The 71,456-nt window shown below is 46.2% G+C and overlaps 6 pseudogenes; all 6 read right to left on the reverse strand.

The window, feature by feature from the left end:
- Positions 1–7,627: 7,627 nt before the first annotated feature.
- LOC130143548 (NADH-ubiquinone oxidoreductase chain 2-like) lies at positions 7,628–8,662 on the reverse strand (annotated as a pseudogene).
- A 10,188-nt stretch (positions 8,663–18,850) lies between these two features.
- Positions 18,851–21,303, reverse strand: LOC130143550 (NADH-ubiquinone oxidoreductase chain 2-like; annotated as a pseudogene).
- Positions 21,304–24,480: 3,177 nt separating this feature from the next.
- Positions 24,481–25,530, reverse strand: LOC130143547 (NADH-ubiquinone oxidoreductase chain 2-like; annotated as a pseudogene).
- Positions 25,531–35,715: 10,185 nt separating this feature from the next.
- Positions 35,716–38,164, reverse strand: LOC130143551 (NADH-ubiquinone oxidoreductase chain 2-like; annotated as a pseudogene).
- A 3,235-nt stretch (positions 38,165–41,399) lies between these two features.
- Positions 41,400–42,462, reverse strand: LOC130143549 (NADH-ubiquinone oxidoreductase chain 2-like; annotated as a pseudogene).
- Positions 42,463–58,391: 15,929 nt separating this feature from the next.
- LOC130143552 (NADH-ubiquinone oxidoreductase chain 2-like) lies at positions 58,392–59,442 on the reverse strand (annotated as a pseudogene).
- Positions 59,443–71,456: the final 12,014 nt, after the last annotated feature.

Raw genomic sequence — 71,456 nt, forward strand, 5'->3', positions numbered from 1 at the left:
GAAAGATGAAAGCCCTACTGAGTGGCTGGAACGACTGAGGAAAGCCCTTCAGCTGTACTCTGGGGTAAATCCAGACGACCCTTTAGGGCAAGCGCTCCTCAAAACTCAGTTTGTGGCAAAATCATGGGAAGATATCAGAAAGAAGATTGAAAAGTTAGAAGACTGGCAGAATAGAGGCTTGGATGAATTATTGAGGGAAGCTCAGAAAGTCTACGTAAGGCGGGAAGAAGAGAGCAGCAAGCGACAAGTAAAAATGATGGTAGCAGCAGTCAGAGAGGATCGCAAAGGGCAAACTGGTGAACACAGATCTGCTGGAACGAAACAAGGGAACGTAGTAGTGAAGAAGGAACAGAGATGTTGTTTTTACTGTGGAAAAAGGGGACATATAAAACAGAATTGCAGAGAAAGGATCAGGGATGAGGAAATATTGAAAACGGATTAGGAGAGTCAGGGGCTCTATATCTTAGGGGACCGGAGTCATCATGAGCCCTTGATAAAATTAAAAATAGGTCCCCATAAACAAGAGTTCACCTTTTTAGTAGACACTGGGGCTGAGAAATCAACTATTAAGCAAATACCTGAGGGATGTAAAGTTTCCCCTGAAAAAGTACAAGTAATTGGGGCAAAAGGAGAACCCTTTAAAGTAAGCAAAATCAAAAATGTGGTATTCGAAACTGAAAATAAATTTGGAATGGGTGAACTCTTGCTCGTCCCTGAAGCAGAATTTAATCTGTTAGGACGAGATTTAATTGTTGAATTGCAATTAGAAATTAAAGTGAAAAATCAAGAGCTAACAGTGTCTGCTTATCCTTTGACCGTGGATGATCAAAAACAAATTAACCCCGGTGTCTGGTACTCTCCGGACACAATTAGTAGACTGGAAATCCCACCGATTAAAATCCAAATTTCCGAACCCCACATACCTGTGAGGGTAAGGCAATATCCCATATCCCTAGAAGGACGGAGGGGATTAAAACCAGAAATCGATCGATTGTTAGCACAAGGAATTCTTAGAGCCTTGTATGTCACCCTTTAACACCCCCATTCTGCCTGTGAAGAAACCAAATGGGAAATATCGGCTCGTACATGATCTAAGGGAAATAAACAAAAGAACTATCGCCCGGTTCCCTGTAGTAGCAAATCCATACACACTGCTAAGCAAGCTAGGACCCCATAACTCCTGGTATAGTGTGGCTGATTTAAAGGATGCCTTTTGGGCCTGTCCACTGGCAGAAGAATGCCGTGATTATTTTGCCTTTGAATGGGAAGACATAGAGACAGGCCGTAAACAGCAATTGAGATGGACCGTGCTCCCCCAAGGGTTCACTGAGTCCCCTAATCTGTTTGGACAGGCCCTGGAAGAGCTCTTAAAAGAATACCAGGTACAAACGGGAAACGTGCTGTTACAGTATGTAGATGATCTGCTCATAGCAGGGAATAATAAGGAGGATGTAAGAAAAGAAAGCATTCGGCTCCTAAACTTTCTTGCACAAAAGGGACTACGGGTATCACAAGAAAAGTTACAATTTGTGGAGGAAAAAGTGAAATATTTGGGGCATTATTTGTTTAACGGCAAGAAGATATTGGATCCAGAGCGCATTAAAGGAATTCTGGAATTACCTATGCCTGTCACTAAGAGGCAAATTCGGCAGGCATTAGGGCCATTTGGGTATTGTAGGCAACGGATAGAGAACTACAGCTTTAAAGTTAAATTCTTATATGAACAACTGTCTAAAGACAAAATGCCCAAGTGGACCCCTCAGGATCAAGAGCAGTTTGCCAGTCTCAAAAGGGAGCTAAGCCAAGCACCGGTTTTAAGCCTCCCAGATTTAAAGCGGCCATTCCATTTATTTGTTAACATATATGAAGGAACGGCATTCGGAGTATTAACTCAGGAATGGGCCGGACAAAAGAAACCGGTGGCATACTTATCAAAGCTGTTGGACCCTGTGAGCAGGGGTTGGCCGAGTTGTTTACAAATCATTGTTGCTGCTGCCTTATTACTTGAGGAAACGAATCGCATTACCTTTAATGGAGAAGTTGTCTTATATGCGCCTCATAATATCAGGGGAGTGTTACAACAAAAAGCAGAAAAATGGCTTACAGATAGCCGATTATTAAAGTATGAGGGAATACTTATAGAATCCCCTAAACTATCTTTGAAAACTATTGGAGCAGTTAACCCCGCTGAATTTTTGTACCCAGGAGAAGGTAATGAACTATTGCACAATTGTTTTCAAACAATTGAACAGCAGACACGCATTAGGCCAGACTTAGAAGAAGAAGAACTACAATGTGGAGAAGTATTATTTACAGATGGGTCATCACGAATAGTGGAAGGTAAACGATTGTCCGGATATGCCATCGTTAAGTTGGAAAAAAGAGAATTTAAGACAATAGAATCAGGCCCCCTGAGTGCCAGCTGGTCGGCTCAAGCCTGTGAGCTGTATGCATTGTGGAAAGCATTAGTGTCACTGAAGGGAAAGGATGGAACTATATATACAGACTCACGCTATGCGTTCGGAGTAGTGCACACTTTTGGGAAAATATGGGGAGACAGAGGATTCGTTAACTCACAGGGAAAAGAACTGATACGCCCGGAATTAATTCGGCGAGTTCTGGAGGCATTAAAAATGCCGAATAAAATAGCAGTTGTACATATAAAGGGACACCAGCGAGGTACGAGTTACCAAGTTAGGGGAAATAATGCAGCTGATACAGAAGCAAAACGAGTGGCAGGCAATTATAGTACGATTTTAACTATACAACAAATACCTGTTAGTAAAAATTTGAGGTTTGAGTCTGCAGAAAAGGAAAAACGAGAACAAATGGGAGCTAAGGAACAGGATGGTAAGTACATATTGCCAGATGGGAGAGAAGTTTTGCCGAAGGGCATAGCACTTGAAATATTTTCAAAAATACATAGTAAAACACACTGGGGAACCCAGGCGTTAGTTGATCATTTCAATCAACAGTTTGCCTGTATAGGCGTATATAACATAGCAAAGACAGTCACGGCAGCCTGCGAGACCTGTCAAAAGGTTAATCGAAACAACATGAGACAAAAGCCTCTTGGAGGACGTTCCCCAGCATACAGACCTTTCTCACACATACAAGTGGATTTTACTGAGCTACCCAGGGTAGGGCGTTACAAATATTTATTAGTAATGGTGGATCATTTAACACATTATGTTGAGGCTTTTCCTACCTCCAAGGCAACTGCTAACCAAGTTACTAAAGTGTTACTTGAACACATTATACCTCGATATGGAGTACCTGAAGTAATCGACTCGGACAGAGGAACACACTTTGTGTCAAAAATTGTTAGAGATCTAACAGAAAGCTTGGGTATTAAGTGGGAATACCATACGCCATGGCATCCACAAAGTTGGGGAAAAGTTGAAAGGATGAATGGAGAAATCAAAACTATTTTGACTAAATTAAGGATAGAAACCAAATTATCATGGATTAAGTGCCTACCCATGGCGCTATTCATTCTCAGAACCAGACCCCGAGCAGATGTAGGAATATCAGCGTTTGAAATGGTGTATGGAATGTCCTATAGAATTGAAAGTCCACAAACAAATGTTTTAATTCGAGACCGTGTGATTAATGAATACGTTTCACGATTAGCAGAACATCGTAACAAGCTTTGGGAACATGGACTGATTGTACAACGACCACCGTTGGACTTAAACATTCATACTCTTAAACCTGGGGACTGGGTATTGGTTAAAACGTGGAAAGAAGAAACCCTAAAACCCAATTGGGAGGGACCTTATCTTGTTCTGCTTACAACAGAAACGGCTGTCCGGACTGCTGAGCGTGGATGGACTCATGCTAGTCGCATTAAAGGCCCAGTGACGAGACCCCACTGGAAAGTAATCAGTACTCCAGGTGACACCAAGATAACCCTGAAAAGATAACGTAATGATAGAGACTTTATTTGATTATTTTGCCGCATTACCTTTTGGTATAAAGTGTGTATTGTTGTTTATATTTGCTATAATTATTTCTTTTTTTATCTATTATATATGGAAGCGTACAAAGTGTGTTGAAGGAAATTGCTAAACTTATGCAACCACACAATATCAAGTATAAGAAGATATGCTGATGCAAATAATGTATGCACTCTAGATATATGAATTAGATGTAATAATTTGAACTGCAATTGTTATCCATTTGCTTGTTTCAGGTGTAAGGTATGCCAGAATAAATGGTGGACACACTGTGAATATGGATACCCTCCAATAGGAGTTTGCACACAGTGTTGGAAAATTCAAAGAACTCTTACGGAGTGGAAATTAAAACAATTAGAGTCTAAACAAGAAATTATTCGAGAATCCCATGAGTGGTGGGAAATTTTTGCCAAAGGAATAAACCCTCAATATTATTGTTACCACTCCACCGAACCAGTCCCCTTTGTAGCTGAAATCTTGGCTATAAAGTGCAGGAGGGAAGTACTAACCGTGTCTTGCTCGGCCCCATTAATTAAAGCTGCGAAGTAGGAAGCCTATGTAAACAGGCAAAAAGCCCGCAACAGCTATTCTCCTGAAGAATTCCCTTGCTGCCGAGAAGATGGTACACCCCGTGGCTCGAAGCAACCGAGTCGACGGGCGAGGCAGAGGAGAAACAAACCGTGGAGAAAAGAGCCAGAAAAATGGGATGCAAAAGCAGCCATGGCCGAACTTCCCCAGGACTGGTAAGAATATACTTAAATTAACAAAATTAACAAACACCCTTTTTCCTGGTATACCATTAATTGTGCTATTGATAATAACCCAAGCAAAAGGGGGAAACCCACATGAACCATTTAAGTGGGAACTAATATCTTGGGAAGGAACGAAAACAATAGCCACTTTTAGCAACCCAGGGCCACCTGAATGTGTAGTGAAACTTTGTAATTTAGTACCAATACCTTGTGAAAAAGGACCTCCATTTTATTTATGCCCGGCCTCTGGACAGCCTTACTGTAATTATCCCGGACACTATTATTGCGGTTATTGGGGATGTGAGACAATAGCCTCGGGCTGGACAGTAAAGGCTCCTGATAAATATATAAAAGCAACCTGGACTCCTAACGGATGTGTACCTGAACAAACGGGTGTAGATCTTACAGGTCTGCGCGACGTGGATTATGTAGCTCCACGTAACAAAAAAGTCTGTACCCACATCAAATTTCAAGTATTGCATCCCCTAGAAGACGAACATGTTAGTAGGACGAACATGGGGAATACGTGTCTATGCAGGAATTCCTAAGGATTGGGGAGGGCACTTTCTCATAAGAAAAATTAAAATACCATATGATTCACTCCCTGTTGGGCCGAATAAAGTATTGAATTCACCCACTTTCCCTAAGAAAAAGATTGTCCCCACAAGTGTTACAACCACTCGTCCAAACTCCCTATCAGTAACAGATAAAACAACTAATGACACGGTGACTGAGTTCTCTTTAGTTAGGGATTCAGGAGTGTCAGAGTCTAAAGACCCCTTATGGGATTTAATGCAAGCCTCTTATCATACCCTTAATGAAAGCAAACCAAATTTAACTAAGGAGTGCTGGTTATGTTACAATGTTAGACCCCCATATTTTGAGGCAATCGGAATACCAGATAGGATTCAATGGTCTAGTGGTTCAAACCCACAAGAATGCCCATGGGATGACCAGAGGAACCATACGCAAGGAATTACTATTCAATTGCTAACAGGTCAAGGAAAATGTATAGGTACAGTGCCCGAACAATATCAGCCCTTGTGTAATCAAACAATCACTAAAGCTAACATAAAGAAACACAAGAATCAAAATGACAAATGGGCTATCCCGACACCAGGAGCTAAATGGGTTTGTTCAGACTTCGGAGTAACGCCTTGCCTATCCCTAAACGTGTTTAATCAATCTCAGTTTTGCGTACAGGTGATTATTGTTCCTCGTCTGATCTATCACACCTCTGAGGAGGTGTTACGCCACTTTGAAGGAGACCTGAATAGGCAAAAACGAGAGCCAATTACAGTGGTAACCCTAGCTACACTGCTGATAGCGGGCGGAGTTGGAGCAGGTACAGGCATAGCCTCCCTAGTAAAAGGTCAGGAATTACAAAGTTTGCAGATGGCTGTAAATGAGGATTTAACAAGAATAGAACAATCTATTGAAAATTTAGCCACTTCAGTGAAGTCTTTATCAGAAGTAGTGCTGCAAAATAGAAGAGGATTAGATCTATTGTTCTTAAAAGAAGGAGGGTTATGTGTAGCTCTCAAAGAGGAACGTTGTTCTTTTGCTGACCATACGGGAGTAGTCCTGGATGCCATGTCTGAACTCCGGAAAAGGTTGGAACAACGTAAAAAGAGTCTTGAGGCGGGCAGGTCATGGTATGAAAACTGGTTTAATATCTCACCTTGGCTAACCACTTTGTTGTCTGCTTTAGCAGGACCACTTATTATGTTGATTCTAGGACTGATATTTGGGCCTTGTATATTACGCTATATTTTACATTTTATTAAAGAACGGTTTGACATAGCTCAATTGCTTATTTTAACTACGAGGGCTGGGGCAAAGTATAAGAGTGTATCGATTAATGAGGATGAAGATTGTTGCGAATGCATTATGCCACGTGAGAACTATGCCTATTGTAATTGTGAGGTATTACCTTGTGAGTGTTATGATAAATGTTGGGATTGTGGAAAAAGGTTTGTTCGCAGTGCCGAGAATGAAAGTAGCGTCTAATAAACAATAATAGGATAAAAAGAAAAAGGGGGGATTGTGAGAAACTATGGGCTAGGGTATTGTTTATTAAGATTTATGTTAAGCCCAATGTAAAGGTCAGACAGTGTGAGAAACTATGGACTAGGGTATTGTAGGGTATATGGTTCATCCTGTTCCGACTCCAGCTTCTACTGTGGAGGACGCTAGGAGCAGTAGGAAGGACGGAGGAAGTAGTTCAGAAACCGATGTTGTTTATGCGGGGGAATGCTATGTCTGGGGCTCCAGTTATAAGGGGGACTAGTCAGTTTCCAAACCCTTCGATTATAATGGCTATAACTGTGAAGAAGATTCTTACGAAGGCATGGGCGGTGATGATGACATTGTAGATTTGGTCGTCTCCTAGGAGAGTTCCTGGTTGGCCAAGTTCTGCTCGAATAAGGAGGCTGAGGGCGGTACTCGGCTATGCCTGCCCATGCTCCGAAGAGTAGGTATAGGGTGCCGATGTCATTGTGGTTTGTTGAAACTAGTCATCGGTTGATGAAGGTCACGGGTCAGGTGGCTGAGTGTTTAGGCGTTAGGCTGTAGTCCTTTTTACAGAGGTTGAATTCCTCTTCTTATCGACTCTGTGGTGAAGTTCATGTTGAGTTGCAAACTCATTGATGTACGCTGAGAGTGTGCCGGAGTCTGGTAGACAGAAGCTCGTTGGTTTGAGCGTCTAGCTGTTAATTAGAAGTTTATGGGATCGAGGCCCGTCTGTCTAGGCTTATCGTGGAGGCCCTAGCTGAATTAGAGTATCTGCGTTGCATTTAGATGGTGCAGGTTTAGTGTCCTGCGGGCCTTAGTGGTGTGGGCAGAAACTAAGAGGATTTAACTCTTAGTTAAGGCTTTGAAGGCCTTCGGTTTGGTAGGCAGGGGATCCTAAGTTTCTTAGGTAACGGTCAGGATTGCGGGAGAAGGGGGGAGAAGGAGGACTGACAGAGAAATTAAGGTAGCAATTGGTGTGCCTGTGGATTTGTTATTGTATCATTGTTTTATGAAGCTTGTAGTGTTTGGTGGGAGTGTGGAGCAATATGCAAGGCGTAGGTAGAAAAATAAACCTTGTAGGGAGAGTATTGAAATAATTATGGCTGCGGTTGATATCTCTTGCTTAGTTAGTTCCTGGATAATGAGTCATTTTGGTAAAAAGCCAGGGAGTGGGGGCAGGCCGGCTAGGGATAGTAGTGCTAGCGTCAAGGATGCGTTTAGCGATGGTATTTTTGTTCAGGAGGTTATTATTGTGGATAGTTTTGAGGAGTTGGTTGTGTTGAGGGCTAAGAAAATGGAGGCGGTTCTTAAGGAGTATGGGTAGAAGGTTATTAATGTTAGCTTGGGGTTGTATATGAGGATGATGGTTATTCAGCCTAGGTGGGCGATGGATGAGAAAGCTAGGACTTTTCGGATTTGTGTTTGGTTAAGTCCTGTTCGCCCTCCGATGGCTGCGGATGCAATGGCCACGGTTGTCAGTAGGAGTGGGTTCAGTGAGGGGGCAGTTAAGAAAAGAAGAGTGAGTGGGGGGAGTTTTATTCATGTAGAGACGAGTAGGGCAGTGGTTATAGGTGAGCCTTGTATGACCTCTGGACATCAGAAGTGAAAGGGTACTAGGCCTAGTTTTATTGCGACTGCTGTAGTTAGTAGTAGGGAGGCTGTTGGGTGGCTTAGTCGCGGAATGTCTCATTGTCCGGTGAACTGTGCGTTGATTGTGCTTGAGAAGAGGATTAATGCGGAGGCGGTTGCTTGGACGAGAAAGTATTTGATTGCAGCTTCCATAGCTCGAGGGTGGTGTGATTTTGAAAGGAAGGGGATAATGGCAAGGGTGTTGATTTCTAGTCCAGGCCAGGCTAGCAGTCAGTGGTTGCTTGAAATTGTGATGGTTGTTCCTAGTAGAAGGCTTAAGGAGAACGTTAGTTTTGTGACGGGGCTCATTTAGTAGAGGAAGAGGTTAAACCATCATTTTCGGGGTATGGGCCCGATAGCTTTTGTTTAGCTGACCCTACTGGGAAGTAATATAAGGGGAGTATGGAGCGCTTTGATCTCTTCTGTGCAGGTTCAATTCCTGTCTTCCTAAGGTTTTCAACGGAGACAATGGGATTCGGACATAGAGACGGTCTCCGGTTCACCTCAAACAGGAGAACTGAATGCAGTTGTTCGTGTTTTCCGAGAATGGAATGTACCACTCCACCTTGTTACTGATTCTGCTTATGTTGCAGGTATTGTTCCACGAGCTGAAGCTTCTGTGCTGCGGAGTGTTTCGCATTCACAACTCTTTACCCTGTTACAGGAACTTATTTTCCTTTTGGACTCTCGATCTGCGCCTTATTTTGTTATGCATATTAGGTCTCATACCTCGCTACCTGGTTTTCTTGCAGAAGGCAATCGACGAGCTGACCTATTGCCGTGACCAGTTCAAGTACTGCCAGACCGTATTGCACAAGCTAAGCGAAGGCACTCTTTTTTTCCATCGAAACGCTGGAGCTCTTAAGCGACAGTTTGGCCTTGCTGCTCAACAAGCATCAAGTATTATTGCTGTCTGTCCCGACTGTCAAAAACATTCTTTCCCATCAGTTGCTGCAGGAGTTAATCCTAGAGGATTACAAAGCCTACCGTTATGGCAAACAGATGTCACGCATGATTCTGAATTTGGTAGCCTTAAATATATCCACTCTTCCATTGATACATTTTCAGGTGCCTTGGTTGCCTCGTGTCACACAGGAGAAAAGGCACGAGCTGTTCGTAGACATTTAATGCGTGCTTTTGCTGCTTTAGGTATTCCCTTAAGCTGGACCGTTGTCGGTCTTTATCTTTACGTTTCAACAACTGTAAAAACCTCTTTTGCCCTATGGGGTAGAACTCACATTACCGGCATTGCTCATTCCCCCACCGGTCGATCTCTCATTGAAGGGTCTCATCGGTCTCTGAAACGTTTATGACAACAACAAAAAGGGGGAATGGGCATGGCTATTCCCGAGGAACGGTTACAGAAAGCGTTGTATGTTTTTAATTTTTTGAATTGTTCTTGAATAGATAACGACCCACCGATAGGTCGACGTTTCACTGCAGCTACCTCCGTCGAGGCACGGGTTAAAGGCCCGGTATCGGTCCGAGATGCAGAAACAGGTAAAATTATGGGACCATATCCTCTTGTTACACGGGGAAAAGGTTATGCTTGTGTCTCTACAGAAAAAGGACCTAGATGGATCCCAGCGAAGAATGTAAGACCTTTCCGTGAACCTTTACCGCAGGCAGCCGATACCGACACCGACGCTACAGAATGAAATAAAAACTGTGTGAGGATTACTGTTTTGCGTTAATGTTAGATACCCAAAATCAGGACATAGGATATAGATTTCGCTTTTTACAGCGCCTAGAACGAGCACTATCACCCTGGATCAAGCCACTGAACAGAGGTAATACTCTCGGTCCCAGCGGGGGAACGGGACGACTCATTGTCCATGGAACGATGATTCCATTGACACTGATAAGGGGAAGGGAGGATTCATAATGAGAGAACAACTAGGTATTACGAAGGAGAACAGGAACGATAAACATGGTTATTTAGTGTTTAATAGGTGTCTGCACGCTTGTCGAGATATCTAGTTAGGTAACTACAGGAGTGGTTTCTGCCCTGAGCCTGGTGGCGCGCACAGCTGCGGCTTGTGTCCTGGCTCAGAGATGTAAACAGGGGCTTCTCTGTTAGGGTAAAGTGTCTCTCTTTGCATCAAAAGGAGGGAATGAAGGGGATGACCCCAGAGGTATGTTCAGAGAAGGCATGCTATGTTTCGAACTTTTTGACGGAAACGGTTCTTGTTTGGTGTGCCCTTCCGCCTACGTATAACGTTAATCCAAAAGAAGGTGATGTTGTTTACACTTTGCATGTCGAGCATTGTCTTTCTGTAGATGCTAATGTAGTAGGAGGCTAGGATGGGAACGTGTCGCAGCGCTTCTTCTCTTATGCAGAGTAACAGCAGGGAAAGCATTAAAGAGTTCAATCACCTTGTTTGGTAGGCAGTTAAGCATGTGAGTCAAAATTGCCGCTGCTTTTTGTTGTTGGTTCAAGGACGTGGCTGTGAGGATTTTGATGGTATGTGCTGCGTGGATTTTAGGCGCCCCACTGCAGCAACATGTTATCAAAATCTGAGAAAATTTCAGCCTTTTCTGGCATCCATTCACTCGATTGGCAGTGTTGTTTGTTTGCTATTACCTTGGTTGCTGTCATGTTTGCAAGGGCCCTGCGGAACATGGCAAACCTGGTACTAGCTGTTCAAAAACAAAAAGGGGAAATTGTAGAATTGTACGGAACAAAGGCAGTGGGTTATTTTGACAGTGATAATATGTCCTGGTTGGTTTTTTATTTGTTCTGTTGCTTAGGCCTTGTTTTTCCTCGTTCGCTTTCAAAGGTTCTTTTGTGCAACAGGAAGGGGGAGGTGCAGGAGCGGGCTGGAAACTAGGACCACGCGTGGCAATCGGTCAGCTGAGGGGAGTGTGCTCGAGCTTGTCTAGACAACAATTAACAACATGATGGGGCATGGTTACAGAGCACAGGGGAGTGGGAGACGGATGGCGCCAAGGAAAGGTAACACCTTGCTGTTAAGTGCCGGTAGTTAACCACCAATCAGGGATTGCCTAGTATGCAAGGCTTAGCCTCAAGAAGCAATTGGTTTAAAACGCGCAGCTTCTGCAAGCGTATAAAACCTCGTGCTTCTGCACAACGCATTGACATTTGCTTGCATCAAGCTGCGTCCCGTCTCTTCATTGGCCGCAGTCAGGTTTACTAGGATCATCTTTAGGTTGGCCTTAGGGGTATCTCGGGCTTACGACAGCTTAGCTGTGTTTCGGTTTCCTAGTTATTCTGACAGGCTCTGGTCCGCTCTCTACGCCGTGTGACTGTTGGCTTGGGTTTCTGGTGTGACCGCGGCGGCTGGCACGAGATTTACCAACCCTGAAGGTTGCCGTGACTAAGTCAAGCTTGCGCTTCTTGCTTACTGTTAATTACTGCTGAGTGCCCGTGGGGGTGTGGCTGAGCAAGGCGTCTTGGGCTGCAGTTGGTAGCGTGTGCCTGATGCCTGCTCCTTCGGTCTTAGCAGGAGGCCTAGGGCATTTACACTGGGCCGCAGATACTTGCACGTCTAGGTCTAGCAGGAGCCAACCGTAAGGTTAGGGCTAAGTCTTTTGTCCTCGGCTTTCATATTGGACGCCATCTTGGCATCTTCAGTGCCACGCTTTGGATTGTAAGCTACGGGGACGTGGTTTCGTTGGTTTCGTTGGCTGTTTGGGCGCCTATAGTCTTAGGGGCGTGTGTGTATGGGGGGTTTGGGTTAATATGATTTTAGTGCTGAGGTTTTGGGTAGGTGGTGTTTATGGGATATATAAGATGTTAAGGAGAAGGCTAGGTTTGAGCGGTAAAGGTGTTAGAGGTTCTCGTGGTTGAATTGTACAGCAATAGTTTGTCAAGCTGTAGGTCCCGGGGAGGTGCCGGGCGAGAACATACAGGTCGAATAACTTCCCATCCACCTTCACACAAACTGTTTAACGTTGATTTTCGTCTGATGTTAAAACCCAGAAGAAGCGAACAACCCTTACCGGCGCTTACTGTGTTTACAGATGGATCGGGCCAATCGCATAAATCTGTTCTTCTGTGGTGGGATGATCAACGGAGGCAATGGGATTCGGACATAGAGACGGTCTCCGGTTCACCTCAAACAGGAGAACTGAATGCAGTTGTTCGTGTTTTCCGAGAATGGAATGTACCACTCCACCTTGTTACTGATTCTGCTTATGTTGCAGGTATTGTTCCACGAGCTGAAGCTTCTGTGCTGCGGAGTGTTTCGCATTCACAACTCTTTACCCTGTTACAGGAACTTATTTTCCTTTTGGACTCTCGATCTGCGCCTTATTTTGTTATGCATATTAGGTCTCATACCTCGCTACCTGGTTTTCTTGCAGAAGGCAATCGACGAGCTGACCTATTGCCGTGACCAGTTCAAGTACTGCCAGACCGTATTGCACAAGCTAAGCGAAGGCACTCTTTTTTTCCATCGAAACGCTGGAGCTCTTAAGCGACAGTTTGGCCTTGCTGCTCAACAAGCATCAAGTATTATTGCTGTCTGTCCCGATTGTCAAAAACATTCTTTCCCATCAGTTGCTGCAGGAGTTAATCCTAGAGGATTACAAAGCCTACCGTTATGGCAAACAGATGTCACGCATGATTCTGAATTTGGTAGCCTTAAATATATCCACTCTTCCATTGATACATTTTCAGGTGCCTTGGTTGCCTCGTGTCACACAGGAGAAAAGGCACGAGCTGTTCGTAGACATTTAATGCGTGCTTTTGCTGCTTAGGTATTCCCTTAAGCTGGACCGTTATCGGTCTTTATCTTTACGTTTCAACAACTGTAAAAACCTCTTTTGCCCTATGGGGTAGAACTCATATTACCGGCATTGCTCATTCCCCCACCGGTCGATCTCTCATTGAAGGGTCTCATCGGTCTCTGAAACGTTTATGACAACAACAAAAAGGGGGAATGGGCATGGCTATTCCCGAGGAACGGTTACAGAAAGCGTTGTATGTTTTTAATTTTTTGAATTGTTCTTGAATAGATAACGACCCACCGATAGGTCGACGTTTCACTGCAGCTACCTCCGTCGAGGCACGGGTTAAAGGCCCGGTATCGGTCCGAGATGCAGAAACAGGTAAAATTATGGGACCATATCCTCTTGTTACACGGGGAAAAGGTTATGCTTGTGTCTCTACAGAAAAAGGACCTAGATGGATCCCAGCGAAGAATGTAAGACCTTTCCGTGAACCTTTACCGCAGGCAGCTGATACCGACACCGACGCTACAGAATGAAATAAAAACTGTGTGAGGATTACTGTTTTGCATTAATGTTAGATACCCAAAATCAGGACATAGGATATAGATTTCGCTTTTTACAGCGCCTAGAACGAGCACTATCACCCTGGATCAAGCCACTGAACAGAGGTAATACTCTCGGACCAAGCGGGGGAAAGGGACGACTCATTGTCCATGGAACGATGATTCCATTGACACTGATAAGGGGAAGGGAGGATTCATAATGAGAGAACAACTAGGTATTATGAAGGAGAACAGGAACTCGGGGAAGAAGGGGCAACAGAGCAGAGGTGATGAGGTGTTTGTCACATCCATAGGATGTCTTGGCATGCTTAATCGTACTTGCAGGAGACAAATTGTGTGGCCAGGTGGATGACACCCCTTGGTTATGAACCTCATCCATAGCATCCTTGAAAAGTCAGCATTAATTTTTTTGGTGCGGAGAAGGAAGGATTCTCTTGGTTATAGCTGGAGAGGCATAGAAGTGAGTCTTTTCAATGTTTCATGAGCACAATGCTCTCTTCTCAAAGCAGAGGAATGCTTGTGCTCTGCTGAAGAGCAGAAGTGCTTGTAGCTGACCGCTGGCGAGTCAGTGCCAATAGTGGCAGTAGGCAGTTACTTAGGGCACGAGACAGAAGCGGTGGCCTGTCCTACCTGGCCCTATATATTATAATATAAAATAATGTACATCCATACATATATAGATAGATATAAAAGATATAATTCTTTTTAGATCCACGGGACGGATTACGCAATAATCAAGGCTGACCACCAATTCCACCGACACCTCATTGGCAAGAAAGCAGCTAAACGGTAAGTGGAGTGCCTTTCTAGTCCTTCCCATGCTCACACTCTTCGTGTTTAGTAGATGGTATCAGGGGCTCTGTAGCTCACCCAGTGTGCTGTCTCCATCACATTTCCTCTGCTTTTCTGGAGTGGTGGTGGTACAAGGAGAGAAATGGGCCGTGAGGCCTTGCGATGGCTTGAACGGGTGAAAGTACCTTGGGAGCCTGAACAGTAGTGGAATTACTTTGATGTGTCCTGGAGGAATTTTTTTTTTTTTTTTTTCCACACGTTGCTCTGTGCGAATGACATTTTAGCAGCCAGTTGTGGGTGGTGGAAATGTGCTTGGTGAGCTTCTCCCTGTAGAGGAATGAAGGCGGTGGGTTGATTAGCATTGATAACACGCAGCTGTGGCCTTGCCTCAGAGGCAGTGGGTTGATTGACATGGGCGATGTGCAGGTGTAGCTGGTTCCCGCTAAGGGGTTAAATAGCCCTGTGGCTTGTGGGAGAGGGTGTCAGCTGGAGGAGGAGCAGTGTGGTCTGGCCTCTGGAGGAAGGTGCTACAGCACCGGCAGTAGAATATGGCCAACGCTAAAGCCTTGTTGCGGTCTGCTAGTTTGATAGCACTGCAACGTGTCCCCAGCCAAGAGTTTGGGGTAGAAAGGAACGATTATCCTCTGCTCTAAATGTGATACTGTTTGGGGAAGAAACACGCCTGGCTCTGACAAGGGAACAATGGGCTCTGTAGATGCCACGGTATTTACTTGGACAGGCTCTCGTGTGGCACAGGTCTGCTCTCGCTGAACTCCAGGGGGAAGAGGCAATTTCCCCTGGCTCAACCCTACCCCACCGAGCCCTTCCCAGAGGCGGCTTTACTTCTTCATCAGCCTCTGAGCAGTGATAATCCAGGTGCCTTGCTTCCAGGTCTTTGCCTAGCAGACGGCGTCACCACAGTCCTTGCCTCGAAGTGAACAGGATGAAGGATCTGTACAAGGTGTCTGTGCGCATTCCCCCGGACAACGAGAAGAGCAACCCGATCAGAATGGAAGGAGACCCACAGGGGGTCCCACAGGCCAAGAGCGAGCTGCTGGAACTCGCTTCCCGTATGGTGAGTGGGTAGGACGTGATGTTTGGGAGACTGCAGGGTTTGGGCTCTCGTGTTCCCTTGTAACCTTCTGGTGCGAGTGTGTGCCCCTTGCCCACGGAGCACTTGGATCTCATGACAAGTGCAAGTTCCTCTTCACAAATGTCTTCCCCTGTTCCCTCGGGTAGCCCTTCTCTGTCAACGCAGAGTGAATTTGGTCTGGAGAAAAGAGGGACAGTGCTGGCAAGTAAACCGTCGGGCAGCAAACCGCTAAGTCAAAGTAGATGGCTCTCCGGCTGAACACTCAGTGTGCCCTCTGTTCCCGTCAGGAAAATGAACACGCTGCGGACCTAATCGTTGAGCAGAAATTCCACCGGACCATCACTGGGCAGAAGGCTGAGCGGATCTGGGAAATCCGGGAGCAATTCCCAGAGGTAAGGCTTTGTAGGAGAGGAGGAATCCAGAGGGGTTCTTTCCTACATGGGTAGTAGGCCTGTCGTCACAGAAGTCGTAACTTTAGTGGCTCTGTAGCGCAAGTGTCTGAGAAGATAGTTCTTTTAGCCAGAGGCCGCTAACACGGTTCCCCGTTTCTGAATGGGAAAAGGGCATGTGTAGGATCCCCCCAACCTTTGCATGTGTCTGACACAAGGGTTCTTGCTTTTGCTTGAGCTAACTCTAAATGACCGCTCCTGCAGGTTATCATCAACTTCCCAGACCCTGCAGACAAGAGTGACATCGTCCAACTCTGAGGTCCCAAAAACGAGGTGGAGAAGTGCACCGAGTACATGCAAAAGACGGTGGCAGACCTGGTAAGGAGGTCTTCTGCCTGCACTTCCCTCCTCCGTGCCTGGATAACCCTGGGGCAAAGCAGAGCTCTACTGGCTTGGGTAGAGCTAAAACACCTCAAGAGGAGGGAGCTGTCGACGCTGTTTTGGCTGAATGGAGGCAGGGGGTAGTACCTGTTATGGGAAGGCTATAGGGGAACGTCCTTGCCTTTGTTTAGTCTTACAAGTCCCTCGTATAGAGAACTTCCTTGGGTCTAAGCCTCTTTTCAAAAGCTCGTTTATCAGAGTTCCTGAAGTCGGGCCTCCCTTGCCACGACAGTGTAATCTTCAGTTCTCCCTTCCTTTCTCCCTTAGGTTGAAAACAGCTTTTCTATTTCTGTCCCCATCTGCAAACAGTTCCACAAGAACATCGTAGGGAAAGGAGGTGCCAACATCAAGAAGGTGAGATATTGCTCCTAACTCAAGTGCTCGTGATGATCACTGCCTGCAGCAAAATCCCACTGGATGCTCTCTCCTGCCCATTGGTGATGTCCAATATAGCCTGCGAGGCTTTTTCTTCTGACATGGGACGCTTCTGAGATGATTTTTTTTTTTTTCCCTTTGTGGCAGATCCGTAAAGAAAGCAACACCAAAATTGATCTCCCAGCAAAGAACAGCAACTCGGAGACAATTGTTATCACAGGCAAGAGGGCAAACTGTGAGGCTGCTCGCCACAGGATAACATCACTTTGGAAGGACCTACAGAAGATGTGCATGTGGCTCAGGAACAGATTGAAGCCATGCTCAAGGAACTGGTGAGCTGGAGTTACTAGTTCCAGTAAGAAACTGGGGGAAGAAGGGGCAACAGAGCAGAGGTGATGAGGTGTTTGTCACATCCATAGGATGTCTTGGCATGCTTAATCGAACTTGCAGGAGACAAATTGTGTGGCCAGGTGGATGACACCCCTTGGTTATGAACCTCATCCATAGCATCCTTGAAAAGTCAGCATTAATTTTTTTGGTGCGGAGAAGGAAGGATTCTCTTGGTTATAGCTGGAGAGGCATAGAAGTAAGTCTTTTCAATGTTTCATGAGCACAATGCTCTCTTCTCAAAGCAGAGGAATGCTTGTGCTCTGCTGAAGAGCAGAAGTGCTTGTAGCTGACCGCTGGTGAGTCAGTGCCAATAGTGGCAGTAGGCAGTTACTTAGGGCACGAGACAGAAGCGGTGGCCTGTCCTACCTGGCCCTATATAATATATATATGTATGTATGTGCGTACAATATTATATATATATAAAATTCTTTTTAGATCCACGGGATGGATTACGCAGTAATCAAGGCTGACCACCAATTCCACCGACACCTTATTGGCAAGTGTGAAGAGGAAGATGAAGCCCAAGGCTCACAGTATCGGTGGATCTCATTTGATGGTGCCTCCGTGTGGTGTGGCTAGTCAGCTGAATACCTGAATGCCGGTTGGGATGGCGATGATTATAGTGGCGGAGATGAAGTATGATCGGCTGTCTACGTCTATTCCGACAGTGAATATGTGGTGGGCTCATATGACAAAGCCCAGGAATCCAATCGATAGTATAGCTCAGACTATTCCTATGTAGCCGAATGGTTCTTTTTTGCCTGCGTAATACGTTACAACATGTGAGATGATTCCAAAGCCGGGAAGGATTAAGATGTAAACTTCCTGGTGGCCAAAGAATCAGAACAGGTGCTGGTAGAGAATGGGGTCTCCCCCTCCAGCGGGGTCAATGAAAAGTGTTTAGGTTTCGGTCGGTCAGTAGTATGGTGATGCCGGCGGCCAGGACTGGAAGTGAGGGCACTAGGAGTACGGATCATACGAATAGGGGAGTTGGATATTGCGATAAGGCAGGGGGGGTTATGTTAATGGCTGTTGTGTTAAAGTTGATGGCCCCTAAGATGGAAGACACACCTGCGAGGTGTAGGGAGAAGATGGCTAGGTCTACTGAGGCGCCAGCATGGGCTAGGTTGCCTGCTAGGGGCGGGTATATGGTTCATCCTGTTCCGACTCCAGCTTCTACTGTGGAGGACGCTAGGAGCAGTAGGAAGGACGGAGGAAGTAGTTCAGAAACTGATGTTGTTTATGCGGGGGAATGCTATGTCTGGGGCTCCAATTATAAGGGGGACTAGTCAGTTTCCAAACCCTTCGATTATAATGGCTATAACTGTGAAGAAGATTCTTACGAAGGCATGGGCGGTGATGATGACATTGTAGATTTGGTCGTCTCCTAGGAGAGTTCCTGGTTGGCCAAGTTCTGCTCGAATAAGGAGGCTGAGGGCGGTACTCGGCTATGCCTGCCCATGCTCCGAAGAGTAGGTATAGGGTGCCGATGTCATTGTGGTTTGTTGAAACTAGTCATCGGTTGATGAAGGTCACGGGTCAGGTGGCTGAGTGTTTAGGCGTTAGGCTGTAGTCCTTTTTACAGAGGTTGAATTCCTCTTCTTATCGACTCTGTGGTGAAGTTCATGTTGAGTTGCAAACTCATTGATGTACGCTGAGAGTGTGCCGGAGTCTGGTAGACAGAAGCTCGTTGGTTTGAGCGTCTAGCTGTTAATTAGAAGTTTATGGGATTGAGGCCCGTCTGTCTAGGCTTATCGTGGAGGCCCTAGCTGAATTAGAGTATCTGCGTTGCATTTAGATGGTGCAGGTTTAGTGTCCTGCGGGCCTTAGTGGTGCGGGCAGAAACTAAGAGGATTTAACTCTTATTTAAGGCTTTGAAGGCCTTCGGTTTAAGTGGGCGGTTATCCTAAGTTTCTTAGGTGATGGTTAAGATTGTGGGGGAAAGGGGGAGGAGAAGGATTGATAGGGAAATTAGGGCAGCAGTTGGCGTGTTTGTAGGTTTGTTATTGTATCATTGCTTTATGAAATTTGTGGTGTTTGGTGGGAGTGTGATTGTGGAGCAATATGCAAGGCGTAGGTAAAAAAATAGGCCTAATAGGGAGAGTATTGAGATAATTATGGCCGTGGTTGATATCTCTTGTTTAGTTAATTCTTGAATGATGAGTCATTTTGGTAAAAAGCCAGGGAGTGGGGGCAGGCCGGCTAGGGATAGTAGTGCTAGCGTCAAGGATGCGTTTAGTGATGGTATTTTTGTTCAGGAGGTTATTATTGTGGATAGTTTTAATGAGTTGGTTGTGTTGAGGGCTAAGAAAATGGAGGCAGTTATCAGGGAGTATAGGTAGAAGGATATTATTGTTAGTTTGGGGTTGTATATGAGGATAATGGTCATTCAGCCTAGGTGGGCGATTGATGAGAAGGCTAGGATTTTTCGAATTTGTGTCTGGTTGAGTCCTATTCACCCTCCGACAGCTGCGGATGCGATGGCCATGGTTGTTAGCAGGAGTGGGTTTAGTGAGGGGGCAGTTAAGAATAAAATAGTGATGGGGGGGAGTTTTATTAATGTGGAGAGGAGTAGGGCGGTGGTTATGGGTGAGCCTTGCATGACCTCTGGGAATCAGAAATGGAAGGGTACTAGTCCTAGTTTTATTGCTACTGCTATAGTCAGTAGGAGGGAGGCTACTGGTTGGGTTAATTGGGTAATGTCTCATTGTCCGGTGAGCTGTGCGTTGATTGTGCTCGAGAAAAGGATTAGTGCGGAGGCGGTTGCTTGGATGAGAAAGTATTTGATTGCAGCTTCGACAGCTCGAGGATGATGTGATTTTGAAATGAAGGGGATAATGGCAAGGGTGTTGATTTCTAATCCAGTTCAGGCTAGTATTCAATGGTTGCTTGAAATTGTAATGGTTGTTCCCAGTAGAAGACTTAAGGAGAATATTAGTTTTGTGAGCGGGCTCATTTAGTAGAGGAAGGGGTTAAACCATCATTTTCGGGGTATGGGCCCGATAGCTTTATGTTTAGCTGACCCTACTAGGAAGTAATATAAGGGAAGTATGGAGGGTTTTGATCTCTTCTGTGCAGGTTCAATTCCTGTCTTCCTAAGGTTTTGCAAGGAAATGAGAGGATTGGTAGACCTCTATGTTCACTTTATCATAGTGACCCTTAGGTGTTCAGGCACATTTCCTTATGCAGGCGTGTTTTAAGCGGGAGGGAGGCCTGCATAGCAGATTGGTATGCTGGTGTGTCATAGGCATAGAGCTAGTGTTAGCGGTAGGAAGTTTTTTCAGAGAAGGTGTATGAGTTGGTCGTAACGAAATCGTGGGTATGAGGCGCGAATTCAGAGAAAGCCAAAGGAGAGGAGGAGGGTTTTTGTGGCGAGGATTATTGGGAATAGTTCTGGGGGGAGGCCTAGGGAGCTTGGGTTGATGAAAAGAATGGCGGTGAGTGTGTTTATTAATATAATGTTTGCGTACTCAGCTAGGAAGAATAAGGCGAATGGACCTGCGGCGTATTCTACATTGAAGCCTGAGACTAGTTCGGATTCCCCCTCTGTCAGATCGAATGGGGCGCGGTTGGTTTCAGCAAGGGTGGAAATGTATCATATTATTATGAGGGGTCAGGTGGAGAAGATTAGGTATAGGGGTTCTTGGGTGGTGGCAAGGGTGTTTAGGGTATAGTTTCCACTTAGTATGATTATGGAGAGGAGGATGATAGCTAGTGTTACTTCATATGAGATGGTCTGTGCGACTGCTCGGAGGGCGCCGATTAGGGCGTATTTTGAGTTTGAAGCTCAGCCCGATCATAAAATTGAATATACTGCCAAGCTTGACATGGCTAAGAGGAATAGTAGGCCCAGGTTCAAGTCTGCAAGAGAGAAGGGTAGGGGGAGAGGGGTTCAAATTGAAACTGCAAGAAGGAGGGCTAGTATTGGGGTTAGGGTGAAGAGTAGGGGGGAGGAGGTTGATGGTCGGATGGGTTCTTTGGTGAATAGTTTTACACCATCTGCTACTGGTTGTAGGAGTCCAAAGGGGCCAACAATGTTTGGGCCTTTTCGGGCTTGCATGTAGCTTAGGACTTTTCGTTCTACTAGTGTTAGGAAGGCTACGGCGATTAAGATTGGAAGAGCATAGGCTAAGAATATGGTAAGGTGCATTAGGGGTGTTGGTTGGGTCATGGTTGAGTTGTGGGGAGCTAGGGAGAGGATTTGAACCTCTAATTAAAGGGTTTAAGCCTTTTGCATTTGCCAGGCTTTGCTACACTAGCGGCCCTTTTTTAGGGGTTTGGGGTGGGTAGTCCCTTGAGCAGTTTAGTTGAGGTCATTGCTTGGGGAGGGGGGCGTGCCGGGGAGTATTGGCCCCACCTTTCCGGTCCTTTCGTACTGGGAAAGGTTTATCATAGATAGAAACCGACCTGGATTGCTCCGGTCTGAACTCAGATCACGTAGGACTGTTAATCGTTGAACAAACGAACCTTTAATAGCGGCTGCACCATTGGGATGTCCTGATCCAACATCGAGGTCGTAAACCTCTCCGTCGATGGGGGCTCTTGGGAGAGATTGCGCTGTTATCCCTGGGGTAGCTTGGTCCATTGTTCAACTGTGTTGGGTCTGGTTGCTGTTTGCACGTTGATGGGTGGTTCTTGGTTAAGATGGGTTGTCTTATTTTTGGAGGGTGTGTTTTACTCCAAGGTTGCCCCAACCGAAAAATTATGAGCCAATGTTGTGAGGGGGTAGTGTGCCTGGTAGGTTTAAGTTTGGTGCGTGATGGCCATTGATTTTTAAGTTCCACAGGGTCTTCTCGTCTTATGTGCTTATTCCTGCTTTTGCACAGGAAGATCAATTTCGCTGATTATCTGTAAGAGACAGTTAAGACCTCGTTTAGCCATTCATACAGGTCCCGATTTATGAGACAATTGATTGCGCTACCTTTGCACGGTTAGGATACCGCGGCCGTTTAATGTGGTGTCACTGGGCAGGCATCACCTCCAATACTTGTTAAGCTGGAGGCTATGTTTTTGGTAAACAGTCGGGCCTTGTGTTTGCTGAATTCCTTTTACAGATTTTAATCTTTCTAGTGGGCGCACCTGGGTTGGGTTAACAGTGTATTGGAATGTTTGGTCTTGTTGTGGTTGGGAACATTAATTTTTCTGTTAATGGTACTTGTTACTAAGTTTGCGCTCGAGAGGTAGTAGATTACCTAGTTACTCATTTTAGCATTAGCTCTTCTATTGCTTATAGATTGACCTGCTAGTTTTGAAGGGAGTCGTGCTGCTTTTGTATTTTTTTACATGGAGCTTTGACGCACTCTTTGTTGGTGGCTGCTTGAGGGCCTACAATTTTTAAAGCTTTATAAGTTATCCGCTAATGAAGGCTGTATTCTTTATTAAAGGAGCTGTACCCCCTTTAAATAGCTCTTAGCTCATTTCAATTTGGGTTGATTGGGGTCCTTGAGGGAGAGACTAAGGGTGAACTTAGATTCGTTTTGCAGGTAACCAGCTATCACCCAGCTCGGTTGGCTTTTCACCTCTACTGACAAGTCGTCCCACTCTTTTGCAACAGAGACGGGTTCGCTCGGGGGTAGCTGCTTGTAAGTAGCTCGCATGGGTTTCGGGGTGGCAAGCTTAAGTTCGCTTTGCTTGGTTGTTCTTGCTAAACCATGATGCAGGAGGTAAAAGGGTATATCTTTGCTGTTTATTGCTTGAGGTTTCATTTTTATTTCATCTATCCCTTGCGGTACGGAGCTCTATTGCGCCAGTGGGCCTTTTCTATCGCCTATACTAAGGCAGGAGAATGTTTTGGCTTAGTGATGGGGAAGGGTGAATTTTTGATTAGTCTTCGGGTGTTGTGGCTGGGCTAGAGGAGGCTCAGGGTGATCTGGTTGGTGGCAGATATCTCTCAGGTGTAAGCTGAGTGCTTTAGTCTTGTAGCTACACCCTGATATGCTAAGTACACCTTCCGGTACACTTACCTTGTTACGACTTACCTCATCTTTGGCTATAGTGGTGGGTTAGTTATCTGGGGTTGGTAGCTTGTGAGGAGGGTGACGGGCGGTATGTACGTGCCTCAGGGCCAACTTAAAGTAGGCTTATGTTATCCTGCTTTACTGCTAAATCCGCCTTCTGGAAACAATTTCATGTCTCCTTCCGTTGGAGTGTTCTATATTAGAAAATGTAGCCCATTACTTCCACTTCGTAGGCTATACCTTGACCTGTCGTGCTAACGGGGTGGTTATTGTGCTCACTGTGCGCCCTTCAATTAGGGTGAGCTGGCGACGGCGGTATGTAGGCTGTATTCTGGCGAGAAGTGGTAGGGTGTAGCGTGGGGTGTCGTTTACAGAACAGGCTCCTCTAGGTGGGTTTGGGGCACCGCCAAGTCCTTAGAGTTTCAAGCGTTTGTGCTCGTAATTCTCGGGCGGATGTGCTATGGTACAATGAACATCAGGATTTAGGGCTAGGCATAGTGGGGTATCTAATCCCAGTTTGGACCCTAGCTTTCGTGGGGTTTGGTCCGTCGGATATACTAGGATCATTTTTAAGTTGGCCTTAGGGATATCTTGGGCTTATGACAGCTCAGTTATGTTTTGGTTATTCCTAGTTATTATGACAGGTTCTAGTCCACTCTTTACGCCGTGTGACTGTTGGCTCGGGTTTCTTGTATGACCGCGGTGGCTGGCACAAGATTTACCAACCCTAAGGCTGCTATGACTAAGTCAAGCTTGCGCTTATTGCTTAATGTTAATTACTGCTGAGTGCCCGTGGGGGTGTGGCTGAGCAAGGCGTCTTGGGCTACAGTTGATGGTGTGTGCCTGATGCCTGCTCCTTTAGTCTTGGCAAGAGGTTTAGGGCATCTACACTGGACCGCAGATACTTGCATGTATATGTCTAGCAGGGGCCAACTGTAAGGCTAGAACTAAGTCTTTTGTCCCTGGGTTTTATATTGCACACCATCTTGGCATCTTCAGTGCCATGCTTTGGACTGTAAGCTACGGGGACGTTTATCTCATCTATTTCGTTTATTTTGTTTATCTCATCTATTTCGTTTATTTTGTTTATCTCATCTATTTCGTTTATTTTGTTTATCTCATCTATTTCGTTTATTTTGTTTATCTCATCTATTTCGTTTATTTTGTTTATCTCATCTATTTCGTTTATTTTGTTTATCTCATCTATTTCGTTTATTTTGTTTATCTCATCTATTTCGTTTATTTTGTTTATTTTGTTTAATAGTTTTTGTTTGTTTGCCTTATTGGCTATTTGGGTATTTGTGGTTGCATTTAGATGGTGCAGGTTTAGTGTCCTGCGGGCCTTAGTGGTGTGGGCAGAAACTAAGAGGATTTAACTCTTAGTTAAGGCTTTGAAGGCCTTCGGTTTGGTAGGCAGGGGATCCTAAGTTTCTTAGGTAACGGTCAGGATTGCGGGAGAAGGGGGGAGAAGGAGGACTGACAGAGAAATTAAGGTAGCAATTGGTGTGCCTGTGGATTTGTTATTGTATCATTGTTTTATGAAGCTTGTAGTGTTTGGTGGGAGTGTGGAGCAATATGCAAGGCGTAGGTAGAAAAATAAACCTAGTAGGGAGAGTATTGAAATAATTATGGCTGCGGTTGATATCTCTTGCTTAGTTAGTTCCTGGATAATGAGTCATTTTGGTAAAAAGCCAGGGAGTGGGGGCAGGCCGGCTAGGGATAGTAGTGCTAGCGTCAAGGATGCGTTTAGTGATGGTATTTTTGTTCAGGAGGTTATTATTGTGGATAGTTTTGAGGAGTTGGTTGTGTTGAGGGCTAAGAAAATGGAGGCGGTTCTTAAGGAGTATGGGTAGAAGGTTATTAATGTTAGCTTGGGGTTGTATATGAGGATGATGGTTATTCAGCCTAGGTGGGCGATGGATGAGAAAGCTAGGACTTTTCGGATTTGTGTTTGGTTAAGTCCTGTTCGCCCTCCGATGGCTGCGGATGCAATGGCCACGGTTGTCAGTAGGAGTGGGTTCAGTGAGGGGGCAGTTAAGAAAAGAAGAGTGAGTGGGGGGAGTTTTATTCATGTAGAGACGAGTAGGGCAGTGGTTATAGGTGAGCCTTGTATGACCTCTGGACATCAGGAGTGAAAGGGTACTAGGCCTAGTTTTATTGCGACTGCTGTAGTTAGTAGTAGGGAGGCTGTTGGGTGGCTTAGTCGCGGAATGTCTCATTGTCCGGTGAACTGTGCGTTGATTGTGCTTGAGAAGAGGATTAATGCGGAGGCGGTTGCTTGGACGAGAAAGTATTTGATTGCAGCTTCCATAGCTCGAGGCTGGTGTGATTTTGAAAGGAAGGGGATAATGGCAAGGGTGTTGATTTCTAGTCCAGGCCAGGCTAGCAGTCAGTGGTTGCTTGAAATTGTGATGGTTGTTCCTAGTAGAAGGCTTAAGGAGAACGTTAGTTTTGTGACGGGGCTCATTTAGTAGAGGAAGAGGTTAAACCATCATTTTCGGGGTATGGGCCCGATAGCTTTTGTTTAGCTGACCCTACTGGGAAGTAATATAAGGGGAGTATGGAGCGCTTTGATCTCTTCTGTGCAGGTTCAATTCCTGTCTTCCTAAGGTTTTCAACGGAGACAATGGGATTCGGACATAGAGACGGTCTCCGGTTCACCTCAAACAGGAGAACTGAATGCAGTTGTTCGTGTTTTCCGAGAATGGAATGTACCACTCCACCTTGTTACTGATTCTGCTTATGTTGCAGGTATTGTTCCACGAGCTGAAGCTTCTGTGCTGCGGAGTGTTTCGCATTCACAACCCTTTACCCTGTTACAGGAACTTATTTTCCTTTTGGACTCTCGATCTGCGCCTTATTTTGTTATGCATATTAGGTCTCATACCTCGCTACCTGGTTTTCTTGCAGAAGGCAATCGACGAGCTGACCTATTGCCGTGACCAGTTCAAGTACTGCCAGACCGTATTGCACAAGCTAAGCGAAGGCACTCTTTTTTTCCATCGAAACGCTGGAGCTCTTAAGCGACAGTTTGGCCTTGCTGCTCAACAAGCATCAAGTATTATTGCTGTCTGTCCCGATTGTCAAAAACATTCTTTCCCATCAGTTGCTGCAGGAGTTAATCCTAGAGGATTACAAAGCCTACCGTTATGGCAAACAGATGTCACGCATGATTCTGAATTTGGTAGCCTTAAATATATCCACTCTTCCATTGATACATTTTCAGGTGCCTTGGTTGCCTCGTGTCACACAGGAGAAAAGGCACGAGCTGTTCGTAGACATTTAATGCGTGCTTTTGCTGCTTTAGGTATCCCCTTAAGCTGGACCGTTATCGGTCTTTATCTTTACGTTTCAACAACTGTAAAAACCTCTTTTGCCCTATGGGGTAGAACTCATATTACCGGCATTGCTCATTCCCCCACCGGTCGATCTCTCATTGAAGGGTCTCATCGGTCTCTGAAACGTTTATGACAACAACAAAAAGGGGGAATGGGCATGGCTATTCCCGAGGAACGGTTACAGAAAGCGTTGTATGTTTTTAATTTTTTGAATTGTTCTTGAATAGATAACGACCCACCGATAGGTCGACGTTTCACTGCAGCTACCTCCGTCGAGGCACGGGTTAAAGGCCCGGTATCGGTCCGAGATGCAGAAACAGGTAAAATTATGGGACCATATCCTCTTGTTACACGGGGAAAAGGTTATGCTTGTGTCTCTACAGAAAAAGGACCTCGATGGATCCCAGCGAAGAATGTAAGACCTTTCCGTGAACCTTTACCGCAGGCAGCCGATAGCGACACCGACGCTACAGAATGAAATAAAAACTGTGTGAGGATTACTGTTTTGCATTAATGTTAGATACCCAAAATCAGGACATAGGATATAGATTTCGCTTTTTACAGCGCCTAGAACGAGCACTATCACCCTGGATCAAGCCACTGAACAGAGGTAATACTCTCGGACCAAGCGGGGGAACGGGACGACTCATTGTCCATGGAACGATGATTCCATTGACACTGATAAGGGGAAGGGAGGATTCATAATGAGAGAACAACTAGGTATTACGAAGGAGAACAGGAACGATAAACATGGTTATTTAGTGTTTAATAGGTGTCTGCACGCTTGTCGAGATATATAGTTAGGTAACTACAGGAGTGGTTTCTGCCCTGAGCCTGGTGGCGCGCACAGCTGTGGCTTGTGTCCTGGCTCAGAGATGTAAACAGGGGCTTCTCTGTTAGGGTAAAGTGTCTCTCTTTGCATCAAAAGGAGGGAATGAAGGGGATGACCCCAGAGGTATGTTCAGAGAAGGCATGCTATGTTTCGAACTTTTTGACGGAAACGGTTCTTGTTTGGTGTGCCCTTCCGCCTACGTATAACGTTAATCCAAAAGAAGGTGATGTTGTTTACACTTTGCATGTCGAGCATTGTCTTTCTGTAGATGCTAATGTAGTAGGAGGCTAGGATGGGAACGTGTCGCAGCGCTTCTTCTCTTATGCAGAGTAACAGCAGGGAAAGCATTAAAGAGTTCAATCACCTTGTTTGGTAGGCAGTTAAGCATGTGAGTCAAAATTGCCGCTGCTTTTTGTTGTTGGTTCAAGGACGTGGCTGTGAGGATTTTGATGGTATGTGCTGCGTGGATTTTAGGCGCCCCAGTGCAGCAACATGTTATCAAAATCTGAGAAAATTTCAGCCTTTTCTGGCATCCATTCACTCGATTGGCAGTGTTGTTTGTTTGCTATTACCTTGGTTGCTGTCATGTTTGCAAGGGCCCTGCGGAACATGGCAAACCTGGTACTAGCTGTTCAAAAACAAAAAGGGGAAATTGTAGAATTGTACGGAACAAAGGCAGTGGGTTATTTTGACAGTGATAATATGTCTTAGTTGGTTTTTTATTTGTTCTGTTGCTTAGGCCTTGTTTTTCCTCGTTCGCTTTCAAAGGTTCTTTTGTGCAACAGGAAGGGGGGGAGGTGCAGGAGCGGGCTGGAAACTAGGACCACGCGTGGCAATCGGTCAGCTGAGGGGAGTGTGCTCGAGCTTGTCTAGACAACAATTAACAACATGATGGGGCATGGTTACAGAGCACAGGGGAGTGGGAGACGGATGGCGCCAAGGAAAGGTAACACCTTGCTGTTAAGTGCCGGTAGTTAACCACCAATCAGGGATTGCCTAGTATGCAAGGCTTAGCCTCAAGAAGCAATTGGTTTAAAACGCGCAGCTTCTGCAAGCGTATAAAACCTCGTGCTTCTGCACAACGCATTGACATTTGCTTGCATCAAGCTGCGTCCCGTCTCTTCATTGGCCGCAGTCAGGTTTACTAGGATCATCTTTAGGTTGGCCTTAGGGGTATCTCGGGCTTACGACAGCTTAGCTGTGTTTCGGTTTCCTAGTTATTCTGACAGGCTCTGGTCCGCTCTCTACGCCGTGTGACTGTTGGCTTGGGTTTCTGGTGTGACCGCGGCGGCTGGCACGAGATTTACCAACCCTGAAGGTTGCCGTGACTAAGTCAAGCTTGCGCTTCTTGCTTACTGTTAATTACTGCTGAGTGCCCGTGGGGGTGTGGCTGAGCAAGGCGTCTTGGGCTGCAGTTGGTAGCGTGTGCCTGATGCCTGCTCCTTCGGTCTTAGCAGGAGGCCTAGGGCATTTACACTGGGCCGCAGATACTTGCACGTCTAGGTCTAGCAGGAGCCAACCGTAAGGTTAGGGCTAAGTCTTTTGTCCTCGGCTTTCATATTGGACGCCATCTTGGCATCTTCAGTGCCACGCTTTGGATTGTAAGCTACGGGGACGTGGTTTCGTTGGTTTCGTTGGCTTCGTTGGCTGTTTGGGCGCCTATAGTCTTAGGGGCGTGTGTGTATGGGGGGTTTGGGTTAATATGATTTTAGTGCTGAGGTTTTGGGTAGGTGGTGTTTATGGGATATATAAGATGTTAAGGAGAAGGCTAGGTTTGAGCGGTAAAGGTGTTAGAGGTTCTCGTGGTTGAATTGTACAGCAATAGTTTGTCAAGCTGTAGGTCCCGGGGAGGTGCCGGGCGAGAACATACAGGTCGAATAACTTCCCATCCACCTTCACACAAACTGTTTAACGTTGATTTTCGTCTGATGTTAAAACCCAGAAGAAGCGAACAACCCTTACCGGCGCTTACTGTGTTTACAGATGGATCGGGCCAATCGCATAAATCTGTTCTTCTGTGGTGGGATGATCAACGGAGGCAATGGGATTCGGACATAGAGACGGTCTCCGGTTCACCTCAAACAGGAGAACTGAATGCAGTTGTTCGTGTTTTCCGAGAATGGAATGTACCACTCCACCTTGTTACTGATTCTGCTTATGTTGCAGGTATTGTTCCACGAGCTGAAGCTTCTGTGCTGCGGAGTGTTTCGCATTCACAACCCTTTACCCTGTTACAGGAACTTATTTTCCTTTTGGACTCTCGATCTGCGCCTTATTTTGTTATGCATATTAGGTCTCATACCTCGCTACCTGGTTTTCTTGCAGAAGGCAATCGACGAGCTGACCTATTGCCGTGACCAGTTCAAGTACTGCCAGACCGTATTGCACAAGCTAAGCGAAGGCACTCTTTTTTTCCATCGAAACGCTGGAGCTCTTAAGCGACAGTTTGGCCTTGCTGCTCAACAAGCATCAAGTATTATTGCTGTCTGTCCCGATTGTCAAAAACATTCTTTCCCATCAGTTGCTGCAGGAGTTAATCCTAGAGGATTACAAAGCCTACCGTTATGGCAAACAGATGTCACGCATGATTCTGAATTTGGTAGCCTTAAATATATCCACTCTTCCATTGATACATTTTCAGGTGCCTTGGTTGCCTCGTGTCACACAGGAGAAAAGGCACGAGCTGTTCGTAGACATTTAATGCGTGCTTTTGCTGCTTAGGTATTCCCTTAAGCTGGACCGTTATCGGTCTTTATCTTTACGTTTCAACAACTGTAAAAACCTCTTTTGCCCTATGGGGTAGAACTCATATTACCGGCATTGCTCATTCCCCCACCGGTCGATCTCTCATTGAAGGGTCTCATCGGTCTCTGAAACGTTTATGACAACAACAAAAAGGGGGAATGGGCATGGCTATTCCCGAGGAACGGTTACAGAAAGCGTTGTATGTTTTTAATTTTTTGAATTGTTCTTTAATAGATAACGACCCACCGATAGGTCGACGTTTCACTGCAGCTACCTCCGTCGAGGCACGGGTTAAAGGCCCGGTATCGGTCCGAGATGCAGAAACAGGTAAAATTATGGGACCATATCCTCTTGTTACACGGGGAAAAGGTTATGCTTGTGTCTCTACAGAAAAAGGACCTAGATGGATCCCAGCGAAGAATGTAAGACCTTTCCGTGAACCTTTACCGCAGGCAGCTGATACCGACACCGACGCTACAGAATGAAATAAAAACTGTGTGAGGATTACTGTTTTGCATTAATGTTAGATACCCAAAATCAGGACATAGGATATAGATTTCGCTTTTTACAGCGCCTAGAACGAGCACTATCACCCTGGATCAAGCCACTGAACAGAGGTAATACTCTCGGACCAAGCGGGGGAAAGGGACGACTCATTGTCCATGGAACGATGATTCCATTGACACTGATAAGGGGAAGGGAGGATTCATAATGAGAGAACAACTAGGTATTATGAAGGAGAACAGGAACTCGGGGAAGAAGGGGCAACAGAGCAGAGGTGATGAGGTGTTTGTCACATCCATAGGATGTCTTGGCATGCTTAATCGTACTTGCAGGAGACAAATTGTGTGGCCAGGTGGATGACACCCCTTGGTTATGAACCTCATCCATAGCATCCTTGAAAAGTCAGCATTAATTTTTTTGGTGCGGAGAAGGAAGGATTCTCTTGGTTATAGCTGGAGAGGCATAGAAGTGAGTCTTTTCAATGTTTCATGAGCACAATGCTCTCTTCTCAAAGCAGAGGAATGCTTGTGCTCTGCTGAAGAGCAGAAGTGCTTGTAGCTGACCGCTGGCGAGTCAGTGCCAATAGTGGCAGTAGGCAGTTACTTAGGGCACGAGACAGAAGCGGTGGCCTGTCCTACCTGGCCCTATATATTATAATATAAAATAATGTACATCCATACATATATAGATAGATATAAAAGATATAATTCTTTTTAGATCCACGGGACGGATTACGCAATAATCAAGGCTGACCACCAATTCCACCGACACCTCATTGGCAAGAAAGCAGCTAAACGGTAAGTGGAGTGCCTTTCTAGTCCTTCCCATGCTCACACTCTTCGTGTTTAGTAGATGGTATCAGGGGCTCTGTAGCTCACCCAGTGTGCTGTCTCCATCACATTTCCTCTGCTTTTCTGGAGTGGTGGTGGTACAAGGAGAGAAATGGGCCGTCAGGCCTTGCGATGGCTTGAACGGGTGAAAGTACCTTGGGAGCCTGAACAGTAGTGGAATTACTTTGATGTGTCCTGGAGGAATTTTTTTTTTTTTTTTTTCCACACGTTGCTCTGTGCGAATGACAGTTTAGCAGCCAGTTGTGGGTGGTGGAAATGTGCTTGGTGAGCTTCTCCCTGTAGAGGAATGAAGGCGGTGGGTTGATTAGCATTGATAACACGCAGCTGTGGCCTTGCCTCAGAGGCAGTGGGTTGATTGACATGGGCGATGTGCAGGTGTAGCTGGTTCCCGCTAAGGGGTTAAATAGCCCTGTGGCTTGTGGGAGAGGGTGTCAGCTGGAGGAGGAGCAGTGTGGTCTGGCCTCTGGAGGAAGGTGCTACAGCACCGGCAGTAGAATATGGCCAACGCTAAAGCCTTGTTGCGGTCTGCTAGTTTGATAGCACTGCAACGTGTCCCCAGCCAAGAGTTTGGGGTAGAAAGGAACGATTATCCTCTGCTCTAAATGTGATACTGTTTGGGGAAGAAACACGCCTGGCTCTGACAAGGGAACAATGGGCTCTGTAGATGCCACGGTATTTACTTGGACAGGCTCTCGTGTGGCACAGGTCTGCTCTCGCTGAACTCCAGGGGGAAGAGGCAATTTCCCCTGGCTCAACCCTACCCCACCGAGCCCTTCCCAGAGGCGGCTTTACTTCTTCATCAGCCTCTGAGCAGTGATAATCCAGGTGCCTTGCTTCCAGGTCTTTGCCTAGCAGACGGCGTCACCACAGTCCTTGCCTCGAAGTGAACAGGATGAAGGATCTGTACAAGGTGTCTGTGCGCATTCCCCCGGACAACGAGAAGAGCAACCCGATCAGAATGGAAGGAGACCCACAGGGGGTCCCACAGGCCAAGAGCGAGCTGCTGGAACTCGCTTCCCGTATGGTGAGTGGGTAGGACGTGATGTTTGGGAGACTGCAGGGTTTGGGCTCTCGTGTTCCCTTGTAACCTTCTGGTGCGAGTGTGTGCCCCTTGCCCACGGAGCACTTGGATCTCATGACAAGTGCAAGTTCCTCTTCACAAATGTCTTCCCCTGTTCCCTCGGGTAGCCCTTCTCTGTCAACGCAGAGTGAATTTGGTCTGGAGAAAAGAGGGACAGTGCTGGCAAGTAAACCGTCGGGCAGCAAACCGCTAAGTCAAAGTAGATGGCTCTCCGGCTGAACACTCAGTGTGCCCTCTGTTCCCGTCAGGAAAATGAACACGCTGCGGACCTAATCGTTGAGCAGAAATTCCACCGGACCATCACTGGGCAGAAGGCTGAGCGGATCTGGGAAATCCGGGAGCAATTCCCAGAGGTAAGGCTTTGTAGGAGAGGAGGAATCCAGAGGGGTTCTTTCCTACATGGGTAGTAGGCCTGTCGTCACAGAAGTCGTAACTTTAGTGGCTCTGTAGCGCAAGTGTCTGAGAAGATAGTTCTTTTAGCCAGAGGCCGCTAACACGGTTCCCCGTTTCTGAATGGGAAAAGGGCATGTGTAGGATCCCCCCAACCTTTGCATGTGTCTGACACAAGGGTTCTTGCTTTTGCTTGAGCTAACTCTAAATGACCGCTCCTGCAGGTTATCATCAACTTCCCAGACCCTGCAGACAAGAGTGACATCGTCCAACTCCGAGGTCCCAAAAACGAGGTGGAGAAGTGCACCGAGTACATGCAAAAGACGGTGGCAGACCTGGTAAGGAGGTCTTCTGCCTGCACTTCCCTCCTCCGTGCCTGGATAACCCTGGGGCAAAGCAGAGCTCTACTGGCTTGGGTAGAGCTAAAACACCTCAAGAGGAGGGAGCTGTCGACGCTGTTTTGGCTGAATGGAGGCAGGGGGTAGTACCTGTTATGGGAAGGCTATAGGGGAACGTCCTTGCCTTTGTTTAGTCTTACAAGTCCCTCGTATAGAGAACTTCCTTGGGTCTAAGCCTCTTTTCAAAAGCTCGTTTATCAGAGTTCCTGAAGTCGGGCCTCCCTTGCCACGACAGTGTAATCTTCAGTTCTCCCTTCCTTTCTCCCTTAGGTTGAAAACAGCTTTTCTATTTCTGTCCCCATCTGCAAACAGTTCCACAAGAACATCGTAGGGAAAGGAGGTGCCAACATCAAGAAGGTGAGATATTGCTCCTAACTCAAGTGCTCGTGATGATCACTGCCTGCAGCAAAATCCCACTGGATGCTCTCTCCTGCCCATTGGTGATGTCCAATATAGCCTGCGAGGCTTTTTCTTCTGACATGGGACGCTTCTGAGATGATTTTTTTTTTTTTTCCCTTTGTGGCAGATCCGTAAAGAAAGCAACACCAAAATTGATCTCCCAGCAAAGAACAGCAACTCGGAGACAATTGTTATCACAGGCAAGAGGGCAAACTGTGAGGCTGCTCGCCACAGGATAACATCACTTTGGAAGGACCTACAGAAGATGTGCATGTGGCTCAGGAACAGATTGAAGCCATGCTCAAGGAACTGGTGAGCTGGAGTTACTAGTTCCAGTAAGAAACTGGGGGAAGAAGGGGCAACAGAGCAGAGGTGATGAGGTGTTTGTCACATCCATAGGATGTCTTGGCATGCTTAATCGAACTTGCAGGAGACAAATTGTGTGGCCAGGTGGATGACACCCCTTGGTTATGAACCTCATCCATAGCATCCTTGAAAAGTCAGCATTAATTTTTTTGGTGCGGAGAAGGAAGGATTCTCTTGGTTATAGCTGGAGAGGCATAGAAGTAAGTCTTTTCAATGTTTCATGAGCACAATGCTCTCTTCTCAAAGCAGAGGAATGCTTGTGCTCTGCTGAAGAGCAGAAGTGCTTGTAGCTGACCGCTGGTGAGTCAGTGCCAATAGTGGCAGTAGGCAGTTACTTAGGGCACGAGACAGAAGCGGTGGCCTGTCCTACCTGGCCCTATATAATATATATATGTATGTATGTGCGTACAATATTATATATATATAAAATTCTTTTTAGATCCACGGGATGGATTACGCAGTAATCAAGGCTGACCACCAATTCCACCGACACCTTATTGGCAAGTGTGAAGAGGAAGATGAAGCCCAAGGCTCACAGTATCGGTGGATCTCATTTGATGGTGCCTCCGTGTGGTGTGGCTAGTCAGCTGAATACCTGAATGCCGGTTGGGATGGCGATGATTATAGTGGCGGAGATGAAGTATGATCGGCTGTCTACGTCTATTCCGACAGTGAATATGTGGTGGGCTCATATGACAAAGCCCAGGAATCCAATCGATAGTATAGCTCAGACTATTCCTATGTAGCCGAATGGTTCTTTTTTGCCTGCGTAATACGTTACAACATGTGAGATGATTCCAAAGCCGGGAAGGATTAAGATGTAAACTTCCTGGTGGCCAAAGAATCAGAACAGGTGCTGGTAGAGAATGGGGTCTCCCCCTCCAGCGGGGTCAATGAAAAGTGTTTAGGTTTCGGTCGGTCAGTAGTATGGTGATGCCGGCGGCCAGGACTGGAAGTGAGGGCACTAGGAGTACGGATCATACGAATAGGGGAGTTGGATATTGCGATAAGGCAGGGGGGGTTATGTTAATGGCTGTTGTGTTAAAGTTGATGGCCCCTAAGATGGAAGACACACCTGCGAGGTGTAGGGAGAAGATGGCTAGGTCTACTGAGGCGCCAGCATGGGCTAGGTTGCCTGCTAGGGGCGGGTATATGGTTCATCCTGTTCCGACTCCAGCTTCTACTGTGGAGGACGCTAGGAGCAGTAGGAAGGACGGAGGAAGTAGTTCAGAAACTGATGTTGTTTATGCGGGGGAATGCTATGTCTGGGGCTCCAATTATAAGGGGGACTAGTCAGTTTCCAAACCCTTCGATTATAATGGCTATAACTGTGAAGAAGATTCTTACGAAGGCATGGGCGGTGATGATGACATTGTAGATTTGGTCGTCTCCTAGGAGAGTTCCTGGTTGGCCAAGTTCTGCTCGAATAAGGAGGCTGAGGGCGGTACTCGGCTATGCCTGCCCATGCTCCGAAGAGTAGGTATAGGGTGCCGATGTCATTGTGGTTTGTTGAAACTAGTCATCGGTTGATGAAGGTCACGGGTCAGGTGGCTGAGTGTTTAGGCGTTAGGCTGTAGTCCTTTTTACAGAGGTTGAATTCCTCTTCTTATCGACTCTGTGGTGAAGTTCATGTTGAGTTGCAAACTCATTGATGTACGCTGAGAGTGTGCCGGAGTCTGGTAGACAGAAGCTCGTTGGTTTGAGCGTCTAGCTGTTAATTAGAAGTTTATGGGATTGAGGCCCGTCTGTCTAGGCTTATCGTGGAGGCCCTAGCTGAATTAGAGTATCTGCGTTGCATTTAGATGGTGCAGGTTTAGTGTCCTGCGGGCCTTAGTGGTGCGGGCAGAAACTAAGAGGATTTAACTCTTATTTAAGGCTTTGAAGGCCTTCGGTTTAAGTGGGCGGTTATCCTAAGTTTCTTAGGTGATGGTTAAGATTGTGGGGGAAAGGGGGAGGAGAAGGATTGATAGGGAAATTAGGGCAGCAGTTGGCGTGTTTGTAGGTTTGTTATTGTATCATTGCTTTATGAAATTTGTGGTGTTTGGTGGGAGTGTGATTGTGGAGCAATATGCAAGGCGTAGGTAAAAAAATAGGCCTAATAGGGAGAGTATTGAGATAATTATGGCCGTGGTTGATATCTCTTGTTTAGTTAATTCTTGAATGATGAGTCATTTTGGTAAAAAGCCAGGGAGTGGGGGCAGGCCGGCTAGGGATAGTAGTGCTAGCGTCAAGGATGCGTTTAGTGATGGTATTTTTGTTCAGGAGGTTATTATTGTGGATAGTTTTAATGAGTTGGTTGTGTTGAGGGCTAAGAAAATGGAGGCAGTTATCAGGGAGTATAGGTAGAAGGATATTATTGTTAGTTTGGGGTTGTATATGAGGATAATGGTCATTCAGCCTAGGTGGGCGATTGATGAGAAGGCTAGGATTTTTCGAATTTGTGTCTGGTTGAGTCCTATTCACCCTCCGACAGCTGCGGATGCGATGGCCATGGTTGTTAGCAGGAGTGGGTTTAGTGAGGGGGCAGTTAAGAATAAAATAGTGATGGGGGGGAGTTTTATTAATGTGGAGAGGAGTAGGGCGGTGGTTATGGGTGAGCCTTGCATGACCTCTGGGAATCAGAAATGGAAGGGTACTAGTCCTAGTTTTATTGCTACTGCTATAGTCAGTAGGAGGGAGGCTACTGGTTGGGTTAATTGGGTAATGTCTCATTGTCCGGTGAGCTGTGCGTTGATTGTGCTCGAGAAAAGGATTAGTGCGGAGGCGGTTGCTTGGATGAGAAAGTATTTGATTGCAGCTTCGACAGCTCGAGGATGATGTGATTTTGAAATGAAGGGGATAATGGCAAGGGTGTTGATTTCTAATCCAGTTCAGGCTAGTATTCAATGGTTGCTTGAAATTGTAATGGTTGTTCCCAGTAGAAGACTTAAGGAGAATATTAGTTTTGTGAGCGGGCTCATTTAGTAGAGGAAGGGGTTAAACCATCATTTTCGGGGTATGGGCCCGATAGCTTTATGTTTAGCTGACCCTACTAGGAAGTAATATAAGGGAAGTATGGAGGGTTTTGATCTCTTCTGTGCAGGTTCAATTCCTGTCTTCCTAAGGTTTTGCAAGGAAATGAGAGGATTGGTAGACCTCTATGTTCACTTTATCATAGTGACCCTTAGGTGTTCAGGCACATTTCCTTATGCAGGCGTGTTTTAAGCGGGAGGGAGGCCTGCATAGCAGATTGGTATGCTGGTGTGTCATAGGCATAGAGCTAGTGTTAGCGGTAGGAAGTTTTTTCAGAGAAGGTGTATGAGTTGGTCGTAACGAAATCGTGGGTATGAGGCGCGAATTCAGAGAAAGCCAAAGGAGAGGAGGAGGGTTTTTGTGGCGAGGATTATTGGGAATAGTTCTGGGGGGAGGCCTAGGGAGCTTGGGTTGATGAAAAGAATGGCGGTGAGTGTGTTTATTAATATAATGTTTGCGTACTCAGCTAGGAAGAATAAGGCGAATGGACCTGCGGCGTATTCTACATTGAAGCCTGAGACTAGTTCGGATTCCCCCTCTGTCAGATCGAATGGGGCGCGGTTGGTTTCAGCAAGGGTGGAAATGTATCATATTATTATGAGGGGTCAGGTGGAGAAGATTAGGTATAGGGGTTCTTGGGTGGTGGCAAGGGTGTTTAGGGTATAGTTTCCACTTAGTATGATTATGGAGAGGAGGATGATAGCTAGTGTTACTTCATATGAGATGGTCTGTGCGACTGCTCGGAGGGCGCCGATTAGGGCGTATTTTGAGTTTGAAGCTCAGCCCGATCATAAAATTGAATATACTGCCAAGCTTGACATGGCTAAGAGGAATAGTAGGCCCAGGTTCAAGTCTGCAAGAGAGAAGGGTAGGGGGAGAGGGGTTCAAATTGAAACTGCAAGAAGGAGGGCTAGTATTGGGGTTAGGGTGAAGAGTAGGGGGGAGGAGGTTGATGGTCGGATGGGTTCTTTGGTGAATAGTTTTACACCATCTGCTACTGGTTGTAGGAGTCCAAAGGGGCCAACAATGTTTGGGCCTTTTCGGGCTTGCATGTAGCTTAGGACTTTTCGTTCTACTAGTGTTAGGAAGGCTACGGCGATTAAGATTGGAAGAGCATAGGCTAAGAATATGGTAAGGTGCATTAGGGGTGTTGGTTGGGTCATGGTTGAGTTGTGGGGAGCTAGGGAGAGGATTTGAACCTCTAATTAAAGGGTTTAAGCCTTTTGCATTTGCCAGGCTTTGCTACACTAGCGGCCCTTTTTTAGGGGTTTGGGGTGGGTAGTCCCTTGAGCAGTTTAGTTGAGGTCATTGCTTGGGGAGGGGGGCGTGCCGGGGAGTATTGGCCCCACCTTTCCGGTCCTTTCGTACTGGGAAAGGTTTATCATAGATAGAAACCGACCTGGATTGCTCCGGTCTGAACTCAGATCACGTAGGACTGTTAATCGTTGAACAAACGAACCTTTAATAGCGGCTGCACCATTGGGATGTCCTGATCCAACATCGAGGTCGTAAACCTCTCCGTCGATGGGGGCTCTTGGGAGAGATTGCGCTGTTATCCCTGGGGTAGCTTGGTCCATTGTTCAACTGTGTTGGGTCTGGTTGCTGTTTGCACGTTGATGGGTGGTTCTTGGTTAAGATGGGTTGTCTTATTTTTGGAGGGTGTGTTTTACTCCAAGGTTGCCCCAACCGAAAAATTATGAGCCAATGTTGTGAGGGGGTAGTGTGCCTGGTAGGTTTAAGTTTGGTGCGTGATGGCCATTGATTTTTAAGTTCCACAGGGTCTTCTCGTCTTATGTGCTTATTCCTGCTTTTGCACAGGAAGATCAATTTCGCTGATTATCTGTAAGAGACAGTTAAGACCTCGTTTAGCCATTCATACAGGTCCCGATTTATGAGACAATTGATTGCGCTACCTTTGCACGGTTAGGATACCGCGGCCGTTTAATGTGGTGTCACTGGGCAGGCATCACCTCCAATACTTGTTAAGCTGGAGGCTATGTTTTTGGTAAACAGTCGGGCCTTGTGTTTGCTGAATTCCTTTTACAGATTTTAATCTTTCTAGTGGGCGCACCTGGGTTGGGTTAACAGTGTATTGGAATGTTTGGTCTTGTTGTGGTTGGGAACATTAATTTTTCTGTTAATGGTACTTGTTACTAAGTTTGCGCTCGAGAGGTAGTAGATTACCTAGTTACTCATTTTAGCATTAGCTCTTCTATTGCTTATAGATTGACCTGCTAGTTTTGAAGGGAGTCGTGCTGCTTTTGTATTTTTTTACATGGAGCTTTGACGCACTCTTTGTTGGTGGCTGCTTGAGGGCCTACAATTTTTAAAGCTTTATAAGTTATCCGCTAATGAAGGCTGTATTCTTTATTAAAGGAGCTGTACCCCCTTTAAATAGCTCTTAGCTCATTTCAATTTGGGTTGATTGGGGTCCTTGAGGGAGAGACTAAGGGTGAACTTAGATTCGTTTTGCAGGTAACCAGCTATCACCCAGCTCGGTTGGCTTTTCACCTCTACTGACAAGTCGTCCCACTCTTTTGCAACAGAGACGGGTTCGCTCGGGGGTAGCTGCTTGTAAGTAGCTCGCATGGGTTTCGGGGTGGCAAGCTTAAGTTCGCTTTGCTTGGTTGTTCTTGCTAAACCATGATGCAGGAGGTAAAAGGGTATATCTTTGCTGTTTATTGCTTGAGGTTTCATTTTTATTTCATCTATCCCTTGCGGTACGGAGCTCTATTGCGCCAGTGGGCCTTTTCTATCGCCTATACTAAGGCAGGAGAATGTTTTGGCTTAGTGATGGGGAAGGGTGAATTTTTGATTAGTCTTCGGGTGTTGTGGCTGGGCTAGAGGAGGCTCAGGGTGATCTGGTTGGTGGCAGATATCTCTCAGGTGTAAGCTGAGTGCTTTAGTCTTGTAGCTACACCCTGATATGCTAAGTACACCTTCCGGTACACTTACCTTGTTACGACTTACCTCATCTTTGGCTATAGTGGTGGGTTAGTTATCTGGGGTTGGTAGCTTGTGAGGAGGGTGACGGGCGGTATGTACGTGCCTCAGGGCCAACTTAAAGTAGGCTTATGTTATCCTGCTTTACTGCTAAATCCGCCTTCTGGAAACAATTTCATGTCTCCTTCCGTTGGAGTGTTCTATATTAGAAAATGTAGCCCATTACTTCCACTTCGTAGGCTATACCTTGACCTGTCGTGCTAACGGGGTGGTTATTGTGCTCACTGTGCGCCCTTCAATTAGGGTGAGCTGGCGACGGCGGTATGTAGGCTGTATTCTGGCGAGAAGTGGTAGGGTGTAGCGTGGGGTGTCGTTTACAGAACAGGCTCCTCTAGGTGGGTTTGGGGCACCGCCAAGTCCTTAGAGTTTCAAGCGTTTGTGCTCGTAATTCTCGGGCGGATGTGCTATGGTACAATGAACATCAGGATTTAGGGCTAGGCATAGTGGGGTATCTAATCCCAGTTTGGACCCTAGCTTTCGTGGGGTTTGGTCCGTCGGATATACTAGGATCATTTTTAAGTTGGCCTTAGGGATATCTTGGGCTTATGACAGCTCAGTTATGTTTTGGTTATTCCTAGTTATTATGACAGGTTCTAGTCCACTCTTTACGCCGTGTGACTGTTGGCTCGGGTTTCTTGTATGACCGCGGTGGCTGGCACAAGATTTACCAACCCTAAGGCTGCTATGACTAAGTCAAGCTTGCGCTTATTGCTTAATGTTAATTACTGCTGAGTGCCCGTGGGGGTGTGGCTGAGCAAGGCGTCTTGGGCTACAGTTGATGGTGTGTGCCTGATGCCTGCTCCTTTAGTCTTGGCAAGAGGTTTAGGGCATCTACACTGGACCGCAGATACTTGCATGTATATGTCTAGCAGGGGCCAACTGTAAGGCTAGAACTAAGTCTTTTGTCCCTGGGTTTTATATTGCACACCATCTTGGCATCTTCAGTGCCATGCTTTGGACTGTAAGCTACGGGGACGTTTATCTCATCTATTTCGTTTATTTTGTTTATCTCATCTATTTCGTTTATTTTGTTTATCTCATCTATTTCGTTTATTTTGTTTATCTCATCTATTTCGTTTATTTTGTTTATCTCATCTATTTCGTTTATTTTGTTTATCTCATCTATTTCGTTTATTTTGTTTATCTCATCTATTTCGTTTATTTTGTTTATCTCATCTATTTCGTTTATTTTGTTTATCTCATCTATTTCGTTTATTTTGTTTATCTCATCTATTTTGTTTATTTTGTTTATTTTGTTTAATAGTTTTTGTTTGTTTGCCTTATTGGCTATTTGGGTATTTGTGGTTGCATTTAGATGGTGCAGGTTTAGTGTCCTGCGGGCCTTAGTGGTGTGGGCAGAAACTAAGAGGATTTAACTCTTAGTTAAGGCTTTGAAGGCCTTCGGTTTGGTAGGCAGGGGATCCTAAGTTTCTTAGGTAACGGTCAGGATTGCGGGAGAAGGGGGGAGAAGGAGGACTGACAGAGAAATTAAGGTAGCAATTGGTGTGCCTGTGGATTTGTTATTGTATCATTGTTTTATGAAGCTTGTAGTGTTTGGTGGGAGTGTGGAGCAATATGCAAGGCGTAGGTAGAAAAATAAACCTAGTAGGGAGAGTATTGAAATAATTATGGCTGCGGTTGATATCTCTTGCTTAGTTAGTTCCTGGATAATGAGTCATTTTGGTAAAAAGCCAGGGAGTGGGGGCAGGCCGGCTAGGGATAGTAGTGCTAGCGTCAAGGATGCGTTTAGTGATGGTATTTTTGTTCAGGAGGTTATTATTGTGGATAGTTTTGAGGAGTTGGTTGTGTTGAGGGCTAAGAAAATGGAGGCGGTTCTTAAGGAGTATGGGTAGAAGGTTATTAATGTTAGCTTGGGGTTGTATATGAGGATGATGGTTATTCAGCCTAGGTGGGCGATCGATGAGAAAGCTAGGACTTTTCGGATTTGTGTTTGGTTAAGTCCTGTTCGCCCTCCGATGGCTGCGGATGCAATGGCCACGGTTGTCAGTAGGAGTGGGTTCAGTGAGGGGGCAGTTAAGAAAAGAAGAGTGAGTGGGGGGAGTTTTATTCATGTAGAGACGAGTAGGGCAGTGGTTATAGGTGAGCCTTGTATGACCTCTGGACATCAGGAGTGAAAGGGTACTAGGCCTAGTTTTATTGCGACTGCTGTAGTTAGTAGTAGGGAGGCTGTTGGGTGGCTTAGTCGCGGAATGTCTCATTGTCCGGTGAACTGTGCGTTGATTGTGCTTGAGAAGAGGATTAATGCGGAGGCGGTTGCTTGGACGAGAAAGTATTTGATTGCAGCTTCCATAGCTCGAGGCTGGTGTGATTTTGAAAGGAAGGGGATAATGGCAAGGGTGTTGATTTCTAGTCCAGGCCAGGCTAGCAGTCAGTGGTTGCTTGAAATTGTGATGGTTGTTCCTAGTAGAAGGCTTAAGGAGAACGTTAGTTTTGTGACGGGGCTCATTTAGTAGAGGAAGAGGTTAAACCATCATTTTCGGGGTATGGGCCCGATAGCTTTTGTTTAGCTGACCCTACTGGGAAGTAATATAAGGGGAGTATGGAGCGCTTTGATCTCTTCTGTGCAGGTTCAATTCCTGTCTTCCTAAGGTTTTCAACGGAGACAATGGGATTCGGACATAGAGACGGTCTCCGGTTCACCTCAAACAGGAGAACTGAATGCAGTTGTTCGTGTTTTCCGAGAATGGAATGTACCACTCCACCTTGTTACTGATTCTGCTTATGTTGCAGGTATTGTTCCACGAGCTGAAGCTTCTGTGCTGCGGAGTGTTTCGCATTCACAACCCTTTACCCTGTTACAGGAACTTATTTTCCTTTTGGACTCTCGATCTGCGCCTTATTTTGTTATGCATATTAGGTCTCATACCTCGCTACCTGGTTTTCTTGCAGAAGGCAATCGACGAGCTGACCTATTGCCGTGACCAGTTCAAGTACTGCCAGACCGTATTGCACAAGCTAAGCGAAGGCACTCTTTTTTTCCATCGAAACGCTGGAGCTCTTAAGCGACAGTTTGGCCTTGCTGCTCAACAAGCATCAAGTATTATTGCTGTCTGTCCCGACTGTCAAAAACATTCTTTCCCATCAGTTGCTGCAGGAGTTAATCCTAGAGGATTACAAAGCCTACCGTTATGGCAAACAGATGTCACGCATGATTCTGAATTTGGTAGCCTTAAATATATCCACTCTTCCATTGATACATTTTCAGGTGCCTTGGTTGCCTCGTGTCACACAGGAGAAAAGGCACGAGCTGTTCGTAGACATTTAATGCGTGCTTTTGCTGCTTTAGGTATCCCCTTAAGCTGGACCGTTATCGGTCTTTATCTTTACGTTTCAACAACTGTAAAAACCTCTTTTGCCCTATGGGGTAGAACTCATATTACCGGCATTGCTCATTCCCCCACCGGTCGATCTCTCATTGAAGGGTCTCATCGGTCTCTGAAACGTTTATGACAACAACAAAAAGGGGGAATGGGCATGGCTATTCCCGAGGAACGGTTACAGAAAGCGTTGTATGTTTTTAATTTTTTGAATTGTTCTTGAATAGATAACGACCCACCGATAGGTCGACGTTTCACTGCAGCTACCTCCGTCGAGGCACGGGTTAAAGGCCCGGTATCGGTCCGAGATGCAGAAACAGGTAAAATTATGGGACCATATCCTCTTGTTACACGGGGAAAAGGTTATGCTTGTGTCTCTACAGAAAAAGGACCTCGATGGATCCCAGCGAAGAATGTAAGACCTTTCCGTGAACCTTTACCGCAGGCAGCCGATAGCGACACCGACGCTACAGAATGAAATAAAAACTGTGTGAGGATTACTGTTTTGCATTAATGTTAGATACCCAAAATCAGGACATAGGATATAGATTTCGCTTTTTACAGCGCCTAGAACGAGCACTATCACCCTGGATCAAGCCACTGAACAGAGGTAATACTCTTGGACCAAGCGGGGGAACGGGACGACTCATTGTCCATGGAACGATGATTCCATTGACACTGATAAGGGGAAGGGAGGATTCATAATGAGAGAACAACTAGGTATTACGAAGGAGAACAGGAACGATAAACATGGTTATTTAGTGTTTAATAGGTGTCTGCACGCTTGTCGAGATATATAGTTAGGTAACTACAGGAGTGGTTTCTGCCCTGAGCCTGGTGGCGCGCACAGCTGTGGCTTGTGTCCTGGCTCAGAGATGTAAACAGGGGCTTCTCTGTTAGGGTAAAGTGTCTCTCTTTGCATCAAAAGGAGGGAATGAAGGGGATGACCCCAGAGGTATGTTCAGAGAAGGCATGCTATGTTTCGAACTTTTTGACGGAAACGGTTCTTGTTTGGTGTGCCCTTCCGCCTACGTATAACGTTAATCCAAAAGAAGGTGATGTTGTTTACACTTTGCATGTCGAGCATTGTCTTTCTGTAGATGCTAATGTAGTAGGAGGCTAGGATGGGAACGTGTCGCAGCGCTTCTTCTCTTATGCAGAGTAACAGCAGGGAAAGCATTAAAGAGTTCAATCACCTTGTTTGGTAGGCAGTTAAGCATGTGAGTCAAAATTGCCGCTGCTTTTTGTTGTTGGTTCAAGGACGTGGCTGTGAGGATTTTGATGGTATGTGCTGCGTGGATTTTAGGCGCCCCAGTGCAGCAACATGTTATCAAAATCTGAGAAAATTTCAGCCTTTTCTGGCATCCATTCACTCGATTGGCAGTGTTGTTTGTTTGCTATTACCTTGGTTGCTGTCATGTTTGCAAGGGCCCTGCGGAACATGGCAAACCTGGTACTAGCTGTTCAAAAACAAAAAGGGGAAATTGTAGAATTGTACGGAACAAAGGCAGTGGGTTATTTTGACAGTGATAATATGTCTTAGTTGGTTTTTTATTTGTTCTGTTGCTTAGGCCTTGTTTTTCCTCGTTCGCTTTCAAAGGTTCTTTTGTGCAACAGGAAGGGGGGGAGGTGCAGGAGCGGGCTGGAAACTAGGACCACGCGTGGCAATCGGTCAGCTGAGGGGAGTGTGCTCGAGCTTGTCTAGACAACAATTAACAACATGATGGGGCATGGTTACAGAGCACAGGGGAGTGGGAGACGGATGGCGCCAAGGAAAGGTAACACCTTGCTGTTAAGTGCCGGTAGTTAACCACCAATCAGGGATTGCCTAGTATGCAAGGCTTAGCCTCAAGAAGCAATTGGTTTAAAACGCGCAGCTTCTGCAAGCGTATAAAACCTCGTGCTTCTGCACAACGCATTGACATTTGCTTGCATCAAGCTGCGTCCCTTCTCTTCATTGGCCGCAGTCAGGTTTACTAGGATCATCTTTAGGTTGGCCTTAGGGGTATCTCGGGCTTACGACAGCTTAGCTGTGTTTCGGTTTCCTAGTTATTCTGACAGGCTCTGGTCCGCTCTCTACGCCGTGTGACTGTTGGCTTGGGTTTCTGGTGTGACCGCGGCGGCTGGCACGAGATTTACCAACCCTGAAGGTTGCCGTGACTAAGTCAAGCTTGCGCTTCTTGCTTACTGTTAATTACTGCTGAGTGCCCGTGGGGGTGTGGCTGAGCAAGGCGTCTTGGGCTGCAGTTGGTAGCGTGTGCCTGATGCCTGCTCCTTCGGTCTTAGCAGGAGGCCTAGGGCATTTACACTGGGCCGCAGATACTTGCACGTCTAGGTCTAGCAGGAGCCAACCGTAAGGTTAGGGCTAAGTCTTTTGTCCTCGGCTTTCATATTGGACGCCATCTTGGCATCTTCAGTGCCACGCTTTGGATTGTAAGCTACGGGGACGTGGTTTCGTTGGTTTCGTTGGCTTCGTTGGCTGTTTGGGCGCCTATAGTCTTAGGGGCGTGTGTGTATGGGGGGTTTGGGTTAATATGATTTTAGTGCTGAGGTTTTGGGTAGGTGGTGTTTATGGGATATATAAGATGTTAAGGAGAAGGCTAGGTTTGAGCGGTAAAGGTGTTAGAGGTTCTCGTGGTTGAATTGTACAGCAATAGTTTGTCAAGCTGTAGGTCCCGGGGAGGTGCCGGGCGAGAACATACAGGTCGAATAACTTCCCATCCACCTTCACACAAACTGTTTAACGTTGATTTTCGTCTGATGTTAAAACCCAGAAGAAGCGAACAACCCTTACCGGCGCTTACTGTGTTTACAGATGGATCGGGCCAATCGCATAAATCTGTTCTTCTGTGGTGGGATGATCAACGGAGGCAATGGGATTCGGACATAGAGACGGTCTCCGGTTCACCTCAAACAGGAGAACTGAATGCAGTTGTTCGTGTTTTCCGAGAATGGAATGTACCACTCCACCTTGTTACTGATTCTGCTTATGTTGCAGGTATTGTTCCACGAGCTGAAGCTTCTGTGCTGCGGAGTGTTTCGCATTCACAACCCTTTACCCTGTTACAGGAACTTATTTTCCTTTTGGACTCTCGATCTGCGCCTTATTTTGTTATGCATATTAGGTCTCATACCTCACTACCTGGTTTTCTTGCAGAAGGCAATCGACGAGCTGACCTATTGCCGTGACCAGTTCAAGTACTGCCAGACCGTATTGCACAAGCTAAGCGAAGGCACTCTTTTTTTCCATCGAAACGCTGGAGCTCTTAAGCGACAGTTTGGCCTTGCTGCTCAACAAGCATCAAGTATTATTGCTGTCTGTCCCGATTGTCAAAAACATTCTTTCCCATCAGTTGCTGCAGGAGTTAATCCTAGAGGATTACAAAGCCTACCGTTATGGCAAACAGATGTCACGCATGATTCTGAATTTGGTAGCCTTAAATATATCCACTCTTCCATTGATACATTTTCAGGTGCCTTGGTTGCCTCGTGTCACACAGGAGAAAAGGCACGAGCTGTTCGTAGACATTTAATGCGTGCTTTTGCTGCTTAGGTATTCCCTTAAGCTGGACCGTTATCGGTCTTTATCTTTACGTTTCAACAACTGTAAAAACCTCTTTTGCCCTATGGGGTAGAACTCATATTACCGGCATTGCTCATTCCCCCACCGGTCGATCTCTCATTGAAGGGTCTCATCGGTCTCTGAAACGTTTATGACAACAACAAAAAGGGGGAATGGGCATGGCTATTCCCGAGGAACGGTTACAGAAAGCGTTGTATGTTTTTAATTTTTTGAATTGTTCTTTAATAGATAACGACCCACCGATAGGTCGACGTTTCACTGCAGCTACCTCCGTCGAGGCACGGGTTAAAGGCCCGGTATCGGTCCGAGATGCAGAAACAGGTAAAATTATGGGACCATATCCTCTTGTTACACGGGGAAAAGGTTATGCTTGTGTCTCTACAGAAAAAGGACCTAGATGGATCCCAGCGAAGAATGTAAGACCTTCCCGTGAACCTTTACCGCAGGCAGCTGATAGCGACACCGACGCTACAGAATGAAATAAAAACTGTGTGAGGATTACTGTTTTGCGTTAATGTTAGATACCCAAAATCAGGACATAGGATATAGATTTCGCTTTTTACAGCGCCTAGAACGAGCACTATCACCCTGGATCAAGCCACTGAACAGAGGTAATACTCTCGGACCAAGCGGGGGAAAGGGACGACTCATTGTCCATGGAACGATGATTCCATTGACACTGATAAGGGGAAGGGAGGATTCATAATGAGAGAACAACTAGGTATTATGAAGGAGAACAGGAACTCGGGGAAGAAGGGGCAACAGAGCAGAGGTGATGAGGTGTTTGTCACATCCATAGGATGTCTTGGCATGCTTAATCGAACTTGCAGGAGACAAATTGTGTGGCCAGGTGGATGACACCCCTTGGTTATGAACCTCATCCATAGCATCCTTGAAAAGTCAGCATTAATTTTTTTGGTGCGGAGAAGGAAGGATTCTCTTGGTTATAGCTGGAGAGGCATAGAAGTGAGTCTTTTCAATGTTTTATGAGCACAATGCTCTCTTCTCAAAGCAGAGGAATGCTTGTGCTCTGCTGAAGAGCAGAAGTGCTTGTAGCTGACCGCTGGTGAGTCAGTGCCAATACTGGCAGTAGGCAGTTACTTAGGGCACGAGACAGAAGCGGTGGCCTGTCCTACCTGGCCCTATATATTATAATATAAAATAATGTACATCCATACATATATAGATAGATATAAAAGATATAATTCTTTTTAGATCCACGGGACGGATTACGCAATAATCAAGGCTGACCACCAATTCCACCGACACCTCATTGGCAAGAAAGCAGCTAAACGGTAAGTGGAGTGCCTTTCTAGTCCTTCCCATGCTCACACTCTTCGTGTTTAGTAGATGGTATCAGGGGCTCTGTAGCTCACCCAGTGTGCTGTCTCCATCACATTTCCTCTGCTTTTCTGGAGTGGTGGTGGTACAAGGAGAGAAATGGGCCGTGAGGCCTTGCGATGGCTTGAACGGGTGAAAGTACCTTGGGAGCCTGAACAGTAGTGGAATTACTTTGATGTGTCCTGGAGGAATTTTTTTTTTTTTTTTTCCACACGTTGCTCTGTGCGAATGACAGTTTAGCAGCCAGTTGTGGGTGGTGGAAATGTGCTTGGTGAGCTTCTCCCTGTAGAGGAATGAAGGCGGTGGGTTGATTAGCATTGATAACACGCAGCTGTGGCCTTGCCTCAGAGGCAGTGGGTTGATTGACATGGGCGATGTGCAGGTGTAGCTGGTTCCCGCTAAGGGGTTAAATAGCCCTGTGGCTTGTGGGAGAGGGTGTCAGCTGGAGGAGGAGCAGTGTGGTCTGGCCTCTGGAGGAAGGTGCTACAGCACCGGCAGTAGAATATGGCCAACGCTAAAGCCTTGTTGCGGTCTGCTAGTTTGATAGCACTGCAAGGTGTCCCCAGCCAAGAGTTTGGGGTAGAAAGGAACGATTATCCTCTGCTCTAAATGTGATACTGTTTGGGGAATGTGAGAAACTATGGACTAGGGTATTGTTTATTAAGATTTATGTTAAGCCCAATGTAAAGGTCAGACAGTGTGAGAAACTATGGACTAGGGTATTGTTTATAAAGATTTATGTTAGGCCCAATGTAAAGGTCAGACAGCAAAAGATATAAACAGCCACAAGATACCGCTTGTGCAAGATAAGATAACCACCAGATGTCCAGGAACCGACAGAAACAGGACAAACTACCCCATATAAGGACATATGAGTGAGGGGTCAACTATGGGACAAAGGAGGAAGACTTCTTACTTCGGCCTCAACGACCACCAGAAGGCAGAAAACGACCCCCTAACAACAACTGAAGCATGCGCAGAGTACCTCCACTACCTCATGAACACGGGAGTAAAGATGTATAAAAAGGGACTGTTTGAACTGCTCAGGACGGCAGTGGGCGGAGCGCAGACTCCCCTGTCGTCCAGCGCTGTTTTTGCTCATATTCTACTTGCTATAATTAATAAAATTTTAATTGGATTATGATCCGTTGTGGTCTCAATTTATAACAATTTCTGGTGCCGTGACTCGGATAAGGAACGGTGGGCTTTGGTCCTCCGGGGAGGCGCCCCGCGACATTTCGCGGCCCCGCGACCAACAGCTTACTCCAACCTTACCGACGAACCTAAATTCTAGAATAATGAGCAAAGGAGAAACCGGTAAAATCCCATAAAAATTCTGTGCACGGGAGTCCGGACGAAGACGCAGGACGCGTAAGTATATTGCGAATTTGTTTGCGGGTTTGCCGTTCGGGCGGGATTGGGTTTCCTGGGATATAACGAGTGAGAGGTTCGATATACTGAACCAAGCGAGTGCGGACTCTTAAGTACTGCGTTTCCCATCTCCCGCGAGGGACTGGGCCAGGAACAAGGGGAGCGAGTGAGTGTATGTTTGTGGATATTCCAGAAGATGGGGGCGAAGGGCAGCAAGCCTTCGACTCCCATGGGAAGGGTACCCACTGTACCTAAGAACACCCCTCTGGCATATATCTTAGACAATTGGAGATATTTCCTTGGAACCCTAGGGAAAGATAAGCAGAAGATGATAGAATATTGTACTAAGATATGGGGAGGGAAGAAGATTTCTAAAAATGTCTTTTGGCCAGTCTATGGGTCAGAAGAAGATTGGGTAAGACAGCAATTAAACCTCTGGGTTAATAATAAAAAACCCCTTAACCCGGAGGAGAGTCGATATGCGGAAGTGTGGCTAGAAAGACCGGGAGCTAGACTTTACCCACTGAATGAAATGAAAACTAAACAAAAGAAAAAGCAGGAAGAGTTGGACGAAACCCTTCTAACCCCCCCTCCTTACATTCCTCCTCCTGCTCCCGCAGAGGTCCCCAGAGCGCCCACTCCCCCACCAGAGTCGGAACAAGGGTCTCCCCCTCTTCCTAGACGCATAACTAGAAGTCAGAAAGGGGCAGCTCAAATGTACCCCCTAAGGGAAATACCCATGGGGGGACCTCAACCTGTGATCGGATATATTTCCGTACCCCTAAACTCGGCTGACCTACGAGATTTTAAAAGAACCGAGATGGGAAACTTAATTGAAGACCCACTCGGAGTGGCAGAAAGATTAAATCCATTTTTGGGACCAAACCTTTATACTTGGGATGAGATGCAATCTATCCTTGGTCAATTATTTACTACCGAGGAAAGAGATATGATTAGACGAGCAGGAATGAGACTGTGGGATGCTCAGCATGCCCAGGGACCCCAAGCAGATATTAAATGGCCACTCCAAAGACCTCATTGGGATAATCAGGATCCAGTGCATAGAACTCATATGCAGGACCTGAGAACTATAGTAATCCAGGGGATTGGGGAAGCAGTACCCCGTGGCCAGAATATCAATAAAGCATTTAATGAAATGCAAAAGAAAGATGAAAGCCCTACTGAGTGGCTGGAACGACTGAGGAAAGCCCTTCAGCTGTACTCTGGGGTAAATCCAGACGACCCTTTAGGGCAAGCGCTCCTCAAAACTCAGTTTGTGGCAAAATCATGGGAAGATATCAGAAAGAAGATTGAAAAGTTAGAAGACTGGCAGAATAGAGGCTTGGATGAATTATTGAGGGAAGCTCAGAAAGTCTACGTAAGGCGGGAAGAAGAGAGCAGCAAGCGACAAGTAAAAATGATGGTAGCAGCAGTCAGAGAGGATCGCAAAGGGCAAACTGGTGAACACAGATCTGCTGGAACGAAACAAGGGAACGTAGTAGTGAAGAAGGAACAGAGATGTTGTTTTTACTGTGGAAAAAGGGGACATATAAAACAGAATTGCAGAGAAAGGATCAGGGATGAGGAAATATTGAAAACGGATTAGGAGAGTCAGGGGCTCTATATCTTAGGGGACCGGAGTCATCATGAGCCCTTGATAAAATTAAAAATAGGTCCCCATAAACAAGAGTTCACCTTTTTAGTAGACACTGGGGCTGAGAAATCAACTATTAAGCAAATACCTGAGGGATGTAAAGTTTCCCCTGAAAAAGTACAAGTAATTGGGGCAAAAGGAGAACCCTTTAAAGTAAGCAAAATCAAAAATGTGGTATTCGAAACTGAAAATAAATTTGGAATGGGTGAACTCTTGCTCGTCCCTGAAGCAGAATTTAATCTGTTAGGACGAGATTTAATTGTTGAATTGCAATTAGAAATTAAAGTGAAAAATCAAGAGCTAACAGTGTCTGCTTATCCTTTGACCGTGGATGATCAAAAACAAATTAACCCCGGTGTCTGGTACTCTCCGGACACAATTAGTAGACTGGAAATCCCACCGATTAAAATCCAAATTTCCGAACCCCACATACCTGTGAGGGTAAGGCAATATCCCATATCCCTAGAAGGACGGAGGGGATTAAAACCAGAAATCGATCGATTGTTAGCACAAGGAATTCTTAGAGCCTTGTATGTCACCCTTTAACACCCCCATTCTGCCTGTGAAGAAACCAAATGGGAAATATCGGCTCGTACATGATCTAAGGGAAATAAACAAAAGAACTATCGCCCGGTTCCCTGTAGTAGCAAATCCATACACACTGCTAAGCAAGCTAGGACCCCATAACTCCTGGTATAGTGTGGCTGATTTAAAGGATGCCTTTTGGGCCTGTCCACTGGCAGAAGAATGCCGTGATTATTTTGCCTTTGAATGGGAAGACATAGAGACAGGCCGTAAACAGCAATTGAGATGGACCGTGCTCCCCCAAGGGTTCACTGAGTCCCCTAATCTGTTTGGACAGGCCCTGGAAGAGCTCTTAAAAGAATACCAGGTACAAACGGGAAACGTGCTGTTACAGTATGTAGATGATCTGCTCATAGCAGGGAATAATAAGGAGGATGTAAGAAAAGAAAGCATTCGGCTCCTAAACTTTCTTGCACAAAAGGGACTACGGGTATCACAAGAAAAGTTACAATTTGTGGAGGAAAAAGTGAAATATTTGGGGCATTATTTGTTTAACGGCAAGAAGATATTGGATCCAGAGCGCATTAAAGGAATTCTGGAATTACCTATGCCTGTCACTAAGAGGCAAATTCGGCAGGCATTAGGGCCATTTGGGTATTGTAGGCAACGGATAGAGAACTACAGCTTTAAAGTTAAATTCTTATATGAACAACTGTCTAAAGACAAAATGCCCAAGTGGACCCCTCAGGATCAAGAGCAGTTTGCCAGTCTCAAAAGGGAGCTAAGCCAAGCACCGGTTTTAAGCCTCCCAGATTTAAAGCGGCCATTCCATTTATTTGTTAACATATATGAAGGAACGGCATTCGGAGTATTAACTCAGGAATGGGCCGGACAAAAGAAACCGGTGGCATACTTATCAAAGCTGTTGGACCCTGTGAGCAGGGGTTGGCCGAGTTGTTTACAAATCATTGTTGCTGCTGCCTTATTACTTGAGGAAACGAATCGCATTACCTTTAATGGAGAAGTTGTCTTATATGCGCCTCATAATATCAGGGGAGTGTTACAACAAAAAGCAGAAAAATGGCTTACAGATAGCCGATTATTAAAGTATGAGGGAATACTTATAGAATCCCCTAAACTATCTTTGAAAACTATTGGAGCAGTTAACCCCGCTGAATTTTTGTACCCAGGAGAAGGTAATGAACTATTGCACAATTGTTTTCAAACAATTGAACAGCAGACACGCATTAGGCCAGACTTAGAAGAAGAAGAACTACAATGTGGAGAAGTATTATTTACAGATGGGTCATCACGAATAGTGGAAGGTAAACGATTGTCCGGATATGCCATCGTTAAGTTGGAAAAAAGAGAATTTAAGACAATAGAATCGGGCCCCCTGAGTGCCAGCTGGTCGGCTCAAGCCTGTGAGCTGTATGCATTGTGGAAAGCATTAGTGTCACTGAAGGGAAAGGATGGAACTATATATACAGACTCACGCTATGCGTTCGGAGTAGTGCACACTTTTGGGAAAATATGGGGAGACAGAGGATTCGTTAACTCACAGGGAAAAGAACTGATACGCCCGGAATTAATTCGGCGAGTTCTGGAGGCATTAAAAATGCCGAATAAAATAGCAGTTGTACATATAAAGGGACACCAGCGAGGTACGAGTTACCAAGTTAGGGGAAATAATGCAGCTGATACAGAAGCAAAACGAGTGGCAGGCAATTATAGTACGATTTTAACTATACAACAAATACCTGTTAGTAAAAATTTGAGGTTTGAGTCTGCAGAAAAGGAAAAACGAGAACAAATGGGAGCTAAGGAACAGGATGGTAAGTACATATTGCCAGATGGGAGAGAAGTTTTGCCGAAGGGCATAGCACTTGAAATATTTTCAAAAATACATAGTAAAACACACTGGGGAACCCAGGCGTTAGTTGATCATTTCAATCAACAGTTTGCCTGTATAGGCGTATATAACATAGCAAAGACAGTCACGGCAGCCTGCGAGACCTGTCAAAAGGTTAATCGAAACAACATGAGACAAAAGCCTCTTGGAGGACGTTCCCCAGCATACAGACCTTTCTCACACATACAAGTGGATTTTACTGAGCTACCCAGGGTAGGGCGTTACAAATATTTATTAGTAATGGTGGATCATTTAACACATTATGTTGAGGCTTTTCCTACCTCCAAGGCAACTGCTAACCAAGTTACTAAAGTGTTACTTGAACACATTATACCTCGATATGGAGTACCTGAAGTAATCGACTCGGACAGAGGAACACACTTTGTGTCAAAAATTGTTAGAGATCTAACAGAAAGCTTGGGTATTAAGTGGGAATACCATACGCCATGGCATCCACAAAGTTGGGGAAAAGTTGAAAGGATGAATGGAGAAATCAAAACTATTTTGACTAAATTAAGGATAGAAACCAAATTATCATGGATTAAGTGCCTACCCATGGCGCTATTCATTCTCAGAACCAGACCCCGAGCAGATGTAGGAATATCAGCGTTTGAAATGGTGTATGGAATGTCCTATAGAATTGAAAGTCCACAAACAAATGTTTTAATTCGAGACCGTGTGATTAATGAATACGTTTCACGATTAGCAGAACATCGTAACAAGCTTTGGGAACATGGACTGATTGTACAACGACCACCGTTGGACTTAAACATTCATACTCTTAAACCTGGGGACTGGGTATTGGTTAAAACGTGGAAAGAAGAAACCCTAAAACCCAATTGGGAGGGACCTTATCTTGTTCTGCTTACAACAGAAACGGCTGTCCGGACTGCTGAGCGTGGATGGACTCATGCTAGTCGCATTAAAGGCCCAGTGACGAGACCCCACTGGAAAGTAATCAGTACTCCAGGTGACACCAAGATAACCCTGAAAAGATAACGTAATGATAGAGACTTTATTTGATTATTTTGCCGCATTACCTTTTGGTATAAAGTGTGTATTGTTGTTTATATTTGCTATAATTATTTCTTTTTTTATCTATTATATATGGAAGCGTACAAAGTGTGTTGAAGGAAATTGCTAAACTTATGCAACCACACAATATCAAGTATAAGAAGATATGCTGATGCAAATAATGTATGCACTCTAGATATATGAATTAGATGTAATAATTTGAACTGCAATTGTTATCCATTTGCTTGTTTCAGGTGTAAGGTATGCCAGAATAAATGGTGGACACACTGTGAATATGGATACCCTCCAATAGGAGTTTGCACACAGTGTTGGAAAATTCAAAGAACTCTTACGGAGTGGAAATTAAAACAATTAGAGTCTAAACAAGAAATTATTCGAGAATCCCATGAGTGGTGGGAAATTTTTGCCAAAGGAATAAACCCTCAATATTATTGTTACCACTCCACCGAACCAGTCCCCTTTGTAGCTGAAATCTTGGCTATAAAGTGCAGGAGGGAAGTACTAACCGTGTCTTGCTCGGCCCCATTAATTAAAGCTGCGAAGTAGGAAGCCTATGTAAACAGGCAAAAAGCCCGCAACAGCTATTCTCCTGAAGAATTCCCTTGCTGCCGAGAAGATGGTACACCCCGTGGCTCGAAGCAACCGAGTCGACGGGCGAGGCAGAGGAGAAACAAACCGTGGAGAAAAGAGCCAGAAAAATGGGATGCAAAAGCAGCCATGGCCGAACTTCCCCAGGACTGGTAAGAATATACTTAAATTAACAAAATTAACAAACACCCTTTTTCCTGGTATACCATTAATTGTGCTATTGATAATAACCCAAGCAAAAGGGGGAAACCCACATGAACCATTTAAGTGGGAACTAATATCTTGGGAAGGAACGAAAACAATAGCCACTTTTAGCAACCCAGGGCCACCTGAATGTGTAGTGAAACTTTGTAATTTAGTACCAATACCTTGTGAAAAAGGACCTCCATTTTATTTATGCCCGGCCTCTGGACAGCCTTACTGTAATTATCCCGGACACTATTATTGTGGTTATTGGGGATGTGAGACAATAGCCTCGGGCTGGACAGTAAAGGCTCCTGATAAATATATAAAAGCAACCTGGACTCCTAACGGATGTGTACCTGAACAAACGGGTGTAGATCTTACAGGTCTGCGCGACGTGGATTATGTAGCTCCACGTAACAAAAAAGTCTGTACCCACATCAAATTTCAAGTATTGCATCCCCTAGAAGACGAACATGTTAGTAGGACGAACATGGGGAATACGTGTCTATGCAGGAATTCCTAAGGATTGGGGAGGGCACTTTCTCATAAGAAAAATTAAAATACCATATGATTCACTCCCTGTTGGGCCGAATAAAGTATTGAATTCACCCACTTTCCCTAAGAAAAAGATTGTCCCCACAAGTGTTACAACCACTCGTCCAAACTCCCTATCAGTAACAGATAAAACAACTAATGACACGGTGACTGAGTTCTCTTTAGTTAGGGATTCAGGAGTGTCAGAGTCTAAAGACCCCTTATGGGATTTAATGCAAGCCTCTTATCATACCCTTAATGAAAGCAAACCAAATTTAACTAAGGAGTGCTGGTTATGTTACAATGTTAGACCCCCATATTTTGAGGCAATCGGAATACCAGATAGGATTCAATGGTCTAGTGGTTCAAACCCACAAGAATGCCCATGGGATGACCAGAGGAACCATACGCAAGGAATTACTATTCAATTGCTAACAGGTCAAGGAAAATGTATAGGTACAGTGCCCGAACAATATCAGCCCTTGTGTAATCAAACAATCACTAAAGCTAACATAAAGAAACACAAGAATCAAAATGACAAATGGGCTATCCCGACACCAGGAGCTAAATGGGTTTGTTCAGACTTCGGAGTAACGCCTTGCCTATCCCTAAACGTGTTTAATCAATCTCAGTTTTGCGTACAGGTGATTATTGTTCCTCGTCTGATCTATCACACCTCTGAGGAGGTGTTACGCCACTTTGAAGGAGACCTGAATAGGCAAAAACGAGAGCCAATTACAGTGGTAACCCTAGCTACACTGCTGATAGCGGGCGGAGTTGGAGCAGGTACAGGCATAGCCTCCCTAGTAAAAGGTCAGGAATTACAAAGTTTGCAGATGGCTGTAAATGAGGATTTAACAAGAATAGAACAATCTATTGAAAATTTAGCCACTTCAGTGAAGTCTTTATCAGAAGTAGTGCTGCAAAATAGAAGAGGATTAGATCTATTGTTCTTAAAAGAAGGAGGGTTATGTGTAGCTCTCAAAGAGGAACGTTGTTCTTTTGCTGACCATACGGGAGTAGTCCTGGATGCCATGTCTGAACTCCGGAAAAGGTTGGAACAACGTAAAAAGAGTCTTGAGGCGGGCAGGTCATGGTATGAAAACTGGTTTAATATCTCACCTTGGCTAACCACTTTGTTGTCTGCTTTAGCAGGACCACTTATTATGTTGATTCTAGGACTGATATTTGGGCCTTGTATATTACGCTATATTTTACATTTTATTAAAGAACGGTTTGACATAGCTCAATTGCTTATTTTAACTACGAGGGCTGGGGCAAAGTATAAGAGTGTATCGATTAATGAGGATGAAGATTGTTGCGAATGCATTATGCCACGTGAGAACTATGCCTATTGTAATTGTGAGGTATTACCTTGTGAGTGTTATGATAAATGTTGGGATTGTGGAAAAAGGTTTGTTCGCAGTGCCGAGAATGAAAGTAGCGTCTAATAAACAATAATAGGATAAAAAGAAAAAGGGGGGATTGTGAGAAACTATGGGCTAGGGTATTGTTTATTAAGATTTATGTTAAGCCCAATGTAAAGGTCAGACAGTGTGAGAAACTATGGACTAGGGTATTGTAGGGTATATGGTTCATCCTGTTCCGACTCCAGCTTCTACTGTGGAGGACGCTAGGAGCAGTAGGAAGGACGGAGGAAGTAGTTCAGAAACCGATGTTGTTTATGCGGGGGAATGCTATGTCTGGGGCTCCAGTTATAAGGGGGACTAGTCAGTTTCCAAACCCTTCGATTATAATGGCTATAACTGTGAAGAAGATTCTTACGAAGGCATGGGCGGTGATGATGACATTGTAGATTTGGTCGTCTCCTAGGAGAGTTCCTGGTTGGCCAAGTTCTGCTCGAATAAGGAGGCTGAGGGCGGTACTCGGCTATGCCTGCCCATGCTCCGAAGAGTAGGTATAGGGTGCCGATGTCATTGTGGTTTGTTGAAACTAGTCATCGGTTGATGAAGGTCACGGGTCAGGTGGCTGAGTGTTTAGGCGTTAGGCTGTAGTCCTTTTTACAGAGGTTGAATTCCTCTTCTTATCGACTCTGTGGTGAAGTTCATGTTGAGTTGCAAACTCATTGATGTACGCTGAGAGTGTGCCGGAGTCTGGTAGACAGAAGCTCGTTGGTTTGAGCGTCTAGCTGTTAATTAGAAGTTTATGGGATCGAGGCCCGTCTGTCTAGGCTTATCGTGGAGGCCCTAGCTGAATTAGAGTATCTGCGTTGCATTTAGATGGTGCAGGTTTAGTGTCCTGCGGGCCTTAGTGGTGTGGGCAGAAACTAAGAGGATTTAACTCTTAGTTAAGGCTTTGAAGGCCTTCGGTTTGGTAGGCAGGGGATCCTAAGTTTCTTAGGTAACGGTCAGGATTGCGGGAGAAGGGGGGAGAAGGAGGACTGACAGAGAAATTAAGGTAGCAATTGGTGTGCCTGTGGATTTGTTATTGTATCATTGTTTTATGAAGCTTGTAGAGTTTGGTGGGAGTGTGGAGCAATATGCAAGGCGTAGGTAGAAAAATAAACCTAGTAGGGAGAGTATTGAAATAATTATGGCTGCGGTTGATATCTCTTGCTTAGTTAGTTCCTGGATAATGAGTCATTTTGGTAAAAAGCCAGGGAGTGGGGGCAGGCCGGCTAGGGATAGTAGTGCTAGCGTCAAGGATGCGTTTAGCGATGGTATTTTTGTTCAGGAGGTTATTATTGTGGATAGTTTTGAGGAGTTGGTTGTGTTGAGGGCTAAGAAAATGGAGGCGGTTCTTAAGGAGTATGGGTAGAAGGTTATTAATGTTAGCTTGGGGTTGTATATGAGGATGATGGTTATTCAGCCTAGGTGGGCGATCGATGAGAAAGCTAGGACTTTTCGGATTTGTGTTTGGTTAAGTCCTGTTCGCCCTCCGATGGCTGCGGATGCAATGGCCACGGTTGTCAGTAGGAGTGGGTTCAGTGAGGGGGCAGTTAAGAAAAGAAGAGTGAGTGGGGGGAGTTTTATTCATGTAGAGACGAGTAGGGCAGTGGTTATAGGTGAGCCTTGTATGACCTCTGGACATCAGGAGTGAAAGGGTACTAGGCCTAGTTTTATTGCGACTGCTGTAGTTAGTAGTAGGGAGGCTGTTGGGTGGCTTAGTCGCGGAATGTCTCATTGTCCGGTGAACTGTGCGTTGATTGTGCTTGAGAAGAGGATTAATGCGGAGGCGGTTGCTTGGACGAGAAAGTATTTGATTGCAGCTTCCATAGCTCGAGGGTGGTGTGATTTTGAAAGGAAGGGGATAATGGCAAGGGTGTTGATTTCTAGTCCAGGCCAGGCTAGCAGTCAGTGGTTGCTTGAAATTGTGATGGTTGTTCCTAGTAGAAGGCTTAAGGAGAACGTTAGTTTTGTGACGGGGCTCATTTAGTAGAGGAAGAGGTTAAACCATCATTTTCGGGGTATGGGCCCGATAGCTTTTGTTTAGCTGACCCTACTGGGAAGTAATATAAGGGGAGTATGGAGCGCTTTGATCTCTTCTGTGCAGGTTCAATTCCTGTCTTCCTAAGGTTTTCAACGGAGACAATGGGATTCGGACATAGAGACGGTCTCCGGTTCACCTCAAACAGGAGAACTGAATGCAGTTGTTCGTGTTTTCCGAGAATGGAATGTACCACTCCACCTTGTTACTGATTCTGCTTATGTTGCAGGTATTGTTCCACGAGCTGAAGCTTCTGTGCTGCGGAGTGTTTCGCATTCACAACCCTTTACCCTGTTACAGGAACTTATTTTCCTTTTGGACTCTCGATCTGCGCCTTATTTTGTTATGCATATTAGGTCTCATACCTCGCTACCTGGTTTTCTTGCAGAAGGCAATCGACGAGCTGACCTATTGCCGTGACCAGTTCAAGTACTGCCAGACCGTATTGCACAAGCTAAGCGAAGGCACTCTTTTTTTCCATCGAAACGCTGGAGCTCTTAAGCGACAGTTTGGCCTTGCTGCTCAACAAGCATCAAGTATTATTGCTGTCTGTCCCGATTGTCAAAAACATTCTTTCCCATCAGTTGCTGCAGGAGTTAATCCTAGAGGATTACAAAGCCTACCGTTATGGCAAACAGATGTCACGCATGATTCTGAATTTGGTAGCCTTAAATATATCCACTCTTCCATTGATACATTTTCAGGTGCCTTGGTTGCCTCGTGTCACACAGGAGAAAAGGCACGAGCTGTTCGTAGACATTTAATGCGTGCTTTTGCTGCTTTAGGTATTCCCTTAAGCTGGACCGTTATCGGTCTTTATCTTTACGTTTCAACAACTGTAAAAACCTCTTTTGCCCTATGGGGTAGAACTCACATTACCGGCATTGCTCATTCCCCCACCGGTCGATCTCTCATTGAAGGGTCTCATCGGTCTCTGAAACGTTTATGACAACAACAAAAAGGGGGAATGGGCATGGCTATTCCCGAGGAACGGTTACAGAAAGCGTTGTATGTTTTTAATTTTTTGAATTGTTCTTGAATAGATAACGACCCACCGATAGGTCGACGTTTCACTGCAGCTACCTCCGTCGAGGCACGGGTTAAAGGCCCGGTATCGGTCCGAGATGCAGAAACAGGTAAAATTATGGGACCATATCCTCTTGTTACACGGGGAAAAGGTTATGCTTGTGTCTCTACAGAAAAAGGACCTAGATGGATCCCAGCGAAGAATGTAAGACCTTTCCGTGAACCTTTACCGCAGGCAGCCGATACCGACACCGACGCTACAGAATGAAATAAAAACTGTGTGAGGATTACTGTTTTGCGTTAATGTTAGATACCCAAAATCAGGACATAGGATATAGATTTCGCTTTTTACAGCGCCTAGAACGAGCACTATCACCCTGGATCAAGCCACTGAACAGAGGTAATACTCTCGGACCAAGCGGGGGAACGGGACGACTCATTGTCCATGGAACGATGATTCCATTGACACTGATAAGGGGAAGGGAGGATTCATAATGAGAGAACAACTAGGTATTATGAAGGAGAACAGGAACTCGGGGAAGAAGGGGCAACAGAGCAGAGGTGATGAGGTGTTTGTCACATCCATAGGATGTCTTGGCATGCTTAATCGAACTTGCAGGAGACAAATTGTGTGGCCAGGTGGATGACACCCCTTGGTTATGAACCTCATCCATAGCATCCTTGAAAAGTCAGCATTAATTTTTTTGGTGCGGAGAAGGAAGGATTCTCTTGGTTATAGCTGGAGAGGCATAGAAGTGAGTCTTTTCAATGTTTCATGAGCACAATGCTCTCTTCTCAAAGCAGAGGAATGCTTGTGCTCTGCTGAAGAGCAGAAGTGCTTGTAGCTGACCGCTGGTGAGTCAGTGCCAATACTGGCAGTAGGCAGTTACTTAGGGCACGAGACAGAAGCGGTGGCCTGTCCTACCTGGCCCTATATATTATAATATAAAATAATGTACATCCATACATATATAGATAGATATAAAAGATATAATTCTTTTTAGATCCACGGGACGGATTACGCAATAATCAAGGCTGACCACCAATTCCACCGACACCTCATTGGCAAGAAAGCAGCTAAACGGTAAGTGGAGTGCCTTTCTAGTCCTTCCCATGCTCACACTCTTCGTGTTTAGTAGATGGTATCAGGGGCTCTGTAGCTCACCCAGTGTGCTGTCTCCATCACATTTCCTCTGCTTTTCTGGAGTGGTGGTGGTACAAGGAGAGAAATGGGCCGTGAGGCCTTGCGATGGCTTGAACGGGTGAAAGTACCTTGGGAGCCTGAACAGTAGTGGAATTACTTTGATGTGTCCTGGAGGAATTTTTTTTTTTTTTTTTTTCCACACGTTGCTCTGTGCGAATGACAGTTTAGCAGCCAGTTGTGGGTGGTGGAAATGTGCTTGGTGAGCTTCTCCCTGTAGAGGAATGAAGGCGGTGGGTTGATTAGCATTGATAACACGCAGCTGTGGCCTTGCCTCAGAGGCAGTGGGTTGATTGACATGGGCGATGTGCAGGTGTAGCTGGTTCCCGCTAAGGGGTTAAATAGCCCTGTGGCTTGTGGGAGAGGGTGTCAGCTGGAGGAGGAGCAGTGTGGTCTGGCCTCTGGAGGAAGGTGCTACAGCACCGGCAGTAGAATATGGCCAACGCTAAAGCCTTGTTGCGGTCTGCTAGTTTGATAGCACTGCAAGGTGTCCCCAGCCAAGAGTTTGGGGTAGAAAGGAACGATTATCCTCTGCTCTAAATGTGATACTGTTTGGGGAAGAAACACGCCTGGCTCTGACAAGGGAACAATGGGCTCTGTAGATGCCACGGTATTTACTTGGACAGGCTCTCGTGTGGCACAGGTCTGCTCTCGCTGAACTCCAGGGGGAAGAGGCAATTTCCCCTGGCTCAACCCTACCCCACCGAGCCCTTCCCAGAGGCGGCTTTACTTCTTCATCAGCCTCTGAGCAGTGATAATCCAGGTGCCTTGCTTCCAGGTCTTTGCCTAGCAGACGGCGTCACCACAGTCCTTGCCTCGAAGTGAACAGGATGAAGGATCTGTACAAGGTGTCTGTGCGCATTCCCCCGGACAACGAGAAGAGCAACCCGATCAGAATGGAAGGAGACCCACAGGGGGTCCCACAGGCCAAGAGCGAGCTGCTGGAACTCGCTTCCCGTATGGTGAGTGGGTAGGATGTGATGTTTGGGAGACTGCAGGGTTTGGGCTCTCGTGTTCCCTTGTAACCTTCTGGTGCGAGTGTGTGCCCCTTGCCCACGGAGCACTTGGATCTCATGACAAGTGCAAGTTCCTCTTCACAAATGTCTTCCCCTGTTCCCTCGGGTAGCCCTTCTCTGTCAACGCAGAGTGAATTTGGTCTGGAGAAAAGAGGGACAGTGCTGGCAAGTAAACCGTCGGGCAGCAAACCGCTAAGTCAAAGTAGACGGCTCTCCGGCTGAACACTCAGTGTGCCCTCTGTTCCCGTCAGGAAAATGAACACGCTGCGGACCTAATCGTTGAGCAGAAATTCCACCGGACCATCACTGGGCAGAAGGCTGAGCGGATCTGGGAAATCCGGGAGCAATTCCCAGAGGTAAGGCTTTGTAGGAGAGGAGGAATCCAGAGGGGTTCTTTCCTACATGGGTAGTAGGCCTGTCGTCACAGAAGTCGTAACTTTAGTGGCTCTGTAGCGCAAGTGTCTGAGAAGATAGTTCTTTTAGCCAGAGGCCGCTAACACGGTTCCCCTTTTCTGAATGGGAAAAGGGCATGTGTAGGATCCCCCCAACCTTTGCATGTGTCTGACACAAGGGTTCTTGCTTTTGCTTGAGCTAACTCTAAATGACCGCTCCTGCAGGTTATCATCAACTTCCCAGACCCTGCACACAAGAGTGACATCGTCCAACTCCGAGGTCCCAAAAACGAGGTGGAGAAGTGCACCGAGTACATGCAAAAGACGGTGGCAGACCTGGTAAGGAGGTCTTCTGCCTGCACTTCCCTCCTCCGTGCCTGGATAACCCTGGGGCAAAGCAGAGCTCTACTGGCTTGGGTAGAGCTAAAACACCTCAAGAGGAGGGAGCTGTCGACGCTGTTTTGGCTGAATGGAGGCAGGGGGTAGTACCTGTTATGGGAAGGCTATAGGGGAACGTCCTTGCCTTTGTTTAGTCTTACAAGTCCCTCGTATAGAGAACTTCCTTGGGTCTAAGCCTCTTTTCAAAAGCTCGTTTATCAGAGTTCCTGAAGTCGGGCCTCCCTTGCCACGACAGTGTAATCTTCAGTTCTCCCTTCCTTTCTCCCTTAGGTTGAAAACAGCTTTTCTATTTCTGTCCCCATCTGCAAACAGTTCCACAAGAACATCGTAGGGAAAGGAGGTGCCAACATCAAGAAGGTGAGATATTGCTCCTAACTCAAGTGCTCGTGATGATCACTGCCTGCAGCAAAATCCCACTGGATGCTCTCTCCTGCCCATTGGTGATGTCCAATATAGCCTGCGAGGGTTTTTCTTCTGACATGGGACACTTCTGAGATGATTTTTTTTTTTTTTTCTTTATGGCAGATCCGTAAAGAAAGCAACACCATAATTGATCTCCCAGCAAAGAACAGCAACTCGGAGACAATTGTTATCACAGGCAAGAGGGCAAACTGTGAGGCTGCTCGCCACAGGATAACATCACTTTGGAAGGACCTACAGAAGATGTGCATGTGGCTCAGGAACCGATTGAAGCCATGCTCAAGGAACTGGTGAGCTGGAGTTACTAGTTCCAGTAAGAAACTGGGGGAAGAAGGGGCAACAGAGCAGAGGTGATGAGGTGTTTGTCACATCCATAGGATGTCTTGGCATGCTTAATCGTACTTGCAGGAGACAAATTGTGTGGCCAGGTGGATGACACCCCTTGGTTATGAACCTCATCCATAGCATCCTTGAAAAGTCAGCATTATTTTTTTTGGTGCGGAGAAGGAAGGATTCTCTTGGTTATAGCTGGAGAGGCGTAGAAGTAAGTCTTTTCAATGTTTCATGAGCACAATGCTCTCTTCTCAAAGCAGAGGAATGCTTGTGCTCTGCTGAAGAGCAGAAGTGCTTGTAGCTGACCGCTGGTGAGTCAGTGCCAATACTGGCAGTAGGCAGTTACTTAGGGCACGAGACAGAAGCGGTGGCCTGTCCTACCTGGCCCTATATATTATAATATAAAATAATGTACATCCATACATATATAGATAGATATAAAAAATATAATTCTTTTTAGATCCACGGGACGGATTACGCAATAATCAAGGCTGACCACCAATTCCACCGACACCTCATTGGCAAGAAAGCAGCTAAACGGTAAGTGGAGTGCCTTTCTAGTCCTTCCCATGCTCACACTCTTCGTGTTTAGTAGATGGTATCAGGGGCTCTGTAGCTCACCCAGTGTGCTGTCTCCATCACATTTCCTCTGCTTTTCTGGAGGGGTGGTGGTACAAGGAGAGAAATGGGCCGTCAGGCCTTGCGATGGCTTGAACGGGTGAAAGTACCTTGGGAGCCTGAACAGTAGTGGAATTACTTTGATGTGTCCTGGAGGAATTTTTTTTTTTTTTTTTTCCACACGTTGCTCTGTGCGAATGACATTTTAGCAGCCAGTTGTGGGTGGTGGAAATGTGCTTGGTGAGCTTCTCCCTGTAGAGGAATGAAGGCGGTGGGTTGATTAGCATTGATAACACGCAGCTGTGGCCTTGCCTCAGAGGCAGTGGGTTGATTGACATGGGCGATGTGCAGGTGTAGCTGGTTCCCGCTAAGGGGTTAAATAGCCCTGTGGCTTGTGGGAGAGGGTGTCAGCTGGAGGAGGAGCAGTGTGGTCTGGCCTCTGGAGGAAGGTGCTACAGCACCGGCAGTAGAATATGGCCAACGCTAAAGCCTTGTTGCGGTCTGCTAGTTTGATAGCACTGCAACGTGTCCCCAGCCAAGAGTTTGGGGTAGAAAGGAACGATTATCCTCTGCTCTAAATGTGATACTGTTTGGGGAAGAAACACGCCTGGCTCTGACAAGGGAACAATGGGCTCTGTAGATGCCACGGTATTTACTTGGACAGGCTCTCGTGTGGCACAGGTCTGCTCTCGCTGAACTCCAGGGGGAAGAGGCAATTTCCCCTGGCTCAACCCTACCCCACCGAGCCCTTCCCAGAGGCGGCTTTACTTCTTCATCAGCCTCTGAGCAGTGATAATCCAGGTGCCTTGCTTCCAGGTCTTTGCCTAGCAGACGGCGTCACCACAGTCCTTGCCTCGAAGTGAACAGGATGAAGGATCTGTACAAGGTGTCTGTGCGCATTCCCCCGGACAACGAGAAGAGCAACCCGATCAGAATGGAAGGAGACCCACAGGGGGTCCCACAGGCCAAGAGCGAGCTGCTGGAACTCGCTTCCCGTATGGTGAGTGGGTAGGACGTGATGTTTGGGAGACTGCAGGGTTTGGGCTCTCGTGTTCCCTTGTAACCTTCTGGTGCGAGTGTGTGCCCCTTGCCCACGGAGCACTTGGATCTCATGACAAGTGCAAGTTCCTCTTCACAAATGTCTTCCCCTGTTCCCTCGGGTAGCCCTTCTCTGTCAACGCAGAGTGAATTTGGTCTGGAGAAAAGAGGGACAGTGCTGGCAAGTAAACCGTCGGGCAGCAAACCGCTAAGTCAAAGTAGATGGCTCTCCGGCTGAACACTCAGTGTGCCCTCTGTTCCCGTCAGGAAAATGAACACGCTGCGGACCTAATCGTTGAGCAGAAATTCCACCGGACCATCACTGGGCAGAAGGCTGAGCGGATCTGGGAAATCCGGGAGCAATTCCCAGAGGTAAGGCTTTGTAGGAGAGGAGGAATCCAGAGGGGTTCTTTCCTACATGGGTAGTAGGCCTGTCGTCACAGAAGTCGTAACTTTAGTGGCTCTGTAGCGCAAGTGTCTGAGAAGATAGTTCTTTTAGCCAGAGGCCGCTAACACGGTTCCCCGTTTCTGAATGGGAAAAGGGCATGTGTAGGATCCCCCCAACCTTTGCATGTGTCTGACACAAGGGTTCTTGCTTTTGCTTGAGCTAACTCTAAATGACCGCTCCTGCAGGTTATCATCAACTTCCCAGACCCTGCAGACAAGAGTGACATCGTCCAACTCCGAGGTCCCAAAAACGAGGTGGAGAAGTGCACCGAGTACATGCAAAAGACGGTGGCAGACCTGGTAAGGAGGTCTTCTGCCTGCACTTCCCTCCTCCGTGCCTGGATAACCCTGGGGCAAAGCAGAGCTCTACTGGCTTGGGTAGAGCTAAAACACCTCAAGAGGAGGGAGCTGTCGACGCTGTTTTGGCTGAATGGAGGCAGGGGGTAGTACCTGTTATGGGAAGGCTATAGGGGAACGTCCTTGCCTTTGTTTAGTCTTACAAGTCCCTCGTATAGAGAACTTCCTTGGGTCTAAGCCTCTTTTCAAAAGCTCGTTTATCAGAGTTCCTGAAGTCGGGCCTCCCTTGCCACGACAGTGTAATCTTCAGTTCTCCCTTCCTTTCTCCCTTAGGTTGAAAACAGCTTTTCTATTTCTGTCCCCATCTGCAAACAGTTCCACAAGAACATCGTAGGGAAAGGAGGTGCCAACATCAAGAAGGTGAGATATTGCTCCTAACTCAAGTGCTCGTGATGATCACTGCCTGCAGCAAAATCCCACTGGATGCTCTCTCCTGCCCATTGGTGATGTCCAATATAGCCTGCGAGGGTTTTTCTTCTGACATGGGACACTTCTGAGATGATTTTTTTTTTTTTTTCTTTATGGCAGATCCGTAAAGAAAGCAACACCATAATTGATCTCCCAGCAAAGAACAGCAACTCGGAGACAATTGTTATCACAGGCAAGAGGGCAAACTGTGAGGCTGCTCGCCACAGGATAACATCACTTTGGAAGGACCTACAGAAGATGTGCATGTGGCTCAGGAACCGATTGAAGCCATGCTCAAGGAACTGGTGAGCTGGAGTTACTAGTTCCAGTAAGAAACTGGGGGAAGAAGGGGCAACAGAGCAGAGGTGATGAGGTGTTTGTCACATCCATAGGATGTCTTGGCATGCTTAATCGTACTTGCAGGAGACAAATTGTGTGGCCAGGTGGATGACACCCCTTGGTTATGAACCTCATCCATAGCATCCTTGAAAAGTCAGCATTATTTTTTTTGGTGCGGAGAAGGAAGGATTCTCTTGGTTATAGCTGGAGAGGCGTAGAAGTAAGTCTTTTCAATGTTTCATGAGCACAATGCTCTCTTCTCAAAGCAGAGGAATGCTTGTGCTCTGCTGAAGAGCAGAAGTGCTTGTAGCTGACCGCTGGTGAGTCAGTGCCAATACTGGCAGTAGGCAGTTACTTAGGGCACGAGACAGAAGCGGTGGCCTGTCCTACCTGGCCCTATATATTATAATATAAAATAATGTACATCCATACATATATAGATAGATATAAAAAATATAATTCTTTTTAGATCCACGGGACGGATTACGCAATAATCAAGGCTGACCACCAATTCCACCGACACCTCATTGGCAAGAAAGCAGCTAAACGGTAAGTGGAGTGCCTTTCTAGTCCTTCCCATGCTCACACTCTTCGTGTTTAGTAGATGGTATCAGGGGCTCTGTAGCTCACCCAGTGTGCTGTCTCCATCACATTTCCTCTGCTTTTCTGGAGTGGTGGTGGTACAAGGAGAGAAATGGGCCGTCAGGCCTTGCGATGGCTTGAACGGGTGAAAGTACCTTGGGAGCCTGAACAGTAGTGGAATTACTTTGATGTGTCCTGGAGGAATTTTTTTTTTTTTTTTTTCCACACGTTGCTCTGTGCGAATGACATTTTAGCAGCCAGTTGTGGGTGGTGGAAATGTGCTTGGTGAGCTTCTCCCTGTAGAGGAATGAAGGCGGTGGGTTGATTAGCATTGATAACACGCAGCTGTGGCCTTGCCTCAGAGGCAGTGGGTTGATTGACATGGGCGATGTGCAGGTGTAGCTGGTTCCCGCTAAGGGGTTAAATAGCCCTGTGGCTTGTGGGAGAGGGTGTCAGCTGGAGGAGGAGCAGTGTGGTCTGGCCTCTGGAGGAAGGTGCTACAGCACCGGCAGTAGAATATGGCCAACGCTAAAGCCTTGTTGCGGTCTGCTAGTTTGATAGCACTGCAACGTGTCCCCAGCCAAGAGTTTGGGGTAGAAAGGAACGATTATCCTCTGCTCTAAATGTGATACTGTTTGGGGAAGAAACACGCCTGGCTCTGACAAGGGAACAATGGGCTCTGTAGATGCCACGGTATTTACTTGGACAGGCTCTCGTGTGGCACAGGTCTGCTCTCGCTGAACTCCAGGGGGAAGAGGCAATTTCCCCTGGCTCAACCCTACCCCACCGAGCCCTTCCCAGAGGCGGCTTTACTTCTTCATCAGCCTCTGAGCAGTGATAATCCAGGTGCCTTGCTTCCAGGTCTTTGCCTAGCAGACGGCGTCACCACAGTCCTTGCCTCGAAGTGAACAGGATGAAGGATCTGTACAAGGTGTCTGTGCGCATTCCCCCGGACAACGAGAAGAGCAACCCGATCAGAATGGAAGGAGACCCACAGGGGGTCCCACAGGCCAAGAGCGAGCTGCTGGAACTCGCTTCCCGTATGGTGAGTGGGTAGGACGTGATGTTTGGGAGACTGCAGGGTTTGGGCTCTCGTGTTCCCTTGTAACCTTCTGGTGCGAGTGTGTGCCCCTTGCCCACGGAGCACTTGGATCTCATGACAAGTGCAAGTTCCTCTTCACAAATGTCTTCCCCTGTTCCCTCGGGTAGCCCTTCTCTGTCAACGCAGAGTGAATTTGGTCTGGAGAAAAGAGGGACAGTGCTGGCAAGTAAACCGTCGGGCAGCAAACCGCTAAGTCAAAGTAGATGGCTCTCCGGCTGAACACTCAGTGTGCCCTCTGTTCCCGTCAGGAAAATGAACACGCTGCGGACCTAATCGTTGAGCAGAAATTCCACCGGACCATCACTGGGCAGAAGGCTGAGCGGATCTGGGAAATCCGGGAGCAATTCCCAGAGGTAAGGCTTTGTAGGAGAGGAGGAATCCAGAGGGGTTCTTTCCTACATGGGTAGTAGGCCTGTCGTCACAGAAGTCGTAACTTTAGTGGCTCTGTAGCGCAAGTGTCTGAGAAGATAGTTCTTTTAGCCAGAGGCCGCTAACACGGTTCCCCTTTTCTGAATGGGAAAAGGGCATGTGTAGGATCCCCCCAACCTTTGCATGTGTCTGACACAAGGGTTCTTGCTTTTGCTTGAGCTAACTCTAAATGACCGCTCCTGCAGGTTATCATCAACTTCCCAGACCCTGCACACAAGAGTGACATCGTCCAACTCCGAGGTCCCAAAAACGAGGTGGAGAAGTGCACCGAGTACATGCAAAAGACGGTGGCAGACCTGGTAAGGAGGTCTTCTGCCTGCACTTCCCTCCTCCGTGCCTGGATAACCCTGGGGCAAAGCAGAGCTCTACTGGCTTGGGTAGAGCTAAAACACCTCAAGAGGAGGGAGCTGTCGACGCTGTTTTGGCTGAATGGAGGCAGGGGGTAGTACCTGTTATGGGAAGGCTATAGGGGAACGTCCTTGCCTTTGTTTAGTCTTACAAGTCCCTCGTATAGAGAACTTCCTTGGGTCTAAGCCTCTTTTCAAAAGCTCGTTTATCAGAGTTCCTGAAGTCGGGCCTCCCTTGCCACGACAGTGTAATCTTCAGTTCTCCCTTCCTTTCTCCCTTAGGTTGAAAACAGCTTTTCTATTTCTGTCCCCATCTGCAAACAGTTCCACAAGAACATCGTAGGGAAAGGAGGTGCCAACATCAAGAAGGTGAGATATTGCTCCTAACTCAAGTGCTCGTGATGATCACTGCCTGCAGCAAAATCCCACTGGATGCTCTCTCCTGCCCATTGGTGATGTCCAATATAGCCTGCGAGGCTTTTTCTTCTGACATGGGACGCTTCTGAGATGATTTTTTTTTTTTTTTCTTTTGTGGCAGATCCGTAAAGAAAGCAACACCAAAATTGATCTCCCAGCAAAGAACAGCAACTCGGAGACAATTGTTATCACAGGCAAGAGGGCAAACTGTGAGGCTGCTCGCCACAGGATAACATCACTTTGGAAGGACCTACAGAAGATGTGCATGTGGCTCAGGAACCGATTGAAGCCATGCTCAAGGAACTGGTGAGCTGGAGTTACTAGTTCCAGTAAGAAACTGGGGGAAGAAGGGGCAACAGAGCAGAGGTGATGAGGTGTTTGTCACATCCATAGGATGTCTTGGCATGCTTAATCGTACTTGCAGGAGACAAATTGTGTGGCCAGGTGGATGACACCCCTTGGTTATGAACCTCATCCATAGCATCCTTGAAAAGTCAGCATTATTTTTTTTGGTGCGGAGAAGGAAGGATTCTCTTGGTTATAGCTGGAGAGGCGTAGAAGTAAGTCTTTTCAATGTTTCATGAGCACAATGCTCTCTTCTCAAAGCAGAGGAATGCTTGTGCTCTGCTGAAGAGCAGAAGTGCTTGTAGCTGACCGCTGGTGAGTCAGTGCCAATACTGGCAGGAGGCAGTTACTTAGGGCACGAGACAGAAGCGGTGGCCTGTCCTACCTGGCCCTATATATTATAATATAAAATAATGTACATCCATACATATATAGATAGATATAAAAGATATAATTCTTTTTAGATCCACGGGACGGATTACGCAATAATCAAGGCTGACCACCAATTCCACCGACACCTCATTGGCAAGAAAGCAGCTAAACGGTAAGTGGAGTGCCTTTCTAGTCCTTCCCATGCTCACACTCTTCGTGTTTAGTAGATGGTATCAGGGGCTCTGTAGCTCACCCAGTGTGCTGTCTCCATCACATTTCCTCTGCTTTTCTGGAGGGGTGGTGGTACAAGGAGAGAAATGGGCCGTGAGGCCTTGCGATGGCTTGAACGGGTGAAAGTACCTTGGGAGCCTGAACAGTAGTGGAATT

Source organism: Falco biarmicus, unplaced genomic scaffold (genome assembly GCF_023638135.1).
Source record: "Falco biarmicus isolate bFalBia1 unplaced genomic scaffold, bFalBia1.pri scaffold_57, whole genome shotgun sequence".
NCBI classification, from domain to species: Eukaryota; Metazoa; Chordata; class Aves; order Falconiformes; family Falconidae; genus Falco; species Falco biarmicus.